Genomic DNA, 60,948 nt, shown 5'->3' with positions numbered 1-60,948 from the left:
CTGCTCAAAAATATTTTTTAAAATTAGTTAACCAAATACAAACTGTTTCTCACCTAAAATATTTTTTTAAAAAAAACCGTTTTGAAAAAAATAATTTTTAAATTAAGCTAATTTTGAAGCTTGGCCACACATACTACCAATATTAGTACAAAGTAAAACATGATAGCCAGCTGTATTTTCCTAAGTTTCTTTCAACTTCATTAATAGTACTCCCTTTTTTGTTCCCTTTTGTAATATAGCACCACCACGTGGAAATTTCCAATAAATAAATTACCATGTCTCATTTTTGGCAATTTAAATATTTTTGGTAAACATGTTTTAGTAAAGAGAAAGAGAACCCGCGTATGCTTTTCCTCGAAACCCTATTTCCACTTCATTTCCTTTCTTTTCTCCTTCCCCTATAAATTCCTTTCTTCTACCTCTTTCTCAACTCACCAATTCATTCTTTACTGCTTATGTCTCAGAGACCCAACGTTCCACACTTCGCATCTTTAGCTTTTGGTCTTCATTCCCATCTCCTGGTCTCCAGTGAGATGAGCTCTAATTCCAATTGGTCTTGAATTGATCCATTTTTTTTTGTTCTAGTGTTCAATTTCTTAATTCTTTTCTAGCTCTCTTATTTCATTCAATTGAAATACCAAAATTTTCGATTTCGATTATTGAAAGATGGGTGTTAAAGGATTTGTTGAAGGAGGTATTGCTTCTATTATTGCTGGGTGTAGTACTCACCCACTTGATTTAATTAAGGTACGGATGCAACTTCAGGGTGAAACCCCTGCTCCGGCGGCGGCTGTTCAGAATCTCCGGCCTGCACTTGCTTTTCATAGTGGTACCCACGCTACGACTCATATTCATGTTCCGGCGCCGCCACCTCCTCCCCGTGTGGGTCCTGTTGCTGTGGGTGTAAAGATCATACAGCAAGAAGGTGTTGCTGCTTTGTTCTCCGGCGTGTCGGCGACTGTTCTCCGTCAGACGCTTTATTCTACTACCCGGATGGGTTTGTACGATATGTTGAAGCAGAAATGGACCGATCCGGATACTAACAACATGCCTTTGTCGAGGAAGATCGTCGCCGGACTAATCGCCGGAGGTATCGGAGCCGCTGTCGGAAACCCGGCCGACGTTGCTATGGTCCGCATGCAAGCTGACGGCCGGCTCCCGTTAGCTCAGCGGCGCAACTACAAAAGCGTTGTTGATGCTATAACGCAAATGAGCAAGAGCGAAGGGATTACTAGCCTGTGGCGCGGCTCGTCTCTTACGGTGAACCGCGCTATGCTCGTTACAGCATCACAGCTGGCATCGTACGATCAGTTTAAAGAGACGATCTTAGAGAAGGGGCTGATGAAGGACGGGCTTGGGACCCACGTGACGGCAAGCTTCGCCGCCGGGTTCGTGGCGGCAGTGGCATCGAATCCGGTAGACGTGATTAAGACACGTGTCATGAACATGAGGGTGGAGCCCGGTATGGCCCCACCTTATAGTGGGGCCCTAGATTGTGCTATGAAAACTATCAAAGCTGAGGGACCCATGGCACTTTACAAGGGTTTCATCCCTACAATCTCAAGGCAAGGACCATTCACTATTGTGCTCTTTGTCACACTGGAACAGGTCCGGAAATTACTCAAGGATTACTGATGATGACGAAGAAAAATATTTAAAATGTTTTTATTTAATTAATGTTCTAAATTTAAAATTAGCTCCTTAAGTTTAGGAGAGAACTAATACTAAGTCTATGGTCAGATGTTGTGTTCTTACTATTATATTACTTATATATATATATAAAATCTCGTTTGGTGGAATTATTCTTGATTAAGCAACTGTTGATTGAAGGCAAGTATTGTAGTTTCTAATTTTCTGTGTTTTTTGCTTGAAGTAGAAATTTTGTTAAAAAAAGAGCACAAAATGGAATTTAATTGAGCCTAATAAGTATAGGTAAAATTATCGACAGAAAATATGGTTTTGGTTGATTTATATCATAGTTTGAAGTTATAGATGAAAATGGAAACATATACATAAGTACTTAATTAGCTAGAGATATTGAGTGTTAAAACAATTTAGAAGGGAATTATTTGCTCAAAATAGTTTGTGCGTACTATGTGCAAGGGTCATTATTCTTCAATTTAAACGGAGACAGATATATTAAGTGAATTTCTTGATATAAATATAGAATTTAAACGGAGGTGGATTTTGGGTTTTAAGTTTATGCTTTTGGACCACAAATATTTTTGCTTAATGGGTTCGAGTAAGTAAATTTCTTAATAGAACGATAGACCAAAGAGCATATTTGCATAATACGTGCTAAAAGCGTAGTACAAATCAATTGTATAAAATGTGCAAATCACATAACCAATTTTAAACATCAGAAAAAATTAATAAGGCTGTCTTTCTGATGTAATGCTTCTAGACATTTAAAAACTTAAAAATGATCCTTACTCAACATTTGGCTCCATTGGTAATATAAAAGCAATTTCTTAAACAATTAAATGGTTTATTTAATTATGAAGAACAAGTAACACCATGTTACGTAAGTGGGAACAATATATCATGCGCACCTTCAAAGGACAACAAAAACAATGTCAAAATGGCTTTTGGCCGCCAAAAAAGATTATATTAAACTCTCTTTATTTTCACACGCTTTAGAACAGCTTGACCTAAGAAATTTTGAAAAAGTCCTGGTCATACTTCTAAAAGTCAAAAAGTGTTGAACACAATTTCACTATTTATTTTAATTTTACATATAAAAAAATATCAAACATTACATAATGTTATGTCACCTGAATAATTTTTATTCGTTAGAAAAAAAAAGAGTTCCTACAAGATCGATTCAATGCATTTATTTTAATAACCAAAAGCTGTTGATCTCTGTGATAATAAAAATGAAAAGGCTATTTCTAGCTATGACTTTTATTCCTTTTTTATTAAAAAAAATACAACTTTCAGGTTTTGCAAATAGGCCATTACTATTCCTTATAATAAAAATTATAGTCAAATTATTTATGTTAGAAAAAAAGCTTGTGCATTATTGGACTAACTTGAATTTAGGAATTAAGCTATCTTTGTTAAAGTTATGCCCGTTACAGTCTCACCCCATCAAGAGTATGAGATGCATATGATCCTTTTTTTTTGTTTCCACTCGGTGTCCGGTATCCATATTAGGGTCCGACTAAATCCGGATTCGCGCCGGAAAGTCCTACATTGGGGGTAAAACGCTCCCTAACAAAGACGACTACATACCCATGGGCTCGAACTCGAGACCTCTGGTTAAGGATGAAGGAGTACTTACCACTCTACCATAACCCTTATTGGCTGTCCAAGTATTCTTTAGTAGAGGGATGCAACACGAGGACTTTCCATGGGGTCACCCATCCTAGTACTAGAGATGCATATGATCTTTAGTACTAAAATTTTTTTTTAGTAGATTTTACGTGATAGTATTTTATATTAGTCGAACCAGTAAAATTTCAAGTAAGCACATACATATACAAAAAGGAAGAAGCAAGGTACGTCTAGCTAATTAATGCGCTCACCCTAATTTTTTTATATATTAATATTGCCCTTTAATCATCCGATTTTTTTACCCAAATATCTTTTTCCTCTTTTTTATGGCTACCCAAATATTAAATCCAATTAAAGAAAGGTTCTAATTGCATAAGGTCAATAGTTGTCACCTAGTAGGTATGAGAGCGTGTGCTAGGGCTGGCATATGCATATAGGCCCTCAAGAATGTACTTTTGCAATGTGGCTTTTGTTTTAAAAGCTTTTGAAGACTTTTTTTAAAATCAAAAACTTTTTAAAGCTTTTGAAAATTCGTTTTACTTGTTTTTTAAACAAACGCCACGTAAATTCTAGGGCAAGTTAGATAGCCAATTAAAAATAATTACATTAAGCTAGATATACATTGATTATGTATAAAATGTATGTATATACTTTATATATCTATATATCTATATCTATATATATATATATATATATATATATGGGAGCAGCTACACAATACAGCTACACAACTATTATTATTTATGGGAGCAGCTACACAATACAGTTAGGGAAATATTTTGCCGGCTCTTATTTTTTGGAGTGGTTGTACAATATTATTAGGGATACATTTTGCCGTTTCTTATTTTTGGGAGTAGCTCTACAATGTAGTTAGGGAAGGAATTTTTCCAACAAAGATGTAAATTAGGAAGGATAGGACGACGAAAATGAACCAAAGACTGAACCTTGATATACCCCAGAATAATTCTTTTGTTTGTTACCACAAGATGTATTGGAAGTCGCCAATCATTTGATTAGGCATAAATTTGAAATGCGTGTACTTGACGATATGAATAATTTGAAAAATAAACGTATTTGTTTTGTAGCATATCATTTATAAGATTAATTTGGATTGGCTCTGGTTCGTCTAAAAAATATGGTACATTTTACCGGCTATTATTAATTCTCATATCTATCGGGCAAGATGCCATTATTAATTCTCATATCTATCGGGCAATATGCCAATCATCTTTCCTTCTTGCCAACACAACACCATTTTTCTTTTTATAATTGAAAGTAGGGATCAAAAGACAGAGGCGAATCCAAGATTTAAACATGAGAAATTAAAAAATAGTCAGATTTACAAGTGGTCGTTCAAAAATAGCTCAGTTTCAAAAGTAATCGAAATTTAGCCATTTTTCATGTAAAGATAAATCTGAACGAAAATACTGTTCAAAATCTAAAAAAATACTCCAACATAATATGCTGGAGTTCCAATATAATATACTGGAGTTTGGAGCACCGATGTTCCAGTCTCCAGTATATTATACTCAGGGGCGTACGCAGAATTTTTTGTAAACGGTGTCGACAATTTTAAAAAGTGAATAAATAAACAAATATAACATAGATGTTATATTTAAAAAAAAGATTCAATTTATATCAATAAAATGCAATATATTATAATATTATAACTTTTCTCGACGAGTTTTTACTTTTTTGAGAATTATTCATAAAGCGTCATAGTACTATATATATAAGGCATCACACAATCTCTCATATTTAAATAAATTTCAAAGAACTTAAAATTTCTTTCATTGCGTAGATATGATTCGCCTCATTGATTCTTTCTTCCAAGTTAAATGAAATTTAGATGATAAACTTGCTTAATTTTGAAAGTTAAAAGATTTTATCTTCAAGAAAAAGAAAAGGAAAGAAAAAGATGTAGCAAAACACATATGAGAGCTCCTAAGCTTCGAACCCCTTACCTACCCCGTTCATACTTGGCTTCTTAGCCACTGGACCAAGATGCATTTCCTTTGCAATAATGTTCGTTTTATTTTATAACGGCTATTTATAATATTATAAATTTAATAAAATATATATTTAATTAGATTTTCCGGCGAAGCGGTGTTGGATGACACCGCTTGCGCAAAGGTGCATTCGCCCCTGATTATACTGGAGCCAGCAAGGTATATCGGTCCAGCATAATATGCTGGAAGTTCATACACAAGTGCACCGAACTCCAGTATATTATGCTGGATCGATCTCTGTTGCAGCAAAATAGTGGCTATTTTTCATTGACTTGGTAAACGCTGGCTATTTTTGAATGTCCAGTTCGAAAACTGGCTAAACCGTGCTATTTTTACGTTATGGGTCCAGATTCGTAATTCTATCACAGTTCATTTAATTATTGGGTTCAAAATTTATTATTTGTACATATTTAACAATTTTTTAGGCAAAAAATATGTATAAACAAAAACTTTGGGTTCAGTTGAACTCATTCCTTCTACACTATGCCAAAAGGGGAGGAAATTTCTTGAGACAAACAGTATAATTCTCTGTTGCTTGAGATGCATTGCATCTTTGGCATAATGTTATTTGTTTTTTTTATAAAGATTTGCCACAAAGATTGGTTTCATTCCTTAGAATGTGCCTATGAATATTTTTGATGAATTCTTGAACATGCACTTCTTTAGATGCTTTGATACTTCTATAATTGTAGCCCATAATTGACTACATCCACTGAATTCTTTTCTTTTTTTATTATTCTATTTTTCTAATGAAATATTCTCTTGGTTCCTATTTAATTATTACCAATAAGAAAATCAGAAAATTTAAATAAAATATATGCAATAAATCCCTCAAAATGGGAGTATGTGTTATGTGTAATATTTTCACAGAGATATGTCTCATAATTGTTTTTGACACTTCCGTCAATATCTAAATCTCATAATACAAATGTTGTTGGGGCTTTCGCGGAGCCAAAATTTAAAATTTATGATTCGGTATTTTAGTTATTTTAAGTTATTGAGTTCTAATTAATAATTTGTACATATAATTAGATGCGGAGTTTGGACCAAACTACTAGTTCGGTCGGAACCGTAAGCTCTATGCTAGCTCTGCCCCTGGTCCCACTTAGGCACGTGTTGCATCCAGTATAATGATGGTATGAGCTTATACTAATTATGATAATTCGTATAGTCAATCCCAATTTATTTGGAATTTAGACGTAATTATTGCTATTGTTACGTTAGTCTTGGCTAAGGAAAATATTTTCCACGTTTTTGTAACAACAAAAAAAAAAAGGAATTATTATGAGTTTCTTGTGCAACTTTTTCAATCATGTTATGCCACATATAATGGTCGGGCGGATCTAAAAATAACTCTATTCTGTTTGCCACTAACAAGCAGTAACACCACTTATATTAATTTTATATGAGAAACTAGATTCTTAAGGACAACCTATTAAAAAATTACAGATAAAAGCATTTTTGGACGGAGAGTATTAATTTTCAAATAACGTGTTGAGTGGTAGGTTGTCTGATTTTTAATTTGTCCTATGATTCTCTGCCTGGTCAGATATGTGGGACTAAGAATGAAAAGGATTTAATTTATATATACAAACAGTAAATTTCTAGTGTATTTTAACAAGTTGTATCATGTAATAGGAGTATGTTTTATTTTTCCAAGTTATTAATCTCACTTTTTACGGCTTGTTTGGATGATTGTTACCTATTTATTATATCATATTGTTACTTTAAATATAATGTTTGTTTTGGTTGTTACTTAAATTTTATTGTATCGTTATGCAATTACGAAAAGTGTCACTTTATGGTAGTGCGGTGGCGTCGTTATCTTGTTTTTCCCTCTCATCTTGCCCTTTCCTTATTATTAAATAATCACATTTTATTCTTTACCCTATTTTTTATATAATAATTCTATTCTATATCTTATTTTTTTTCATAGTATTATTGCAAGTTTATTCTTTATATTATTGGTGCATGACATTATGGAACGACGACAAACGATATAATCTATCCAGACCTTGCATTCGTTAAATAATATAGTACAGTGCAGTACAATATAATGCGATACATTATAAAACGACACGTAATAACACTCCAAACAAGCTGGCTATCTTAATTATCATTTAATATCACATACATAAATCAAAACCTAACATAAAAATGATGTAAATCTACTAGTATTATTTTAACTTATAGCAAAATCATGCTCCTAAACCTGTTCAATCAACATGGCTTTGTGTGTTGTACCAATGGTATATATTAGAGGAATTTTCAGTTGTTTAGTGTACTGTTCCATGTTCCAGATTGGGAATGAAGAATTTTTTAGTAAAGAGTGTTTTTCCCCGTTAGTAAACCTATTCCATGCAAAACCTAATTAATTAGGCCAGTAGACTTTGATTACCGATTAATTACCAAAAAGTTTATGTAAGTCAAACATTTTAGGTTACCAGTTGGTATCTGTATAGTTTCAAGCACGTATTTAGGTTACCTTTTTACGATTGAAAGTTACTTACCTTTTTGCAAAGTAAAGGCAAACTAGATTATGATGCTTGGGTCTATACATATTACTTCTATATATTGATACAAATATACATGTTCTCAAAGATTTTTTCAAAGAGAACAATCCTTAATACAAGGGCCCTTAACTGATGCTTTTCGTTATTATTTGAGAAATATCCCAAGAGTATATAAGCTTGGAGGACTACTAATACAACTTTCTAAATGAATAAAAAATGATCAGTTGTGATCTATGGTAATTGGCAGCCATTAAGAACCAAAACATAAGAGTAGCTAACAAAATTGGTCGGGACCCTAATCCGGCTCCATTTCACAAGACGCTCTCTTCATCTCTACGCTTCCTGTGGTGCAATTCTTGATATTTTTCCGCGACAAAAAGTAGTAAGGAAATTGCTATCCAGAAGCATTTTGTATATATACTATGTACAAGTTGCTATACACTAATAAAAGTAGTTGTTGTCGTTGTCATTCACAGCGTCTTTACAAAGCATGGATCGAACATCTGCAATAGATCTAGGCGGTTCCAAGTCTTTCTCTTGAAGCGCATTGCCTAGAAATTTTTGCATTTCTGATCCAAATATGTCATCTAAACTCTGCAAGTTGAAAACAAAACCATCAAGGGAAATGTACAGAGTAAACAAACAAAGGAAGCTAATAGGCTCTTCTTTTATCTTTTTCTTTTTCAACAGGAATTTCATAGAACCTCTATTCTCCACGGAAAAGTTGGAAAAAGTAGCAAAAACAATTTACAACAGAGGGAGAGATGTGAACATTGGTTACATAGAGAAGGCAGAGATATAAAACGGTTTAGATAGGAATCATCTAATTAGCTCCTCTATAAACATTCATTCACAAATCAACAACAACAACACTAACACAATAAAATCCCACAAGTAGGATCTGGATCTGGGGAGGGTAGTGTGTACGCAGACCTTACCCCTATCCCGAGGGAGTAGAGAGGTTGTTTCCGATAGACCCTCGACTCATAATTATCATATGAACGTTTTGAGCTTTAAAGAACCAGAAGATAACCATTTCCTTATTTTCATATAACATGAAGATTCTAGATTGCAGATAATATAATTTACGGGCGGAAAAAGTAGCATGCAACGCGAACTTTCAAACTACGTGATGATTCGAGAATACAAGATAGAATTTACTAGAGGAAAAGTAGCATCAACTCACAGATACTGCAACTCGTGATGCTTTGTACCAAGATCTATTGTCTTTCTTTTCCTCCAAAAACTTTCGCACATCCTGCAATTAAACATGTGTGAGTCATTTAAAAAGTGCGCGAGATTAGGGAAGAGTTATTGCATAAGCCATTGTTAGCTGTTTCAAAAATGCTATTTACTAACCTGCCCCATCCGATCCCAGAAGCCTCGGCAAATAATTATGAAAACTTGTGTCTCAAATACCATATGAAGTTGCTCTATTGTATTTTCCAGCATATCCTTCAGCGGCTGAATCCTAACTCGTAGATCCGATTCCTGTGTACCTTCCTTAGCATCTTGGATTATCTTCTTCAGTTTGGTGGGACTCTGCAATCTTGTCTGTATATAAAAACAGCTTATTCTGATGCCTCTCGATAGATATCTTTAACTCTAGAATTACAGGAAACCGCTATTGATTGAATCATCACAACTCTTGCAAACAACAAAGAAGAATTTTAAAGAAAAACTGAATAGCACAAGGCTGTAATGCATTCTAATAGGATACCTACATTTTCGACAAGTTTATCCATAACTGCTTGCATATAACCTCTGAATTTGGTTCTCAACATAACTGTAATTTCACTGATACGCTCTCCTGGGGTGACATGTCCACCATCTGGCAGGCAAGAACCCCATGACTTGAATTGCAGTTCTATCTGCGGCCGTAGAACATCCAGCATTCTCTTCATGGAATTCAAAAGAATTCCCAGCTGAAAAATAACTCAGACCATTGTTTTCTTGGAAGTAGAAAACAGAAAATAAAGGATTCGTACACTTACAAGGCTATTGCACAAATACCACGGAGCTCACCTCTTTGCAGACTGCATAGGGACATACTGTGCCTTTTGTAATTTTTTGGACATACTTGAGACCTAATTTAATGGGCATTACATTCTCCTTTAATGGAGATAAAACATCTGCATAGTGCTTATCCAAGGTTTCAATAACCGCCTTTTCCACATCTGATATAGCCTTTTGAAAAGACGTGGAAATTTAAGTGTCGTTAGTCACTGTAAAAAGTCGTGAAAAACAGACAAAACTAATTGAACTTTAGTGAGTAATAAGAGATTTCACATATATAACCTTGCTTTCTAGAAGTCTATCCCTAATCTAAGAATCAGATATAACATTTCTAAAGTCTTCTAACGCCAAATGCTCCACACCACTTAAGTTAAAAAGCAGTCAAGTGCACAAAGGAGTTGAAGATGAAGAATTTGAAGAGCAAAGTTTATACATACAGTTTCCAACGAGAAAAGGTATTCAGGCCAGCGTCTTATGACAGCATCATATTCAGCTAATGTCTCCTTTATTCGTTCATAGATATCATCAACAAAAGGAGTTGTCGAATGCCGTGCATCTACACAGGGCCACTTTATCTGCAGATAATACAACTATAGTCAGGTACAGAATTCTAAGAAAGCAGTTCAGATCTCTCTCTCGTTAAGCACATTTAAAAGTTCTTATACAGTCGAGGCATTTAAGCCCCTCATTTGCCTTAGAATACAAAGTATTTAGTAACCTTATCACAACAAAACACAGATTATTTAGTATAGGAAGGAAATGGACCCGTGTAAAGTAGAACGGAGACCGGATTCATGCATCTGAACCAACTAGTTTGTAACTGAGAAGAAGTTTATCAACTGATTGCACAATTTAGCCACTGGAACTTGGAAGTCGGATATTTAATGTACTGATAGCATTCTCCTTGATGAAGCAATGCACAAAATGTCGGATCGAAGATGTAAAATGTAGGAACAAAAACCACTAGAAATTGAAAGACACAAGACGAACTACCCCTGATATACATCTCTGTCCCATATGCATACAAAAGTCACAGTACATATATTATGTGCATTAGCCAAGTCACTTGAACGTATTGTCGACAAATCGCAACAATGTGGGGATTGACATACCTTGTCAGGTTTACAGAATTCGAGCAAAGCAAGACGCTTCTCTTTGATCCAGAGGGTAATATATGGATGGAACAACTCTTTTGCATCAACTCCACCTTTGACAGGACTGTGAAAGTGTTTTCACCTCTGTTAAGATCATACACACAGGACGAGCAGTAAAAATTGAACTAACGAACATGCATTACCTGATGTTCCAGGCACTAAAATCCTTCTGAAGATCAGCTGTCGCGACAATGAGTTCAGCTACAGGAGACGAGGGACCAGTGGGAGGACATGCAACAAGGAATGCACGCAATCTGCTACATAGCTCCGTGGAGTATATAGCTGAAGAAAGATTTGGGAGGTCTAGGAAACTACACAAGATTACCCAGAAATAGCTATGAGTAATGGCATTCCATATAGTAATTGCCTAATAACAAATCTACATGCTATCAGGTCTTTCCACTGTCTTTATTTAATGTCTTCCTCTTTTATTTTCTTCGCAGCAAAGAGAGATGATTACTCATGTCCAGATTAGACCAACATCCAGAGTTTTAAAAAAAAATTATGAGAGACTTACATAAGAACTAACAAAATACACTAATATTTCTAAACAATTCTATACTAACAAGACCAGGTCAAATTTTATCCATAAGAACAAACGAACAGATCATGAAGAAGGTGAGTGAGATAATAATTTATTTCCTCATACGGACCACAAAGCGCAAAGTGTCTAATTTCCTAAGCAAGCTCCACAAAATATATGCAACAAAATGGTTCGCACCTTTAATTACCATGCTTGAATGAAGGCATTGAGCATGCAACTTGGAGTAAACCAGTCAGTAAGTTGGTGTTAATTGATGCAAATCAAAAGATATGCATATTCAATCATGATTAGAACCAATAAAGCTGAACCAATATGAATAAACTGTGATTCAGACGAGTTTAAATGAAGCGGCATGGATAGCGTGAATTCATACAGACGACCCCAACTAGCTTGTGGTTGAGGCTTAGTAGTAGTAGTTGTAGTTGTTATATAAGTAGACTGTGTTGTATTTACATGGTTCAGTCACTCAATTATCCAAATTAGTAAGAAAAAGGAACAATAGATTGATCCATCAAAATCGGTATCACAGGCAAAATGACCAGCGAACTTCAAATAACCAGTATTGACCATCTAAATTTCCAGCTTTATAGCTGAATGACAAAGGACCACACTCCAATGAGGGAAGGGGGTAAAGTACCTTGGAAGTATATTCTGATTATGGATCTCCATGTCAGTACGAACTTCACGTCTGATATTCAAACAAAGTGATACCATCTTATGGTAAGCGGTGGAGCGAGCCACAGGATCCATCAATATGTTATCATTGTTGTTGGAGACAAATTCATCTGTTTCTCCCAAGTGTCTTCTGGATCGTTTCTTCGCGGCAATCTACACAAAAATTGATGTGCAAAAGTGAGGAAGCTTCTCCAGAAAAAAAGGTAGGTTTCACATCTTCCGCTCCCTTTAAAAGAAAATAAGTAGGAAGAAAGTTTCCAGAACCTGAAAATTTTTGCATAGCTTCAACTGCGCCTCTGGAGAAAGTATATCATTAAGAAGCCTATACAGCTTCAAAGCAGGAGACAGTGCGGGAGCTGCAACTCCAGTAGCAGGTCTGAACACATCCGCCATCCCTGATGGTAATGATTCGTCTAAAGACTTGTAGTTCTCAAAAACTAGTGCAACGATCAGCTCGATCTTTTCGGAAACTTCTCCTAAAATTCGATTCTGGGTCATGATAAAAGGCCAGACAAAGTATTGCAGTGAATACAAACACGTTTCATTATCCTGGACAAACTGAGAAGTAATAAAATAACACTAGATTCGGGAACACAAACTTGCATGTGCATATCATGTTGAAAAAACTTACCTATGCATATCATGTTAAAAGAAATATGAATTTGGAAGATAAAACTGAAATATAGGACAGAATTCATAGAAAGTGGACATTTTTAACACTTTTTTCATATGAATAAAAATTGTTTAAGATATCCAAAAAAAATAAACAGAACTACCTATACAATGTAGTAACATTTTTAACAATTTCCTTTTTCTTGTCAGAAAGGTAGTTAGAGAGGTATTTAGGGTGGGCGATAAAGCATGTGATAGGCTTCATTAAGCAATTGCTTCACTCTCCCTTAACTATTAGAATAGATAGAGTTCGTAAGAAGGATCACAGAAACTTATGTTTGGAGCAGCCGAACCCATAAAGTAACTACGATACGAGATATCCATCCTAGTCACTATGGACGTATTTGCCCAATTGACAATTGCAAATTACCCCATATTTTGTGAAATCACAGTCTCTTATTACAGCTTAATTAAACAAGGGAGAATTACACAAAAATACAGTTCACCTATATACATTGCAGCAGAATAACCCAGTTACAACTTTGCAAATCTGTAGCCCATTAACAATAGGCCAAAGTTTCAAAAATAAGCGTTTTTTTCTTTTTTTTATTCTGCAGATCTTCAAGCACGAAAATTCGGTAATTTTTTATTCTTCTTCCCCAAGTTTGTATATATTCCTATTCCAGCTACAAAAAAATGCAAATTCATATATAATGCAACTTGAAAACCTTAAATTTTCTTCTTTTCCAAGTTCCAAATAGCATAAATAAAAAATAAAAATTGAAAAAATTATTGCACGTTCATGATTTTGCAAATAAATTAACAAGAAAAGTCGATTTATACATAGATTGAACATATAAAATTTTAATTTTAGATTTAACTGCACATGTGCATTACATGTATAATGATGTATATCTTTGTATAAACTTATATATACAATCTCTAATAATGTATATCAGAAAAATAACACAAAGAAGAAAAGAAGAAAGGGTCAAACATCCATGGATGCCTATTATACACGTACAATGTATATACACACTTATACATTAAAAATATATCTAATTTATACAACATTGTACGCATATATACACAATTATACATATTTATACAATATTGTATAAGTGTGTATAAACACAACCTATAACAAATTTACACCAGAAAACACCTTCTGTCCATCACCACATTACAGTTTTCGATGGTTGCTGGTGTTGAATTTTTCCGGCGAGATTTTGGCATTCAAATCTGGGCTTCACCAGTAGCAAAGGATGAAACAAAAACTAAGAGAAATAAGAAAATATGAGACGAGGTCGCCGGAGATGCTCTTTTAGGCAAGATCTGATAGTTTTAGGCCAGATCTGATAGTTTTTGGACTGATATGCCAAATTTTATTGTGGTTCCTTAACCTCCTTTTGTCAATTAACACAAAAATCGAAATCTAATTGACATAGAATGCGAGGATTATCACGAGTGTGTACAAAAATTCTGTAATTTTTAGGGAGAATGAAGAGAGGCGAGTGAAGAGAGATTGAGTATTTTGGGAAAGAAGAAAGAAGAAAAGAAAAAAACCCTAGTAGTTTGTCTTTAATAATGGGCTAAAGACTGAAAGGCTTCTTTCAAATTATATACAACCTGGGCCAAACCGGGTAAAGACTTCAAATCTGTCTGACCACTCAAACTATGTTTTATCATTTACATTCGGTTTTTACTGTCACCAAACATGACGTTTTTTATTTTCTCGAGATAAGCTGTAATTGCCTCCAAAAAATTATATGGCTAGGGAAAAAAGTCTTTCATCTTTTTCCATATATATGGTAATCCCCACTCTCTTGAGTCGAGGGTCTATCGGAAACAGCCTCTCTACCTCTCCAAGTAGGGGTAAGGTCTGCGTACACACTACCCTCCCCAGACCCCACTTGTAGGATTATACTGGATATGTTGTTGTTGTTGTTGTTATGGTAATCCCCACTCTGCCAACGGCCCCCTCCCCGGGAGCCCAACAGTAGCTCTTACCACTAAGCTATCTATTCCTGCTAATAACTATATGGAATAAGTCAATTAACTAAAGGGAAAAAAAGTCAAAAGCGAATAATTCAAACCAAAATCCTCTTACCTCTTGATGACTTAGGGTATTCTTAGCTCTGCCTTTAGAGACCACAGGCAGTAGCAAATCATATACCAAGTTCAGACAGTCCGCTGTAGGCGTTGCAACATCCATGACATAAGAAAGATATCTAACACACAAATTGGAATTTTAGCAGAATTCCCATGTGGTTCATTTATCAAATCTCTGAGTGATACTAAGTATAAAAGATTTGCCAAAATAATCTCCCATACCTTAGCCTAGTGTATGCATCTGAGACTCCATAGTATGATGCAAATTCAGTTACCAACCATCTCCAAGCACCATGAAGCAACAAATTTCTCTGCTGAAACTGTTGAACTTTCATTGCTGCTTCCAGAACACAATCATATGCAACGGTTTCTGCGACAGGACCACCCTAGCAGAAAAATAAGCAACAAATAAACTTCAAGAAACCTAATTTCTGGTCATCCATCATACCACATAATCATGAACACACAGAAAAATCTATGAATAAACAAATATATACCGTGTTTAGTTTAGGCAGAATATACTAAGAAAATATGTTGCATTGTCAGTGTTATAAAATTATCATAGCAAAAAACTGGAAATATGTTTCTCTTTCTTCAGAAGATGATCTAATTATCAAAATGTTCAATTATTTGGCACTACTTACATGGAGAACATAACAATAAACCATTTGTTAAAGCTAATTCCGAATAACAATAATTTGACATTCACCAAATAAACATGTGTATAATGACCACACATATGGTTATGAAGCAACTTGGCGATGGCATATAATATGAATCTAGAACTCGTTGAGAAAAGCTATGATACTTGAGCTTTCACAAGTAAAAGTTTGTGTTTGTCAATTCAGAAAAAGGTAGGTGGACGAGTACCAATGGTTTGCTTCTGGAAGTCTTTTACAGCCAAATAATACAGATAAATAAGATTTTTGCAGGATTGTTGATACCTTAGTGTGGCTATTTTCATCAGGACTAGTAGAATAATTTATGTATAGTTGTACTCTTCCAACAAGTTCATGCTCTGGTTCATGATATATGGACCACCAACGCAGTTTGTCGCCCTGCATTATCGCAATCAAAATTAAATTTTCCTCCAAATAAGTTAAACCTCAATAACAGAAATAATTACAGATGAGATTCAGAAAGTATACCGGATCATCAGCGATATCAGCAACCTGAGCTACTGCACGGCCACAGTAGTTTCCCTTTGAGTCATGTACTTCAACAATTAAGTCATCCCCAAGCCCCTCCGGTAAGCTGAATTGTATTATAGATAATATAAACCCTCAATGTCGAGAAGATGAAAAACATGTACTAGTAATTAAACTTTGAGCAAACAAGTCCACATACAATAGATGTGTTTCAGCGGATCCAGCTTGCATTTTTACTGTGTCCTCTTCAGGTAAGCTTTTCAATCTCAACGAACAAAAGTATGTCTCTGCATCAAGACAAAAAATCAAATTCAGTAGCATTGTCTAGAAAGAACCCAGCAATATCCTGCTTTGCAGCAATCCACACTTATCATATTATGTTATTGAAGCTCAGGCACAAAGTTTTAAATATCAAAAACCTCTGAAGTCCTAAGAAGAAAGATGCGACAGAACTATGGTACATTATTCCTCAAATTTTCCAATTCCAAATCCTATGCAAAATTGGCTGTCAACTACCCAATAGTTCCATAGTAATTGGACAATAATAAGTGCTTTCCACCTTAACAGTCACCAAGGACAATTGAATAGAAGAAAAGGGGAACAAAGTTGCTAATAATCACAACTCCAAGAACTCAGCTAAGAGTTGCATACCTGGAACTACTTCATATGATGTTGAACTGCTTCGTAAAGTAGTTACACCAAGTTTCAAAATCTCAGAAACGTCTTTTACATAACGAGTACCGGCATGAAGGTATGCCAAGCTTTGACGCGATAAAGAACCATTTGGAGGAATCCTTGGAGCCACACGTACTTTTCGTATGGCTCCCCACTCAGAACTGAGAGTTGATTTCACATTGGACAACTGAGCACGTATAGCCTCCAGTTTTACCTTCGGTGGTTTCAAAGTGGAAAAGCTGCAGCCCGTGGGTGGGTCCAATGCCATTTTCACTTTACGCACTACAAGAGAATCATACAGTTCAGTTTGACAACTGATTGGTCTAAGCAAGAAGCCATCAAAACTTTAACATGAAACCTCTAAAGCACCTTGTACTTTCAGCTTGCCAAAAGTTTTCTTTGGCTTCATCGAGGCTCCCTCACCGACAAGTTCCAAGGACTTTTTCTTCAATAGCTCTTCCTCCGATTGTAACAATCCTTGCCTTACGCTGAAATATTTGCAACATAAGGTCAAGAATTACAAATAAATAAATGCACGGGATGAACCGACATGCTATTACAATTTGCAAAAACATTACAAATCAAACATTGTACACTGTATAGATTCAGTATGCAGCACCAACGACCAAATCATTATTAAAATAAAAGTGCAACTCAAACTTTCTGCTATAAGTTGACAATTAATTGGAAACAGAAATAGAGCAAAAGTGTTGGAACGAAACGCACCCAAAACCATCTCGCAACAAGGCACATTCATTTTCCAAGAAAGCTGGAGCCTCGTGGCAACCCTTTGCCCATGAGTGAAGGCATAGTCGAACACATGCCTCATAAGCAACGAAAGCTTGCCAACTACCTCGTACACTATATCCAACTCAAATTACAAAAGAAGATGATAAATACATCAAATACTCCTAGCAGAAACTTTATGATAGAAAAATTTTAGACCACTCGGAGTGAAATACCTTGCATGATATGTTGGAAAGACGGCAGATGAAGAATTAGAAGGCACACCACCAACCCTGAGAATGACAACAAGGTTGTCACTTTATGCATTCAAATTCCTCGAGGATTATTCAGAAAAAAAAAAAAAAAAAAACATGTCATGGTTCATACCTTCCGGACGGATCAGACTGTCCATCTTTTGCAGCACCTGCCGATGCAGCTTTATATGCTTTAGCTTCATCCATAGCTACAGAACAACCTGATATTTCTGGGAAGGAGATATCATCTGCCACAAAAGTTTTACGTTGCTCAGCAACTTGATCACGCTGTTGTAGTGAAACACCTAATGGCGGTGCACTGGGAATATCCCCATTGGACAACTTCAGGCTCTGCTTCAGCATAGAACAGAATTAGTAGACAGAATAAGAGTAACATATTCGCATATGAAAGGTTACTACAAAAGGAACAGAGTACTTGATCCTCATTGTAACAGTTACACAGATACGTAGTTATGTAGACACATATGATCGTAGTTTATAGCCAAACAACGAACCAATCAGAGACTTATACTTCTGGTCCACCTTCTCGCAAATGGTTTTAAAGGTTTAAACTTTCAGTCCACCTTCTTGGGAAACTTATGCCAAATGGAAACCCAAGATACTTGGTATAATAAGTAGCGGCAATCAGCACCCTACTCATGCAGAGAAATAAGTTTAGAGAAAAATGGGATTCCTCTGATTAACAATCCCAAAACAAACTTGTTAGATGTTATCTCCACTTTCCTGGTAACTTTAGAGTCTCATTAATAGCCATCCAATGCAGAGGCGGAGCCAGGATTTCAAGCTTATGGGTTCAGGACTCTAATCCTTTTAAGTTACTGGATTCTACATTAATAGTTTGTATATATTCCATGAATTTTTTAAGATAAATACAGGATTTGAATCAAGTAGTCGGCACTCTGGCTCCGCCATGGGTCCTCATAAGAGACTATAACTATTGTATCTCACGAGAAGCAGAAGCATAAACAAGCCAAACATAAATTTTGCCTCAAATTAAGTCTTATTCATTCACAATGATACCAGGTTGAGTATTAAAGTAATCTCCAAGAAGATTTCAAAGTGGCTTCAGTTCTTTATCTCACTCAACAAGTAGAAAACTATCCCAAGCTTCCACTCACTAGTCCTGCATTGTTTACCAAGAGGCAAAAGTAGAACTGCAAACCTGTCTCGAAAATGGCACCGAAGCTGTAGTTTTAGAACTTGCAACAGAATTTGATGGTTTTTTAACTCCATAACCAGGCTGCACACTCTCAAAATTGTTCTTCTTTAGAATACCAACATTGTGAAACTTATCATCTTGAGGTGAAGTTTCAACTGAGTAATGTCCACCATAAACCTCACCGTCCGAATCAGAACCAGTATCCATATCAGACCCCCACCCATTTTCATTACCAGAAGGAAAAAGCCCAGCTTGAAACTTAGAACCACATAGTATTCCAAAGCCCAATCCATCATTTTTTCGGCCAAGAATAGAATCAGATGGCATCCTCTGAGTATACATTGTAAAGTAATCTGTTCTTCACACTATCTCCTACCTAATTCCAAATCAAGGGGTATTCAATTTATCACAAAAACTCAAACACAACAAGCACAAAACAGATAAAAATACAATCTTTTTTCTATTCTCACAAATAACATATGACATTAATCACCCAGAGCTAGTTAAAAGCATTGTTGCAACAAAACAAGTAAAAAAACAAATAAAAATACAATCTTTTTTCAGTTCTCACAAATAATAGACAGTTTTAACATTGTGATTAGGGATTTTCCACTAAATAAACCATGAAAATACCACAGAAAAATACATAAACAATGAGAGGAATGAAAATGGTTAACAGCAAAAATCAAAAAAAAAAGTAAGCAGAACTTACAAAGAGCAAAGAAAGCCCAGTTCTTTAATGAGAAAAATTGAGCAAATCACAGTTCTAAAGATTCTCTTTTTAATTCACACCCAATTTCTCAATTGTCCCAATTTTCCGATCTTTCCTAAGAAATCAAGATTTTTAGTGTAATAAGCAAAGTTAAGTTGCCATAAATAACCAGGAACTGGAAATAAAGCAAACTATAAAAAATTTGACTAAAAAGGCAAAGAAAAAGACAGAAGAAAATAAATAAATAAGCAAAAGAATTGAACTTTTTCTCTTTATGTGCATGTATATGACAGATTGTAATGCACTTTGGACTGAGGTGTGAAAATGACAGCAAGTTAGAAGGAAAACCCTCTTTCTCACTCTCGAGCATAAAACATTTAATGGTGTTTTCCTTTTTGTTTTTTCACTTTTTCATAAATAAATAAATAAAAAGAGGTTGGAGGGAGAAAATGGAAATAAGTGAAAATTATGAGAGAAAAAGATTTCAAAAAGAGATTAGTTTATGCAAAAATATATATATAATTGAGTAATTTAAAGAGTAATTATTACATGTAATATGTATTTTGTTTAATAAAAATAAACAAAAGGTTAAATTTCTTATATTGTTTGAACATATAACTTAAATTCCTTTAGAAATTTCTCATGAGTATTGAGAACAATGTTAAGACTATTATTAATCCTCGGCATGTACTTAAGGCCGCTGAAATTATATTTTTTTATATTTTAACATCTCTTAATCATAATATTAATTCTGTCTGTTCGACTCAAAAAATTTCTGTTATATAGGTTATGTCATCCATTTGAAACTTTGAGGTCTTGTACATTGCTATGGTGTACTTATTATAGTAGATTACTCGTTGTTTATTTTATATTGAATAAAAATTATATCTTATTTTCTTTTAAATAACTTGATTATATAAGTGTTTTGCCGTTTACTAGTAATTATGTAAAATGAAAAAAGAAGAAAAAAAGGCAGAGATTGACGGAGAAAAAGGAAGAATAAAAATGAAAAAGAGGTTGACGGAGACGTAACGAAAGTAACGTGAGTATGACGTGGCAAGGGCATGTTTGCCTTGTAATAACGGTCGGTCGTTTAATGGCGCGTTTTTGCCGCGGGGGAAGCGGTGTTGGTTACAGTTGGGTGCACCGAGTTTCTGTGCTACCTTTTTTTTTAAAAAAAAAAATTGTATTGTTTTGCTATTTTATTTGTTTGGAGGAAATTATTTTCTATTTTCAAGTTGACTGATAGGTGAGAGAATGTATGAAAGGGACAATCTAATATTTAGATCATTCGGTGCTTTATCTTATTGACTAAGAAAGGTTTCAGAAAAAAGAAAATATTATTATTAAATGTTTTGTGATTTGGAAAGATCTAAAAATAGATTCCTTTGAGTATTAAAATGTGTCTTTTTGCACTAATGTTTTTCCTTTTTACTTGCATCCCTTAACTTTTTGGTCTGAATCTCAAAAATAAATAATGGATTATTGTCTACTTATTCTAGAAATTTTTTGGTCGAATTAAGGTTGCTATCATAATATTTTCTCTCGTTATATATGCGAAAAAGAATAATGGACTCATTTTTAATTAAACACTTTCTACTCCTTTGACCCTTTACGTTTGTCATTTAAAGTTGAAATCATTTAATTATAACTATAATGACTATTTGATTAAGTTTTTTTCTTTAGTTATTGACTATATGTTTTCTTGAAATATATTGAAAAAAACAATTTATGCTTTTCTGAGTTTATAAAAAGTCATTTGTTTTTAGGTGAACTGATCAATAAAATGGATTAAGACTTGTATTCAAGGCCGTCAAAAGCTTCAATGAACATTAAGATGCAAAGAATAGAGCTACTAAATGCTAAGTTTTAAGGAAGTTAATTACATTGTCATATTTAGTTTGGGATTTAATGAGTCAATTCAGAACTTATCAAATACTGGTGACCCATTGTGATTTGACTTAGTAGTGCATACAAAGGAGAAAATAGCATGGGCTAGCCAGTTTTCGGACTAGTAATTGAAAAATAGTTAATATTTGCAAAGTTATTGAAAAATAGCCTCTATTTTGCTTCAACACGGAAAGTTTCAGCATAATATACTGGAGATTGGTGCACATGTGTATGAACTTCCAGCATATTATGCTAGACTCCAACACACGGAAAGTTCCAGCATAATATATTGGAGATTGATGCACCTGTGTATGAACTTTTCAGCATATTATGTTGGAACTTCTAACACACCGGAAGTTCCAGCATAATATAGTGGAGATTGGAACACTTGTGTATGGACTTCCAACATATTATGCTGGACCGGTATATTATACTGGAACTCCAGTATATAATGCTGGAACTCCAGTATATCATGCTAAAATATTTTCCGAATTTTGAATAGTATTTTCGTTCAAATTTATCTTTATATGAAAAATGACTAAATTTCAATTATTTTTAAAATTATGGCTATTTTTCAATTATCACTTGTAAATCTTACTATTTTTTAATTTCACCATATAAAAGTGCACACTACACTATCGGTCCCGGTTTTCACGTTAGATTGTGTACTCTTCTTCTTTTTTCCTTTCTATTTCTTATCTTTATAAGGTGATATTCGGTAAGTTTATACACGTCATGATTATTTTATCAGGTATTTGTTATCTCCTGTTATCATAAGTTCCGGATAACTCTACCACGCCAAATTAAGAAATAAGAGATCTTTAAGGGGCGAAAAGACACTTTAAAGAAAAGTTATTTATAAATAAAATAAAAATAAAAATACATGTCGTTGTTTCACAAATATATATATATATATATATATATATATTTGCTAAAAAGATAAATCAGGTCGCTTTTGAAACCAATTAAAATTCTTTTAAAAAAAAAAAAAAACAGGTCGTTGCTTCAAGCAGCAACCTCGAGATTCTTTTTTTGAAAAAATCTGGTCACGATTTGTAGTAGCCACCTCCTACGTGAAATTTCTATTTACAAAAATCAGGTAGTCAATTGGAATATTTAAAAAGTATTAAAAATAAAATAAAATCGGGTCATCATTTCCGGAAGCGACCTAGGGGAATATATCTTTTACGAAGAGAGAATTTTAAGCTTCTTTTTGGCTAAAAATGTTTTTTTTGGCCAAAAGCACTTTTGGCTAAAAATGCTTTTTTTGGCCAAAAGCACTTTTGGCTAAAAATGCTTTTTTTGGCCAAAAGCACTTTTGGCTAAAAATTGAGGTGTTTGGCTAAACTTTTGGAAGGAAAAAAAAATGTTTTTGAGAGGAAGCAGAAACAGTTTTGGAGAACCAGAAAAAAGTAGTTTCTCTCCAAAAGCACTTTTCTGAGAAGCACTTTTGAGAAAAATACACTTAGAAGCAGTTTTTTAAAGCTTGACCAAACACTAATTGTTGCTCGTACTTTTCAAACTAATTAGCCCAACACAAACTGTTTCTCACCAAAAATATTTTTGAAAAAAACATTTTTAAAAAAAAACACTTTTCAAAATAAGCTGATTTTTGCTTGGCCAAACCGGCTAAAATTAAGGGTGTGCCATTTTTGGGATAGGATGTCAATATTTACTCTCTTCGTTCTTAATTTTATCTCGTGTTGATCTTTTGAAAGTCTCAAACCCAAAGTCCCAACCTACAAAGAAGAGTTCTAATTTAGGTAAACAAATAGATTTAAGATTGTTAATAATTACTGTATATACAAATGTAAAACGTCTAATTTTGCCGATGAACATTTTCCTTTCTTTTCTTGAAGTTTCATACAAAAACTAGGACACGTTAGACAGAGACTGCACTATTATAAAGACGTGTATCTAAAATTTATATTTGACAATGTTTAAATTTAATATCTTATCATGAACTCACTACACTTTAGAAATTATAACTTCAAAATTATATTCTTTTTAGATTTTTTAGTGATTTTCAGGTATATATTTGTATTCCGTGCCAAAAACAAGATCGTCCAAATAGAATTTGAACCGCCAATTTTGCTTGCAAAGGTACATCCAATAATTATTGGATCATAGGAGCCTCTGACCATGGGGCACGCACATACATAGGAGTAGAAAGTCAAGTTAGCATCTACACAAATTCGATCAAATTAGTAGAACTGCCCAAGGATTGCAAATCAGAAAAACAACTGTGACCTAGCTCTGAATCATTGAATCTAACTTCTTGGTGTAGAAAACTTGAACTATTTCATAGAAATGAGTTCGATCTTTCAAAGAAAATAAAAGCATATATACGAAAATTTCTATTATTCACACATTGGCATGAAAGAGTGCCAGCCAATTTCTATGGAGATAAATCTCTTCTACTAAGATACAGCTCCCTTGTGCACAAAACTAAAAGGAACAGAAGTTCTTTCGACGTTAATCAATCATAATTCGACCCTAATACCTCCTGCTTAAGCTCCTCAATTTTAGCAGCTAGCTCATCCCTATTTTTCTGCAGATACAATATCATATGAATATGAAACAGTTAGAAACAAGTAAAGGTAAAACTTCCGGGGATAATTTTATAAAGATGATTCAAACTGGTAAAATCCAAACTAGAGGGACTGTTATAGATTGATTTGCTGCAGCAACTTGAGAAATTTATGATAGTGCAGTCATACCTTGAAAAGTAGATAGCGGGTACTAAACCAGACAGTGTAGCCAAGACCCACCACTTCGAGTAATTTAGGAAACTGAAAAATCATACAGTAGCAACGCATATAGATGTCAGCAACAGAGCCCAGAACATATTAAAATAACAAAAACGTCAATCTTTAGAGAGGAAAGTACGAACCAAAGGAATAGAATCGATGGCTCCAACAATAGCAGTCGTCAACCAAAGAGCAGTGACAGCAGCACCACCAAAGAGGATAATTGAAGAGGAATCTTCAGGATCAAACTGGAAAGTAGGAACTCATTGCGTTAACACTTGAAAGGAAATCTCAGTATGTAGACAAGGCAAGAAATTTTTTAATCAAACAGAATGAAATAGCAAAAATGACAGCAAAGATGGCTAGTTTCTTTAAATTTTCCATGTTACTACAAGATGAGCATCATATACACATAGCTTTTGGACATATTTACATTTAAGCTACAAAGAAGTTCCATAGACATGTCGCATTTGCATGTTGACAAGTTCAGCTACAGTGAAAAGAAAATCTTTTTTCATTACTAATTCACCAAGTACATTGCATAAAGAAGAAAAAAAGGAGCATTGCACACTTAGTATATGCATATCACAGGAGCCACAACAACAGCACAGAGAAAGGGAGAATTATGAGAAGAGGACAGACGGACAGTACGATACTAAAAGAATCACATGGAAGGTGAGGTTGCTCAGTTAACCGCTCAGAATCGACATGATTGCCGATGCATCTTCAAGCCTCGCGACTTTCAAAAGCTGAATTCATCACAGCAACCAGATTTAATCACTCAATATTACCTCTATATTTTATAATTATTATGAGAGGAGAACAGAAGGACAGTATGAAACTAAAAGAATGGCATGGAAGGTGAGGCTGCTCAGTTAACCGCTCAGAATCGACATGATTGCCGATGCATCTTCAAGCCTTGCGACTTTCAAAAGCTGAATTCATCACAGCAACCAGATTTAATCACCAAATATTACCTCTATATTGAGGAATAATTATTTTTAGAGAAGAACAGAAGGACGGTATGATACTATAAGAATGCCATGGAAAGTGAGGTTGCTCAGTTAACCGCTCAGAATCGACATGATTGCCGATGCATCATCAAGTCTAACGACTTTCAAAAGCTGAATTCATCACAGCAACCATTTCTAATCACTAAACATTACCTCTATTGAATTATTTAGTGAAAAGTAGAAAAAATAAAAAGAAATTTTGCAAGATGATCCTCACAGGAAAATGGTAGTATCATGTTTGTAAGGGAACTGGTGAAGTGAGAAAACACCTCCACTGGAATTTTATTAAACAGCAAAATTATTTGTATCCAATAGAAACCATTTACATTTTGATGAAACATGTCCTGCAATTGAACGTGTATTTCACTAACTTTTGAAAATAAAGACTAGAAGAAGTGATTAAGATACGACTGATCAGTTAACTGCTGCTCAGGATCAACATTACTGTTGATGGTTTCATCAAGTATCAAAACTTTCAACAAGTTCTGAGTATAATCATAGTTGTCTACTTTTTAGTAATAAGGAGATCATTAATCAAAAGAGGGAAAAATCAAAGTGATTAGTCAAAGAGCCAATACACAGCAAATTGTGATTTCAGCAAACTTCTAATGAGACAGCAAACTCCAAGAAAATGGAACATACCTTAATATTTAGCTTATCAAATAACTTGGGCAGTTGCGAATCAAAGTCCAGAGGAGAATCTTCTATTGTTGATTCAGCTTGAACAACTCCATCACCTTTCTCTTCAACTTTGGGAGGTTCATATATCAAAGATGCATAAGCGTCCGTCTCTTTGTCTTTCCCAGAATCTTGAATTGGTGCTTCACTCTGAACAGCCCCATCATCTTTATTTTCAACCTGAGGAGGTACATATAACTCATAAGGGCTTGTAAAACTTGACGATTCCTCTGATGCTGATCTAATAGCTGAACCCGTACGGTAAAGCAATCCTGAAATATAAACACAAGACCATAATATGGCAAACAGTCACTCTTCCATCTCAATTATTCAATCAAACAAGAGGCAAATTTTGAATTTTGTGGTTGGGATTCTAGGACAGCAACATCAAGTGCTTATAATTGAGTTTGGATCTTAAATTTTGCTCTTATTTTGTGGATTTCTTAACACATATACAAGGTTTGGGTCATCAGTCAAAGCTAATGGGTTCAGATCCGAGCCCATACGCTACACTCCATATTGCTCCCTGATTGAAAAACAATGCCAAATAACTACATTTTACTTTGATAAAGTCGCTATTGGAGCTTGCAGACAAATTACAAAAACATAGCAGCCTCTAAGTAAGAAAAAATCTGATTGAAGCAAGCTCTTACCGACAAAGGATATAGTATTATTTTTCGCACAGTTAGTGGAAGTTTTGAATCCTGTCATTAAGACAGAAAACAAAAACCCAACTTGAAAACATTCATGAGCCCAATAACCTAGCGACCATACAAAAAAAGTAAAACAGACTTGTGCAAATATTAACTATGTAATCTTAAATTAGAACTTACAATAACAACTACTACACCTCAGTCCCAAACAAGTTAGGTCGGCTATATGTATCATCATTGACCATATTACTCCATCTAACTCCTAGCATATCAATATTATGCAAATACAAATAAAATGTATCAGAAGTTCTTTATATTTTCCAAACGTATAGATCTCTAAAAGGCTAAACCACTACTAGAAAGCTACATTCAAAGTGAAAACATCTAAAATATATTCTCAACTAACTATAAATTAGAACTTAATAAAACTATTGTTTAGAAATGAAAAATTCAACCTTACACCCAATATATAAACTATGTATCGGAAATTGGACGGTTCTCAACTTCTCATTAGCATTTGAACAGCAAGCAACAAAAAAATATTGAGCTTTAAAAAAATTTAAGAAGTTATACCTTGGTTGAAGCGAGACTTTAGGGGCTTTTTGAGAAGAAGAGAGGCTTTCCACTGAAAATGAGCGTGGTTAGGATTGATAAGCCGGTGATTTGGAAGGTTCGAGAAGGTTTGAGGTGTACACAGCTCCATTTTTTCAGCTACTGCTTAAACCCTAAATACTGGAGTGAGATGGAGAGGGAAAAATTCAGCTTTATATAGAAGAAGAATGTGGGAGAGAGAGTGCTAGGGTTTTAGGTGTGGTGGTGGTAGTGGTACTGGGCTCACTGTGTGTGTGTGTGTAATCCTCGTAATGTCAGCCAGGTAAAATGAGTGAAGCAGAGACTGGAAGTACAGTAATAAAATATCTTCTTTGCTATTTATGGATTGGGCCTTGAACATGGGCTTTCTTGAAGCTACAACCTTAGGACCACCGTTCTCACTTTTGGGCTTTTTTTCTTTCTTTGGGAGAATTAGGAAACTTTGGACTTTATGGATGCAAGAAAAAGTTTGGATAATCTACGTGGTCTACCCATTAAAAACACCAGTTAACTTCATATACCTTTAAAATATTTATTTTATATTTTATACCTATTTTATAAAACTTTATTTACTTCTTAAATTTTTAATATCATTATATGTCATTAAACATATCCCATATTTTAAGAGATTAGATTATCTCCTCCAGATTCTTTTAGGATATCTTCAATCAACACTTAATTGGGATAATATTATATTTTTCTCAAAATTGTAGTAAGCATCGTGCAAACATCTATTCCTTCTTACTAGTTCGATCACACAATCACTTCTTTTCAAGTTTTTCTTCTCAAGCAAATAACAATCAAAAAGTTAAGGAAAGGATGAAAAGAAAATTGGCTTTCCATAGCACTGAAAAAATACTTGAAAAGGGCGATAAAGTTTCTTCTCTCATTGAAATTCAATCGGGAGAAATGAAATTATTGGATGAAACTCCACATGCAATCTATGAATCGGCTTCCAAAAGGGATGATAATGTTAGATTTGCGAAAGTACGATCTCAAAATTCTAAAGTTCGAGCATCCAAAAAGGATGATGGCGAAAGAATACGACAGGATAGAAACTAGGGTTCCGGGTCTAAAAAGACGAAATGTTGGTGACAACAATGGCGGAAAGAAACTTTCAGTATTATTAGAAATCAAGCATACCACAATATTTTAAATTGGAGTACAATATTCAAATCAAACATCCCACAATATTCTAATAAAGAATATGATATTCAAATCAAGCATACCACAATATTTTAAATTGGTATGCAATATTCAAATTAAACATATCGCAATATTCTAATTTGGAATATAATATTCAAACAAAAAAAAATATTAGAATAAAATATTCAAACCAACACACTTTAATAGAATATCGCATTAATAGTTTATTCTATTTTATGATTAAATGTTGGTATATTATTAGAAATTATTTGGAATACCACTGCTCTTTAATAGTATGCTAGTATTAGAACCCGCGCAATGCGCGAATAACACTAAAAAAATATTAATCGTATTATTTTAATAAAATTTCAACTGTTATTTTATATCTTTAATGCAGTGTAACCAAAAATAAAATAATAAAATTAAAGAAAACTAATTATATAGCTTTAATTAACTTTTTTGTTTATTATTTTGATTTATTACATTATCGGCTATTTCGTATTATTACATAGATATAAAAGCTTTTACTAATGGGTTAGTATCCTTGTCCATTACTTCATTTTATATATCGATATATATTTTTATTTATCCTACTTTTTAAATTTTTTTGATTCTTATATTGTTAACAGTTTTTTCGAATATTTAATATATAAATAATAATTTTGTATTTCCTACTTTATTTTATTTTTAAAATTTCTGTGCCCTGTTTTGTATATTTTTTATACTATGATGTTTTGATTAGTTTTCCTCATTTATTTTTTTATCTAATGTTTTAATATTTTTTATTTTGTATTACGTCTATTAACGATATTTTTTCTATTTTATTTTAATTATTGAAAAATTTCTACATGAGAAATTTCTTTCTATTTTTAACATTTCACTATGTTGCTCAGAGGACTTTTATTATTACATATTTTTATTATCTACTTTACTTAATGAGATTCGAGATATGTAACATTATTTATTGTATTCACAAATCAAAAATAACTCCTCGTCTCAAACTAAAATAAGTATTATTCTTTCAACCTTATAAACTGTGTTAGTTCGTTGTTGCATTATGCAATACTTAGTCTAAATCTTAAATTTAATTTGTTTTCACACTCTTATTTTATAGCTAGGAATTCATTGATTCAGTAAAATTCAATCGGTTGAGAAGGCAAAAAAATGGTAAAAAGAAGAATAAAATTAAGTTTAGCTATGACAGAACAACACAACATAATTTTTGTTTAAAAGTAATTTAATCTTTGTTTTTCTAAATGTTCAATAATTTTGTAACTGTTAAATTACTACTATTTAAATAAATAAAAGTAGTAAAAAAATCTGAATAATTGTATTCCTGGCATACCATACAAATAACATCTTCTATTATTTGCAAAAGCAAAAAACAAAAGTGCATAAAAAGGTTTGAAAATAAGCAAATGAGAATTAAGTCATAGTAAAGACAAAGTAAAATTCAATTCGACATTATTTCTAGACATATATACCATTTCAAATCATGTTCTTTCAATGCGTACACTAATGAGAAAATAACTCAGGAGATAATCGATACCATCTTATATTACAAAGAAGTTATTCTCGGTCCTTGGTACTCTATTTTAAAGAACAATGCATCAAATGGATCCAATCAATTGAGATAATTACCATACAAAGATCACGGGTTCTCTAAAATTTAACAGTTGTAGCTATTACTATTTATTTGTAGATATTCTAAAGAGTATTTTCTATGTTCTTTAACCAAACAGGAAGTCTGTTGAAATCAAAATAGTCAAAATAAATGATAGATGATATTATAAAATATTTGACTGAAAATTTAAATACAATAATTATCTGTAATTACATATAGCGCATTATCCAATTATGAACAACGCAGAATGCCTTCATTTTATATCAACTTGATGAACCTTATAATATTCAAATTCACCAGAAAATCATACTAATTACTTTTAAGAAATGATGATATACTTCTGGAAAATGAATGAATTAAACATTAAGAACAATATCATATCATAGTTATAGAATTTTTTCAAAGCTTCATAAATAAGAAAGAAAAAGAAAATTCACCGTACTATCATTGCTTCAATGGGAAAAATAATACATTAGAGATTGAACCACTTTTAGATGGATCGGACTTGCTTTCTCTTTCCCAGAAAGTAGATTATATATACATGAGTTTAAGCTCATACTTCCTAAAATCTCTCCTAAGAATATTCTAATAATATCATATTCCTATAATATATCATATAGTATCACATCTCTAACAAATATGGATACACAATATAGAAATACTATATTTACACATTTACAGATCTTGATTCATAAAAGAAAATCCAACAACAATGAAGCACGAAGAAAAATCAATAAGATCTACAATTTTTTTTTAATAGTATCATAATGCTTCTTTCAATCAAACTTGATTTTTGAATCTCAAGATTTAAGATATCAATTCAAAAACTTTTATTCTTCAATTTAAATTTTCTTTATCTCGATTTAAATATGTTTTAATCTAAATTCAATATTTTTATTATAATATTTATTAACTTTTACTTTAACTTTTTCTTATCACACCACTTGACGTGGTTGATTACCTTGTTATTCTTAATTAATTATCTGAGTGATTTATTTAACTCTATTTTTCGTTAAGGATAATAGTCTAAAAGATATGCAAGAGATATGGCAGTTTAGGAGTCTTTTTTCCTTAAAAATTATTTTTCAAAATATTTGCAAGATTCATTTCAATAAATTTAAACCTCATCATATAAAGCCTGCATTAATAAACATTTGAAATTCAATAATTTAATTACATCACATGTTTCTAAAAAAATATTTTTAGCTCTAAAGTAAAATTTATAATAAATATTTGTTCAATAGTAAGGGATCGTTGGATATGAACTATCGATTTTGTAAGATACAAAATGTTTATTTAAATATATTTTTCTTAAAAAATAATACTTATCATAACTGAATTATACACAAAATTTAATTAAAGATACCTATAATAATGTATATTATTCATAAATAAGGTTAGATACAAAACTTGTACTAAATAAAGAATTATTATTTCAACTTAAAATTAGTGTATAAGATTTTCAACGAAATTTTAATTGATTCTTGCTAGAAAAAGGATACCTGCCATAACTGAATTATACGCAAATTTAATTAAAGATACCTATAGAAAATCTCGTACTACTACTTCCATTAAATATATTTTCATTTATAATTTAAATTTTTAATGTTGTCTTACAATTGCCAAGTGACTTTATTTTAGCTTGCCACTTGGAATAACCACATGTTTCACTACTCTCCTTTTAATATAATATAGATTATAGTAATGTTGATGTAATATTATATTTAATTGGATACTTCAATAGAATATTCTAGTATTATATTTTGAATATTACGATACACATTAGAATACTTTGAGTTGTAAATCAAAAACTAAGTTGAATATGTGAGTGAAATAATAATATAATATAAATTGAATATCGTTGTGTAGCTATTGAATATTATCATAGATGTAGTGAATAAAGTTTTAAATTAAATAATATACAAAGTAAATGTTATCAATATAAAAAACGAATATGCCTCTTTATTTTAAGAATATTATTGTAAATGTATATTGAATATATAAAGTAAATAATATCTATGGTTTAAATTGAATACTGCTATTTATTATGGAATGCATATTTAATTTCCTTACTTTGAAGAGTTTATATTGTAAAAAGGTAACGTATTTTCTAGGAATATGATAAACTTCAGTAATTGGCTTTGATAGGAGAGAGGTAAATAGCAATATTCAATTTATTGCCTCTAGTTATGGCTACATTTAAGGGATATTATCCTATATAATCGTGACTGTTGGATAAAGAAGGTATATGAAGTAATTATTTTAAGGATTTTTAACTTTAGGATATATGGTATAAAGAGGCCATGTAGATAGGTATATGGTGTAACTTCTCCAAAAAGTTTTTAAGGATTTTACACAAATAGCCGGTCTGGATTCATTGTTTACCTTTTTGAGCGGTATATAGATTATAAACGGTTATATAAATATGGTATATAAATTTTATATATATATTGTATACCATTTGGCTATTTTTATTTTAAGCTATTGGATATGCGGATATTTAGGTTAATTCTTCAAGTTTTTTTATGAGTGAGCTCGTCTCTCACTTATGGCTTGTTTGGTGTGAGGGCTAAGGGATAATTAGTTTCGGAATTAAATTTGAGATGAGCTTATCCCGCGTTTGATTGGGATAAAATAGTGATATAATTAATATGGGGATTAATTATCCGGGGATTATAGTATTATTTTTATCTCTATGGGAGAGTGAGATAACAATCCCTGGATAACTAATTCAGATATAATTAATTCTGAATAACTAATTCCGATATAATTAATTTTAAGATAAATTATTTTCTAACCAAACTACCTCTTAGTTCATTAGTTCATTCTACGTATTATCAGGACTAATTGAGTAATTAAAGCAACCCCGGAGAGTTTCCAAACCCACACGAGGGTAGAGGAAATATTTGAACCATGATAGCAGATAATATAGCACCAATGAAAGTGAATTAACATAGAATAACAAGAAGCGGTAGAAATTGAACGGGGCGCTCTATTTGATCGCCCCCATTTAACTTGTATCTACTGTAGATAATTGTGTCGAGAAAAATAAAATTAAGATCGAAAATATTGCGACAATCGTAGTATTTGATTTCAAATAATATGAGTATACAATCTCTATGAATCCTCTGATTCTTCTTTCAATATTAAATAAACTCAAGGGCCTTTGAGCTTGATTTTGAATCTATGTTTGTTGCCACGAACGATGATCTTGTTCTTGAGCTTGAGCTTGATTGCTTGAACTTGACCTTGATTTGTTCTTCGTTCTTGAGCTTGAATTTGATTGCTTGAAGCTTGAAACTTGTAGAGAATCGACGTTTGATCCACGAGCTCTCTCTTGCTTCTTGTTATAACTTCTAGTGTCTTTTCTCAGTTATGAAGATCCCTATTTATAGTTGTGGGAGGGAAGAGTTATGATAAGAACAAACTCTTTCCGACCAATCAAATTGAAGTGTGACATGACCGCATTTGATTGGCCAGAACATGTCACTTGTGCACGTGACGCGATTTCATTGGCCTTTTAATGTGACTTGGCATGCCTTGTCATTTTGACACGTGACACAATCCTATTGGCTCTTTCGCTTGACTTGGGACGCCGCGTCATTTGACACGTGATACCAAACTAGGCCTCTAGGAAAATTACATCTTAGGCTTAACGATGTGGGCACATCACTTGTAGCCCAACTAAATGGACTAGCCCAATGGATTAAGACTTATTTATTTAATCCATATGTTGGACTTATAATTAATCCAATTATATTAGCCCAATAAATTTAATTGAATTAATATATCTTGAATTTTAAAATATAGTCACAGTTATTTTACGGATTTAATTTTAATAAAATTTATATGCCTACACCTACTTTTTAATTTTTTTTTGACTTGTACTCACTGTTTAAACAACTTGATTTTTTTCTTCTTCTTCTTCTTCTTCTTCTTCTTCTTCTTCTTCTTCTTCTTCTTCTTCTTCTTCTTCTTCTTCTTCGGGTAACAATGATTTTATATGGTGTTTGTAAACATATTTTAAGGTAGTTTATGATTTTTTACAGTGTTGAGTTGTTGTGACACTTTATTTTTTTACTATTGGTTAGGATTTCTTCTTCTTTTTTTCCTTAATTGCAAAATGAATTCGTTAGATTTATTATTTTTTTGGCAAATTGATGATTGGGGGTTTGTTCTTGATGATATTTGGAGGTTATATTTTAAATTTGAGCTCATTTGGAGTAGATTTAGGTATTAAATCGTATATTGGATTGTTAAAATTCGAAGAACAAATTTCTATTTCTGGACAATTTGTACTCCATGCCTATTTGGCCATGAAAATGTTGGTTGCACTTCAGACCTTTTGGCTTTAAGTGCATCTGAAATGTAATTTTTCACTTCAGACATATTGGCCTTAAGTATAGGAAAATATTTGTTGCACTTCAGACCTTTTGGTATTAAGTGCATCTGAAGTACAATTTTTAACTTCACATTTATTGGTCTTAAGTGCATGAAACCATTTGTTGCACTTCAGACCTATTTGGCTTTAAGTGCATATGAAATGTAATTTTTCACTTCAAACTAATTTATTTTAACTTCAGACCCGATAAATCTGAAGTTAGATCGTAAAGTGAGTTGGCTTGCAACTTTTTTGCAAAGTAGGTATAGGTTCAATTTGTGATCCCAAAATCGAATATTGATGCAAAAGCCGCCAAGAAGTGAACGTCAAAATAGTGAGTAATTTGGAGTTTCCAGCCCAGAAGGATTATGCGGACCGCATAACAAGAATTATACGAATCGCACACATTTTTAGCTGAAAGAGATATGTGCTAATCAACAATCATCAACTTAGATAACCAACTTCAACTTTAATTTAATTGCATTGCCACGTTATTGTTGGACTTTAAGCATTGGGCTTTAAAGACTTTAAGCATTTGGCTTTAAAGTTTAAGAGTGTGAATTGGGAATTGGTGGGAAATAAAATGGAGGGAAATAAAAATTTGAATCAAGTGAGCTTTTGTCATGAACTTTGTACCACATTGGTGAAAGACAACTACACTTGTGTGTATAAATATGGGATCACTTCTTAGAGCTCTTAAAAGGAGTTGAAGAGAATGAATCATCGCGTCGTCGTCGTCGTTCGCTCGGCTTCGGCTTCGGATTTGTCAATCGATCGATAAGATTATTTTTTGGACAAAATTTATTTAATTAATTATTTAATAATTAATTAAATGCCAGATCACTGCTGAATATTAAGAAGTATAGTCTGGCCACGGTCCTGGCGTAACCGCGGTAGGACCGCGCCAGAACCCTTCTGCAGATTCAGAGGGCCACTCTGGCCGCGGTCCTGGCATAACCGCGGTAGGACCGCGGCAGGCGACGTAAACTTCTGAAAAGGCACTTTTTCCAGAACAAAAATCACACCTATTCCAATAATTGCCTATAAATTCTGAGGCATGACTTTGGTTTTAAAACACCAAAAATATTACAGAACTTTCTTCTTTCTGAAAATAGTGCATTCTAATTCCCAGTCTCTCTCTCTCAAATTTGTAAGTGTGATTTTGCTCCGTTCTTTGAGTTCGTTGGTATCCTGCAGTTTGTATTGCCACTGTTGCAGGAAGGTTTATTCCGTTTCATCCTGGGAGGATTTAATCCATTACCTTGGCAACGTGTGAAGGGGTTAACATTCCTTAAGGACGCACAAGCAAATTGTGGACTCGGAATATTTCCTATAGTTTACTGTTTTTTTTTTCCAGTTTTTTCTTCTAACATGTTTTCTATATTTTCCTCCTAATTTTGTGTTTCCACACATAACTAATAACAAGCTTAAGGAATTTTGAATAATCTAACGGTTCTGTATTGAAATATATATATTAAACTGTTATCTATATTTTGTATACTGGTTTGGAGACTAAAGCCTTCGTGCTTTCTACTCCAATAATTGTTCTGTCCGGTTTAAAGTATAACAAAACTTTTTCGGAATAAGAAACGTACGGGTTTGAAGTATATAAAAACTTCACCATTGTTACATGTTGTGTGTTTGATTTGGTATTCAGTTTGAAGATATCAAAACTTCACTGATTTAACAAAGTTCTGTTTTGTTTCCAACTCTACAGAAACATGTCAAATGAAAACCAAACTAATGGAAATGTTGCGGGAACGGGTGCTACTGTTACGAGTGTTGCTGCCTCGTCAAGCCGTTCAACTCCTGCTCATGCTATGGCACCAGCAGAAAAACTCGGAAAGTTTTTCGGTATTGACTTCAAACGTTGGCAAATGAAGATGCTTTTCTATTTGACTACGTTGAGTTTGCAGCGATTCATCAAAGAGGATTCTCCGGTCCTGGCTGAAGGCACTCCGGATGACGAACGATTTGTGGTAACTGAAGCATGGAAACATTCTGATTTCTTGTGCAAAAACTACATTTTGAGTTGTTTGGAAGATAGCTTTACAATGTCTATAGTGTCATGGAAACTTCAAAAACATTATGGAATGCGCTTGAGAAGAAGTACAAGACTGAGGATGCCGGACTTAAGAAGTTCGTGGCTGCAAGGTTTTTGGATTTCAAGATGATTGACACTAGGTCGGTCATAACTCAAGTCCAAGAATTACAAGTCATTGTGCATGATCTCCTTGCTGAAGGTATGACCCGAATCAATAATTTTATTAATAAGATTTTTCGTGTTATTAATTGTGAATTTATTATTGAAGGTATGGTCATAAATGAGGCCTTTCAAGTCGCCGCTTTCATTGAGAAGTTACCTCCGTTGTGGAAGGACTTTAAGAACTATCTTAAACACAAGCGGAAGGAGATGACACTTGAAGACTTGATTGTTCGTTTGAGGATAGAAGAAGACAACAAAAATGCTGAAAAGAAGTCACGTGGAAACTCGACAATAATAAGGGCTAACATTGTTGAGGAGGCGCCACAAAATAAGAAAAGAAAGAAGGCTTTTGGGCCAAAGAATTACCCGAGCAAGAAAAAGTTCAAGGGTAATTGCCACAACTGTGGAAAATCTGGGCATAAGGCCGTGGGTTGTCGTGCACCAAAGAATGATAAGAAGAAGAAGAATCAAGCTAACATGGTTGAAAATGCTGAAGAAATGGAGGACTTGTGTGCAATGTTGTCTGAATGCAACTTGGTAGGAAATCCTAAAGAATGGTGGATTGATTCTGGAGCCACCCGCCATGTTTGTGCTAACAAGGAGTTATTTTCTTCCTATGCCCCCGCAGGACCCGACGAGACAATTTTTATGGGAAATTCGTCTACAGCCAAAATTGAAGGAGTTGGCAAGATTGCGTTGTAGATGACGTCGGGAAAAATTGTGACTCTAAACCAAGTTCTCCATATTCCAGAAATTCGCAAGAATCTTGTGTCTACCTCACTTCTTGTCAATAATGGATTCAAATGTATTTTTGTTTCTAATAGTGTTGTACTAAGTAAGAATGATGTGTATGTAGGAAAAGGTTACCTGAATGAGGGCCTTTTTAAGCTAAATGTAATAGCAGTTCCTATAAATAAAGTTAATGATTCTTCTTACTTACTTGAGTCAAACACTTTATGGCATGCACGCTTAGGTTACGTCAACTTCAAAACATTGCGAAAAATGATAAATTTAGAAGTATTGCCAAAATTTGATTGCATTAATTCTAAATGGCAAATATGTGTGGAATCAAAGTATAATAAGCATCCTTATAAGTCTGTTGAAAGGAATTCAAGTCCTTTAGACTTAATTCACACAGATATTTGCGACATGAAGTCAACACCATCTCGCGGTGGGAAAAAGTATTTTATTACTTTTATTGACGATAACACGAGATATTGCTATGTTTATTTACTTAATAGTAAAGATGAGGCAATTGATGCTTTCAAGCAATACAAGAGTGAAGTTGAAACACAACTAAACAAAAAGATCAAAATGATAAGAAGTGATAGGGGTGGCGAATATAAATGTCCGTTTGAAGAAATATGTTTGGAAAATGGCATTATTCACCAAACAACTGCCCTTTACTCTCCACAATCTAATGGAATTGCAGAGAGAAAGAATCGAACGTTGAAAGAGATGATGAATGCATTGTTGATAAGCTCTGATTTACCACAGAACTTGTGGGGGGAGGGAAGCAATACTTACAGCTAACCGAATAATCAACCGTGTACCTCATAGTAAAACACAGTCCATTCCTTATGAAAAATAGAAAAGAAGGAAGCCCAGCTTGAAATACTTCAAAGTGTGGGGGTGTTTAGCTAAGGTACAAGTTCCTAAACCTAAAAGGGTTAAGATAGGTCCAAAAACGGTTGATTGTGTATTTATTGGATATGTAACCAATAGCAAGGCATATCGTTTTCTGGTTCATAAATCAGAAAATCCTGAGATTCACGTTAATACGATAATAGAATCAGATAATGCTGAATTCTTTGAAACTATTTATCCGTATAAAAAGGAAAGTGAATTGACCTATCAAAAGTCAAAACGACCTCGGGAGGAAATAATAAATGATATGCCCAATGAGGAAAATCCGAGAAAAAGTAAACGTCAACGGACATCTACTTCATTCGGTCCAGATTTTCTGACTTTCCTGCTAGAAAATGAGCCTCGTACCGTCAAGGAAGCAATGTCTTCCTCAGAAGCACAATATTGGAAAGAAGCTGTCAATAGTGAAATAGAATCCATATTGAGCAACCATACCTGAGAATTGGTTGATCTTCCTCCAGGTAACAAAATATTGGGTTCTAAATGGATTTTCAAGAAGAAAATGAAAGACGATGGTACTAAAGGATTTAGACAGCGAGAAGGTCTTGACTATTTTGACACATACTCGCCGGTAACAAGAATTACATCCATTCGGATGCTAATAGCATTAACCGCCTTGTATGGTCTTCAAATCCATCAAATGGATGTAAAAACAGCCTTCTTAAATGGTGATCTAGAGGAAGAAATTTACATGAACCAACCTAAAGGGTTTGTGGTTCCGGAAATAGAAAAGAAGGTGTGTCGACTTGTTAAGTCCCTTTATGGACTAAAACAAGCACCTAAGCAATGACATGCGAAATTTGACCAAACAATGTTGTCAAATGGCTTTAAGATTAATGAATGTGATAAGTGTGTTTACATTAAGAACATTCCAAATCATATAGTAATTGTTTACTTATATGTTGATGATATGCTAATAATGAGCAAAAACATTGCCGACATTCAAGCTTGCTTGCTAATAAGTTTGATATGAAAGACTTAGGAGTTGCTGATGTAATTCTAGGAATTAAAATCCAGAGGACTCCTCAGGGTCTAGCTTTGTCTCAATCACATTACGTGAAAATGGTACTTGAAAAATTCAAACACTTGGAATTTAGAAATGCAAGAACTCCAATTGACTTAAACCATTATCTTATAAAGAATAAAGGTGAAAGCACGTCTCAATTGGAGTATGCTCGTGTATTGGTAAGCTTAATGTATATCATGAACTGTACACGTCCTGATATAGCTTGTGCAATAAGTAAATTTAGTCGATTCACAAGTAATCCCAACAAACATCACTGGGTGGCAATGAAACGAGTTCTGGGATATTTGGAATATACCCAAGACTACGCTTTACATTACAATAAATATCCTGTGGTTATCGAAGGATATAGTGCTGCAAACTGGATAACCGGCTCAACAGAAACAAAGTCCACAAGTGGATATGTTTTTACTGTTGGCGGAGGAGCAGTATCTTGGAAGTCTTCCAAACAGACGTGCATTGCTCGCTCTACAACGGAATCAGAGTTTATAGCTTTGGATAAGGCCGACGAAGAAGCTGAATGGCTTCGAAATTTTTTAGAAGACATTCCGTTCTGGCCAAAACCTTTGGCTCCTATATGCATACATTGCGATAGTGAGGCTGCAATAGGACGGGCAGGGAACGTTATGTATAACGGAAAGTCACGTCATATACGACGAAGACATAACACCATTAGACAGCTACTTTCTAGTGGAATTATCACTATTGATTATGTAAGATCAAAGGATAATGTGGCGGATCCGCTTACAAAAGGCTTAACTAGAGAGAGAGTTGAGAAATCATCTAAAGGAATGGGACTATGGCCGAGGACAAGTCAACATGGCAGTAACTCTACCTAGAATTTTGGATTTTCCGAGATTTAGGTTCAAGGAGCTCAAACAAAGTTGTGATTGACCGGTTCAACATTGTCAAAGTAAAGTCTTTGGTCCCTTCTCATGATGAAGACAATGTTCAGTAACAAGGATAGAACTTTACACGTTCTTTAATGATTACCTAAGTTTGATGTGGTATTTATCAAATAGTGTCAATCTAGAGGATTACATGTTTAGGAATCACCTATGTAAGTGTGAAGTGGAAGCCGCTTCAATGAGAATTCTGTAAGGCCAATTCTCTACGCACTTATGAAACCAGGAGGTGTTCATGGCTGAAACGAACACAACAATGAGAACCAAAAGACGGTTAAGGGTTGATTGTGTGACATATGGTTGTCTAGGTATACACTAAAGTTTCACGGTTCAAAGATATCAAATATACCGATTGACCGAGTATATCCGACATATGCTCACTACGGAAAGTTCAAAGGGAAACCTACTTATCCAGATGCAATTAATCCTTACCTGCAAATCACACAACTTTCATCGATGATCATTCTTATTACAGTCATTCCCATTTATGTGGGGGATTGTTGGACTTTAAGCATTGGGCTTTAAAGACTTTAAGCATTGGGCTTTAAAATCTAAGAGTGTGAATTGGGAATTGGTGGGAAATAAAATGGAGGGAAATGAAAATTTGAATCAAGTGAGCTTTTGTCATAAACTTTGTACCACATTGGTGAAAGACAACTACACTTGTGTGTATAAATATGGGATCACTTCTTAGAGCTCTTAAAATGAGTTGAAGAGAATGAACCCTCGCGCCGTCGTCGTCGCTCGCTCGGCTCGACTTCGGCTTCTGCTTCTGCTTCGGCTTCGGCTTCGGCTTCGGCTTCGGATTTGGATTTGTTAATCGATCGATAAGATTATTTTTTGGACAAAATTTATTTAATTAATTATTTAATAATTAATTAAATGCTAGATCACTGCTGAAGATTAAGAAGTATAGTCTGGTCGCGGTCCTAGCGTAACCGCGGTAGGACCGCGGCAGGCGGCGTAAACTTCTGAAAAGGCACTTTTTCCAGAACAAATATCACACCTCTTCCAATAATTGCCTATAAATTCTGAGGCATGACTTCGGTTTTAAAACACCAAAAACATTACAGAACTTTCTTCTTTTTGAAAATACTGCATTTTATTTCGCAGTCTCTCTCTCTCAAATTCGTAAGTGTGATTTTGCTCCGTTCTTTGAGTTCGTTGGTATCCTGCAGTTTGTATTGCCACTGTTGCAGGAAGGTTTATTCCGTTTCATCCTGGGAGGATTTAATCCATTACCTTGGCAACGTGTGAGGGGGTTAAAATTCCTTAAGGACGCACAAGCAAATTGTGGACTCAGAATATTTCCTATAGTTTACTGTTTTTTTTCAGTTTTTTCTTCTAACAGTTTTTCTATAGTTTCCTCCTAATTTTGTGTTTCCACACAGAACTAATAACAGTTATATCAATAGTTCACAAACTAAACGGGCTCTTTGATTATGCACTAATAATGCCCCCGGTTGAAACTAGACGCTTCCAATTTCGGTAAGGTTACTGAATTGTAGGGGTGTCAATGAATATTTAAAAACTGACTAAACCGACCGAACAGAGGCAGATTTAAAATTTTCGGAGGATGGGTGCATTATTACTTTAAAAAAAATAATTAAACAAAAAGGTTGGTAGAGGATTTGATCCCCCGACCTTAGGCTTTGGAAATAAGAGACCAAAACCAGTGCACCACTTTGTCTCTTTTGCCCATGGGTTCCATCAAGTATATATATCTATTTTCGCCAAATTATATACATCATATCTATACTTTAACCCGAGGACCACGGGTTCACGTGAACCATGTTTTACATGGTAGATCCGCCCCTACGACCGAACCATACCGAGTCGAACCGATTTTTAGGTTTCTTTCAATAAGACCGTAGGGTTTCATATAAATTTATAACCGTACCAATAATTAGGGTAGGTTTTTTATTTTATGAAAATAAACCGAAAAAATACCGAACTGTACCGAATAAATTTACATGGGAAAAATATATTAATATTAAAAATAATAAAGCATTAAATTTTTTCTTGGGCCTTGAAATTATAAAAATGGTTACAAGCCAACAATTAATTAAACCCAAAGTTCTATTTCCCAAACCTAATATACTACTCCTATTGAAACTAAATCATTTCCAGCATATTCACTAGCAAGACACAAGGCAAGCGATTATGAGTAGCAAACTACAATGTATTGAATTTTCGTATGATTTAAATTTATATTTTCAAATATTTAATATTTATAGACTTTATTCTTGAGTCTTAGCTTGATTAATATCTTTCCACCCGTGTGATTTATATTTTCTTTGTCTTTGTTTAGTTTCTTTTATGTTGCTATAAAATAGTTGATGGATCCATACTCTGATCATCTTTCATGCTTTCTTAGTTCATCACATTTTAAATAGTAAAATTTTCTAGAGAGTTTTGATAAATCCTATCAAAGTAGGTATATCATTGCATTATGCGTCTACTAGTATCTTTTAAATGATATTTAAAAAAATACCGAAAATTAATCGAACCGTACCGATACTGAAGAGAAGCCGACATGATTGGTACGATTTTTAAAAGTTTAATTTTGGTTATACATCATAAAATAACCAAAAAATTGATATATTACAAATTTTATAAAATAATCGCCCTACTGAATTGTCTCAAATTGATAGTCAGAAGCAACTGTCCAAGTGCGGTTCTCACTTGCTGCTTAAACATCTGTTAACTCAGCTTTGTCTTTGTGTCATCAAATCCACTTACAACATTAACTAATTAACGATTCATTATGTCTCCTTTCTGCAACCAAGTTCATTCTAATCACAGTTTAAGATATACATGCATTGATAATGTAAAATGTAAGAAACTTTGTCACGATCCAAACTTATGGGCCGCGACGGGCACCCGGTACCTTAGTCAACCGAGTACCAACATAACATATCATTTTTATCGTACTTTCATTGGCAAATGGGCCATCATGGGCTAACCAGAATAAACATCAAGGAATACTCAATATAGGACGACCCAACCTGATATAAAAACTCATACCTGTGACATACGAGCCTATAAGGCCATTGTAATCCATTATAATCATGCATAATTATGCATATGCGTATAAATATCATGTCGTGCATGGGTACATGTGTTCATAACACCATCAAACCTTTGAAAGCATCCCATCATATCATCTCGGCCGCTGTGGGCAAAATCATCAATGTATACCAGCTGATCAGGTGGTGGTGCGTATATAACGCCGTAACCTTTTTTCATATCCTGTATATATATATATATATATATATATATATATATATATATGCATATATATATGTGTATATAACGACATCTGGTCATGGGTATACATGAATGCAATGCATGATAAGTACGTCAATAAAATCTCTCGGAATGTTATAAGACCATTATGCCTTTGATTAGTATCATGAAGTAAACGTTTTTCAACTTATGTATTTTTCTGAGACCCATGAACAGATGATTGAATAATAGGACACATAGGGAATCAAGAACCTAAGCATCTCTAGCATTTCTATGAATAGAGTCATTTATGAAAATTGTGCATTTACTCCTTTAGTTTGTGTCGTATAGATCATGCTAAAAGAAATAAGTAATAGCCTTAACTGTAACGACCCGACCAGTCGTTTTAATAATTAATGTCCCGATCCCCTATTAACTTCTTATCCCGTATTTGTTTCTGCTATTTTAATTTGCCAGGATGTTTGGTTTTGAGTTTTAGAGTGTTTTGGGATACTTAGTCTCTAAATGAGAGCTTAAGCTTTAGAATTTGGACTGTAGTCGGAGCAGTGTGAAGACGGGCTCAGAATGGAATTCCGTTGGTTCCGTTAGCTCTGTTGGGTAACTTCGGGCTTAGGGGCATGTTCGGATTGTGTTTTGGAGGTCAGTAGCTTATTTAAGCTTGAAATGCCGAAAGTTGAATTTTTGAAGTTTCCGGTTCGATAGTGAGATTTTGATATCGGGGTCGGAATGGGATTTCGGAAGTTGGAGTAGCTTCGTAGTGTTGAATGTGACGTGCATGCAAAATTTCAAGTCATTCAGATGAGGTTTGATAGACTTTTTGATCGAAAGCATAATTTGAGAGTTTTTGGAGTTTTAGGCTTGAATCCGATGTTAAATTGGTGTTTTGATGTTGTTTTGAGCGTTCTGAAGGTTGGAACAAGTTTGAATGATGTTTTAGGATTGTTTGGCATGTTTGGTTGAGGTCCCGAGGGTCTCGGGTGTGTTTCGGATGCTCAACGGGTCATTTTTGGACTTAGGTGCACAACAGATTTGCTGGTTTTTCTGTTGCAGACTTTTTGCGAAGGCTGGCCAGGGGAAGTATCGCAAACGCGAGGAGCGCAGTGCGTTCGCGAAGAGGAAAGGTGGAGCAGTTAGGGACCCTATGAAATTTTTCTACGCGTTCGCGAGTATTGGATCGCGTCCGTTCGCGAAGGTCTTGGAGCTGAAGCTACGCGTTCGCGAGTGGACCCTCGCATTCGTGAAAGAGGAAGTTGGCCAGTAGAATTTTTGTGCATCGCGTTCGCGATAGTAGTCTCGCGTTCGTGAAGAAGAACGCGTCTGGACAGAACTTAAATTTCAAAATCGAGGGTTTTGAGTTCATATCACAAAATTGAATTGGGGAGATCGGTGGGAGACGAATTTTGGAGAGATTTTCGGAGGGAGTTTGCGAGTAATGATTCTTAACTCCGTTTTGCTTATAACCATTAATCTAAACATGAATTCATCATCTAATTTCGGATTTGGTGTGAGAAATTGGAATTTTTTTGGAGAAAGTTCGTAGACCTAAATTTCAAGTTTTGATTGGGAATTTGACATTGGATTTGAATAATTTTGGTATGGTTAGACTCGTGAGAGTATGAGGATTCTAAAAATGTAAATTTTACTCGATTCTGAGATGTGGGTCCGAGGGACATTTTGGTCATTTACCTAATTTCGCGTATTAGCTTAGAATTTATTTGTAGAATTAGTTACTTGAAGTGTTATTTACACTATGCAATTGAATTGAATAGATTTGGGTCATTTGGAGCCGAGTACTCGTGGCAAGAATGTGGTTTCAGGTTGTTTTTGAGCCGGTTCGAGGTAAGTGGCTTGCCTAACCTTGTATGGGGGAAACTCCCCTTAGGATTTGGTATTGTTGATAATTGAAACGCCTTGTACGTGAGGTGACGAGTGCGTCCTTGTGCTAATTGTTGAAAATCTTGTTTTCATTAAGTAACTTTAATTGTGTTTTCCCTTCTTGTTTATTCTACTTGCAATTTAAGCCTGTTGTTAGCTTAGGGAATCATGTCTAATTGACTTAATTGCTTTATTTGCTCCCTTATTTGGGCTATGTGAAGCATGCTAGGTTAGAGAAATACCTGTTTTACTTTGGTGTGAAATTTAATTTAATTGAGTATTCTTTGTGTTGTTGCTGCGTGTTTACTTTGGGACTACGAGACGGTATCCCGGGAGATCCCCTGCACATATATATTGATTTGGACTGTAGTGCGGGATACCAAGAGATCCCCAGCACATATTGAGGATACTAAGAGATCCTTGGGATACCGAGAGATCCCTAGCGTATATATTGAGGATACTAGGAGATCCTCGGGATACTGAGAGATCCTAGGCACACATATTGAGGATACCAAGATATCCTCGGAATACTGAGAGATCCCCGGTGGTTATCTCTGTGTTGAGATGTACTCCTTTCCGTGATTATTTTGCCTCTGTTATAGTTGCTGTTGTTCTTTCTATTATGCGTTATTTCTTACTGTTGCACTTAATTGTACTGTCTCATTTTATACTGGTATACCTTATATTTATTTAATCTTAGTGGGGCCCTGACTTTCTTCGTCACTACCCGACCGAGGTTCGGATTGGCACTTACTGAGCACCGATGTGGTGTACTCATGCCCTTTTTGCGCATGTTTTTCATGTGCAGATCTGATAACTAGGGATTTTAACGCATTTTATACTCCTTCTTGCTTATGCTTTGATTAGAAATTCATACAAAATAGTCCCAAAAGACTCACAAGTTGTGCTTGATTGCAGGTTTGATAAACAAAGTGACAAAATGTCAAAGATCAGCTCAAAAAGGAGTGAAACTTGCACAAGTCCCAAGACAAGACAAAGCTCAGGAAAAACAGGCCCAGTGCAGCTGCACACCATTCTGTGCGATTCGCACTAGGAGATTCAGAGAGGTTGACATTCAAGCACAAAGGCAATGCGGCTGCACTACGTTTTGTGCGGTCCGCACTGAAGTTAATGCGATCGCACTCGACTTAGTGCGATCTGCGGACCCAAGAATCAGAGAGATGCCAGTTTTGAAGTTTCAAGCCAATGCGGTCCGCAGTCCATTATGTGTGGACCATACTAGAAGCCTCTGCGGCCGCAATCCATTTTGTGCGGTCCGCATTGCCTGAGTTCAGAGAGTTGGATTTTGAAGTCAAGAGCCTTAGTGCGGCCACACTCTATTTTGTGCGGTCTGCACTAACCCTGCAGGGGCATTTTTGTCCAAAATCTTTAGCTTGGTATAAATAGCTTCTTTTCCCATTTTTAGGGTATCAGATAGTTTTGTAACGTAGCTGCACTCGTGGGTTCGACTTTCTTAGCCATTTTGGGCAATTTTATCTACTTTTCATCATTGAATCTTGTTATTTACCTTAGTGATTAATTAATATGAGTTGTTCTTCATCTATTTCTTGCTTTTCTTCTTTAATTATGAGTAGCTAGACTCATAAGCTAGGGTTGTGTCTCAATCCTAGTGTGGGTAATTAATGGGTCTTGTATTTTAGGGCTAGATTGACTATGGGTGTTTGATATTTGGGCCAATTTCATGTTAATTGCTTAATTAGTGGTTGCAAACACTAGTTTGTGTTTAGTTGACTAGGTCTCTTCTTGAGAAAGAGAGCCTAAGTCTCCGAAATTGGTCCAACAAGGAATTGGAGCGTACTCAAGAGATTGATAGCCCCAATTAAAGGGTTAAACCTCGAGAGAGTAATACCCGACTTGCCTTTTCTATAAATAGGGCCTGAGGCCCTCCTTTTACCCTTTTCAAATCTTGACTCTTAGAACTAATAGAAGCACTGTTCAGCATCTTTTCTCCTCGTAACTAACTGCTTGGAATAGTTATTCTTCATTTCATCTCATAGCTGGTACCATTACTTCCCTTTTACTTGTTCAATTTTGTTAATTTCTTTTAATTTTTGTTTTTCCTGCTTCCTTTTCTATGTTTCCCGTATTTTCCTCAATTGATTAGATTAAGGTTGTTAATTTCTTGATTAGAGTAGGCTCATGTATTTAAAAACAATGGTAAATCACATAGGGACATGACTCAGGTGTTAATTAAGCTTAAAATAAAAAATCCATGGAACCCTAACTTAGTGCCACAGCTAGGCACTCAATGCGGACCGTGGTCATTTCTGTGCGGTCTGCAGTGGCCTTATGCGGTCCGCAGTATCATTTTGTGCGGACCGTACTGCTAATTGTTCTGAAAGTTGAACCTTGGGGACTGCGGCTGCACTACATTTTGTGCGGACCGCAGTGGACCCTGTGCAGCCACACTACCTTTTGTGCGGTCCACACTGCCTTGATACAGAGAGTGTATAGTATGAACCCCACCTCTGTGTGGACCGCACTACCATTTTGTGCAGACCGTAGTGGCCTCTATGCGGTCGCACTACCTTTTATGCGGTCCACACTACACACCTTCTGCAATTATCTGTATCTTTTCTGCAATTATCTTTCTTGACTGTTGCAACTGAAACTAACAAGTTCATTTGAATTGTGTTTGTAGACAATGGTGAAACAACGGGGTAAAGGATCTAAACAACCTGGCAGAGGTAGATCCTCCCGGGAGGGAAGTAGAAAATGATAAAACTCACTCCTCAAGCTAGGTAAAACATCAAAAAATGAGGAAGATGATAAAAGTTGCTGACAGAGCCATTGACATGTCGGGGATTGAGTACGAGCCCTACCGGGAGATTTCTTCAGACTCTATGCCATAATACATCCCTGACTGGACGAAGAGGAACATGCTGAGAGACACACCTCCGTCATCGCTGCATAAGATTTCGTAAACATTTCTTCTGGGTCGTCTGAAGGCTCAGGTGAAGGTAGTGGGGAATACTCCACCTCTCCCACAGCTTCATTATCTGGACGGGGTGCAGTAGGTGATGAGGAGGAAATAGGGGGAGAAGAAGAAGTAGGAGAAGGAGGTGAACCTCAGGTGGGGGTATTGCTAGAACTAGGAATCCCGAGGTTTGGAAAGACCGTTTCATTAGTGAAGTAGCATACCATAAATTCTGGGAATGGTGGCCGGTGAGGAAGTTAATCCCGGAGCGGAGTTTTATTGATAGAGACTTGCTACCTCACAACCCCAACGTGAGGAGGAAGTTTAGGACAAGAGTGGGATGGGAACATTTTATAGATGAGTGTGTGGATACCAACGAACACTTGGTCAAGGAATTTTACAGCAATATAGCCTACATCAAAAAGGACTCCAAAGTGACCAAGGTTCGAAATCTGAAGGTGTTGTTCGACGGGAAGACAATCAATGACTATCTTGGGTTTAATAAGGAAGATGAGACCCTGTACATGGCAAAGATGGAAATAGGCGAAGAGGTCCGCCCATGGTTGGCACAGTACCTGGCAATCCCAGGTACCACCCCTGACTGGTTGACTGCGGGCGTCAAGATTCTGAGACATAGTTTGAATTTCGAGGCACGGGGGTGGGAGACATTTGTATGTAGCAGGTTAGACCCCACGACACATGACAACTCCCTATCTCTCCACGGGGCAATTTTGGTGGCATCGATCATGGCGGGGTATCTAATAAATGTGGGGAATGTGATGTCAAGAATTGTTACAATTGTGGGTGCTGAGCATGACAGAAACTATCTGTTCCCCAGTTTTATCACTATGTACTTCCGGGATCTGAAAGTGGAAAAGAGGCCCTTCGACATCAAAGTCAAAACGAAGGCCCCTTTTTCCTGGTACATCATGCAGGGGGATGATAACCCCAAGAGCAAGAATTTCAAGGGTACAATTACTGCTCCAACTGGCCAGTCTGAAGAACCAGTTGTGGTAGTGACTCTTGTTGAGCCTGCCTTTACATCCACTGCTATCCCTCCTGGTCCATCCACTTCAGTGGACCCGGAGATTCCATCCTCCCGTGCACATCCTATTACTGCCCACCGACTGAGCCAGGCACTTCTTAGTATCAACAACTAGATGTAGAGTGCGTCCTCCCAGTTGTCTACACTCACTACCACGGTAGAGACTCAGTCGGCACCTCCACCCCCATAGGTTCCCTAGTCGATAGAGGATGCTCTCAAAGAGATTTTAGACAACCAGAAGAAAATCCTCGACTCTCAGAAGGTACTAACTAAGGCAGTTGATTCACATAGCAAGGCTCTCAAGGAGCTTGCTCAGGAGCACAAGAAGTTGAGAAAGACATGGGCATCCAAGGAGTCCGTGAAGGTGTTGAGAGCTGATGTTGACAGACTGAAGACAGATCAACTACCTTTAGACTTACTACTCCAGGACCTAGTACCCGCAGCTCATTCCCATCCAGAGCAGTCATAGAGGTCTCCCAAGAGGAAGAGGATGATTCCTAGAGCGGACGATGTAGTCATCCAGTTGGCCGACCTTCCGGAGGCTTCCTCTAGTCAGCCTCAGGATGCACTTCAGGAGCCTGTCCAGGTCCACGCCCAAGTCCCAGTAGTAGTAGAGCATCAGGCCACCAGGAACCAGTCTGAGGTTCCCGAGCACAGTAAGGACCTTGGGACCACTCAGGAGCCTATGTAGACAGACAGGCCATAGGGAGTCCCTATATCCTTTTTCCTTTCTCTTTTGATGCTTTATTTGGTTTAGTTGGCATTGGGGACAATATCAGCTTTCATTTGAGGGGGTAGGCCCTACATTAGGATGATTGTATACATTTAACATTTTTTTTATGCTTTCTTGATTTTTCATCTTTGGGTTGTATATAATTTTAATATTTCATTACATTTATCGTACTTTTATTTTACTTTGGGTCTGTATATAAAGTTATGTTACATTGTACATATTCATCCCATCTATTGTATATTCGACAAATCCCCTCTTGTATATATTCATTTTATTTTTCGCAAATTTTTCTTGCCATAGCTTCTTATTTGTGATTTGTAGCTTCTTGTTTTGAAAGTTTACAATAAGCCTTTGGTTTTCTTAATGTCACAGTTCTTTTCAAAGGTGGAGTGTTGTATGAACCGGGTGACTCTTCCCAATGATGGATGGCATGACAACTTTCTTAAGTGTTTGAGTCTGTTTCTCTTTTTGTTTTTAGTAGTTAATAGTTAAGGGTGCCTCAAGTAAAGCTTCACTTGGGCCTAGAACATTTGCCTTTGATCTTATGGTCAAAAATAAATTGTTGTGTTTAAGATGGTGAAAGTAGTGACCTTGAGACTCTTATGTTGACCGATAATCATCAAGTGGTTTTTCGAGACCATTGTGTGCTCAAATCTTATCTAAGGTTGTTATGGGCCTCCGACTCTGTGTCTTTAGCAATCCCATAGCTTGTATGGTGAGTAATCGCATTGCAAGTCCAAGTCCCGAGCCATTGGTCTAGAACTTGCCCTGAATGTTTGTTGAGGTGAAATCCTAAATGAATTCTGACTTGAGACATGATTATAGGCTCTCCTTGGTCCAAATGATAGTTGAACACACCCATAACCTACCAATGATAAGATCCCTAGTTAACCCTTTTGAGCCTTAGACCTCTTTCCTTCAAGAACCTTGATACAAGCCTATACCCATTCTGAAAGATACCCTCTCTTGACACCCGATCTTTCCTTTAGCACATGGCAAAAGTATAAGTTTGGGTGGAGAGACGAGGATTGCAACAAAGTGGTAAAAAGGCACAAAAATAAAGAAAAGGAAAGGCAATGAAAAAGAAAGAAAAGCAAAATGGCAAATAGAATGTTTAATATGAAAAAGAACAAAAAAGAATTCAAGAAAATCAAAGAAAGAAAGGTGTGGAAAGTTGAAAAAGGAGAAGGTTTGAAATGTATAAGAAAGAGTGACAGTGTGTCTCTCTAACCCCTCAGAAAGAAGTGAAATGACTCAAAGAGTCAAGTGAATGTGTGTCAAATGAATCAAAAGAAGTATTTAAGGGAAAATAGAACATACTTAGACCAAAACATTTCCTACCCTGAACCAAAAGCCTTCACAATATCTCCACAAAAACCCTATATAATCTTGAGTTGAATGAAGCTTACATTAGTGGATTCTCACATAAGGGTCAAACATATGGTACATAGAGCCGGACTTGTGACTTTTTCTTGAGAGAGATGAGTGAACTTCCATTAACCTCGTTTTGAGTGCCACTATTCTAAAGGTGGGATTTGCTTAGGGAGAGTTGAGGATGTGTAAGTTTGGATTCCACAATGACGTAAGTAATAGAAAAGAGTTCATTGATGTGTTGCGTCAATTCTTGATGCTCTTGTGTCGCACGTAATCCATGGTTTTTCAAGGAGTAAAAGTTGTTAATGATTCATTTGTATTGAGGGCAATTGTCAGTTCCAACTGATGCTAGATGAGGTTACTTTAAGTCAGCTGAAAATTTCTTGGATTTTCCCTTAAGGGGTGGGTCTTATTTTGTTTGTTTGAGGACAAGCAAAAACTTAAGTTTGGGGGAGTTGATAACTAGGAATTTTAATGCATTTTATACTCCTTCTTGCTTATGCTTTGATTAGAAATTCATACAAAATAGTCCCCAAAGGCTCACAAGTTGTGCTTGATTGCAGGTTTGATCAACAAAGTGACAAAATGTCAAAGATCACCTCAAAAAGAGTGAAACTTGCACAAGTCCCAAGACAAGACAAAGCTCAAGCAAAACAGGACCATTCTGTGCGGTCCGCACTAGGGGATTCAGAGAGGATGACATTTAGGCACAAAGGCAATGCGGCCGCACTACGTTTTGTGCAGTCCGCACTAAAGTTAATGTGGCCGCACTCGACTTAGTGCGGTCCGCAGACCCAAGAATCAGAGAGATGCCAGTTTTGAATTTTCAAGCCAATGCGGTCCGCAGTTCATTCTGTGCGAACCGCACTAGAAGCTTCCCCGACCGCAATCCGTTCTGTGTGGTCCGCATTGCCTGAGTTCAGAGTTGGATTTTGAAGTCAAGAGCCCTAGTGCGGCCGCACTCCATTTTGTGCGGTCCACACTAACCCTGCAGGGCATTTTTGTCCAGAATTTTTAGCTTAGTATAAATAGTTTCTTTTCCCATTTTTAGGGTATCAGATAGTTTTGTAACGTAGCTGCACTCGTGGGTTCGACTTTCTTAGCCATTTTGGGAAATTTTATCTACTTTTCATCATTGAATCTTGTTATTTACCTTAGTGATTACTTAATATGAGTCGTTCTTCATCTATTTCTTGATTTTCTTCTTTAATTATGAGTAGCTAGACACATAAGCTAGGGTTGTGGCTCAACCCTAGTGTGGGTAATTGATGGGTCTTGTATTTTAGGGGTAGATTGACTATGGGTGTTTGATATTTGGGTCAATTTCATGGTTAATTGCTTAATTAGTGGTTGCAAACACTAGTTTGTGTTTAGTTTACTAGGGCTCTTCTTGAGAAAAAGAGCCTAAGTCTCCGAAATTGGTCCAACAAGGAATTGGGGCGTACTCAAAAGATTTATAGACCCAATTAAAGGGTTAAACCTCGAGAGAGTAATACCCGACTAGAACCCTAGTTGCTTGTGCAAATTTGTATACCCAATTGGTCTTGAGAAAGTTAATTTGGGCAAAATCACTCGAACCACCAAGAGGTGTAGAGTGGGTAATATCGTGCAACGGTTATATCATACTCCCCAATTATGTCAATCGTATCTTAGATTCAATTACCCGTCTATTAACCACATAGGTGAAAGTCATTACCCTAGTGCCTTTTAAACCATTTGAGCAACCCTTTTTAGTTTAACTCTTAGCTTAATCTAGTTGTATTTACCATTTGTAGTTGATAATAGTAGAAGTAAAACGAAAACCCCAAAAATGATTAGAAATGTAATTTAGAACATATACGCAATCCTAAACTAGATAGATACTCGATTCCAAATTCTAGCTCTCTGTGGAAATCGATCTCGACCTTAAATCGGGTAAAAACTGCTCCGACCCTCTATCGCTACTCAATAGTAGTGTGGAGTAGGCCGCGATCAAGATCCAGGTACTTCCACTAAGTCTTATCATCCTTGAGGTGAGACATTTTTGTAGAGACTTCGAGGTATATCTGCTGCGTCCGCAGACCGAGGAGTCCCTTTCTATTTTCTGTACTAGTATAGCCCTTTTGTATTTTCCTTTTGATAGACATTCCCGAAATTAGAGCTTTTTATGTATCTCTTAGCTTGTGATTCATGGGGTTCCGGATTTTGGGAGTGTTAGGTTGAGATTCTTGTACTGTTGTATGCCAGGCGACATCTTAAACACTGTTTCACTTTGTTATCTCGGTTTTTAATTATTTTCTTTCCGCAATTGTTCTTCTTCCGCATTTGTTAGGCTTATCTAGTCGTAGAGACTAGGTGCTGTCACGAGAGTTTACGTAGGGCAAATTGGGGTCGTGACATTAACATACCTGAGTCGATTCTCTTAACAATCCTTCTAACATACGACAATTGCGACAAAACACGTGATGGCAAGATCGAAGTAAGGAAAAATCCGTATGATATTCTTGAGAAGGATTGCACCGCACTCCTTTATAATCGCAAAATCCCGTTGTTATTACATTACGTAGTCTCGTATGATTTTTGTAGCAAAATCATGTTGCTAACATCTCATCTTTTGTGAATTAGTTTGCTGAACCTTTCTTTGAGCTCTGTAGAGATTCAATTTTGAATTAGAGATGTCTTATTTGAGTGTGGGCCCCACTTAGTAAGACTTGGCCACAAAAATTCATCAAACTTTGCCACCTTGCTTTGTGAATAAAGAGTCACTTAATATATTTCCATGTGGCTGCCACGTTTTGCCTTAGTCTTTATTCAAAGACTTTAATTAATCAACCACTAATTATTAATTAACTTGTTAATTCCTCCATTATCCAATAATTCACATAATTAAGGATTATCTCAAAATACTTAAAATACTACTCACTTTTAAAACACCTTATACACCTTACTATCATGGTCATGTGGTACCTTGTATGACACTAGTCCATAAATTTTGGGTATTTTAGCTCGGGCCGTATTTTATCCCAACATGTCAAACTTTGATGAAAATTCATTTTCTTTGATTTGCTTACCCTCTCACCTTCACGAATTTACTCATCACTTGTTTGAAATAGCATAATGCTTATAATCTCAAAATAATCTTACGTCTATTAGCTTACGATGGACCTTTAACGTACGAAAATACATAATGTAACATTTTATTTCCGAGCTTATATCAATTTACTTATGGCGTACTTCCACGTACGAAACATGGGGTATAACATCATTTCCCCCTTGGAACATTCGTCCTCGAATATTGACTGATGCACTTATCATTTTCATGACTTATGTTTTCCGAATACGTTAGTACTCTTTGTGCCATCTAGGCAACTGTTCTGTGAGTAATTCCAAAGACCAGGGCATTCCCCTCTTTGGGCCTCTTTCTCACACCATGACTTATGGTCGGAATCCTTCCAATCTCGTAACTGTTGTTACCTTCTATCATGCAGCATGTACGACTTCGACCTTGTAAGTGCGCCTATGCGACTCTTCTCCCTTTTTTCCTCCAACTTTTAGCCAATCTCTAGTCCTCACTTTGTAAACATATGCAGAGCTTGACAAAATGTCCCTCTAGGAATCTATAGGTATACTGAAGTCTTCCCTCGGTACTTTGTTGAACTTACGAATATTGTTATACCTTATTTCGTAGATCCATTTATCCATCTGTATGACTTTACTTCCATAACTCTTACTTTGATTTATCGTTACTATGGTCTGCTGCCAAACTCTAGGTTACTCTCGTTGCTTATCCTATATGTATAAATCTATGTCCTTTAATGCTTCTTCATTATTGTTCATCTTAAGAGTGACGGCCTAATCTCACCTCATACTTTGTGACATTTGTCCATACATTGTCGATTCACCTTAATGTTGATGTATCATCTATCACTGATAACTTGATCTCTTATGTAACACTGTCACTAGGGCTCACATCTCATCGTGGAATATTTGAAGTGATTGTCTTGATCCACCTAGGGGCGATACGATACTATACTTCCATAATCATATTTTATAGCATCCCAATGTGATTTACCTTATGTGAGTATTTTAATCCTGTACAATTCATGAAATCATTACTCAATTGAAGGCCTAAACGTCATCATTCATCTATCACAATTACACATTCATTCTACTACCAGGGTAGCATTCCATCTCCTCCAAATGCTACTGGTCTTAGACTCCTTTAAGTTTATTCAGGCAATACTGAACTTTCTATAACTTAGAGAAACCGTCAGCTCTTTTTTTTCATGGGCTTAATCCTGAGGACTTATCCATTCGCATCACCTTCTCACTCGCTCTTTCTTATCCTTACTCCTGTCTTCTTAAAACCTTGTCGCTTTACCATACTTTAGCTTGCGACCTACACATATTTATTTATACTACTCGTAATATTTCTTCAACTTGCTTGCACCATAGATTTCCTTATGTTATTCTGGAACATCAAGTAAGACATCACATTGTCTCAAACTCTTCTTTTACTCTCTTAACTAGACCTCTCGATACCTAGAAACCATAGGCTGGAGGATATGCTACCGACAATGTCGCTATCATTCCTGGATATTAAATCCCCCCGCTTCTAGCATTTTATTTGAAGTATGGACTATTCACAACCTTCTACATTTGAGTATTTTGTACGTTATTCACCTTTACCTTACTACCTTAAAATATTGCATCGTACCTTCTATCTCTTTCATGAACTCCCTTCCACATAAGTATAATTTACGTCTATAACTTGAAGATCTATTATAATACTTGCAACTCTGGTGCATACACTATCCGGTGGGAGATTCGTACTGAATCCTTATGAGGCTGGTACTTTTCCAACTGGCTTTATCGTAGGGTCGTTATAGAATATGGTTGTTGTACTTTCTCTTTTGTATCTCTGATATTAAGGGTGATCCTTCAATGTTCTCAATCACGACTTCTATAATTTTTTTGGTCCAATAATCAGACTCCTGATTTACATGGTTGATGTAACTCTCTTATTTCCTCTTCCTTCTGATCAGCCTTTATGTAGGCTTAAGCTATCTTCCGATCTGTGGCTACTGGTATTAGTTATTACTTTATTCTTTCATGGATGCTATGGAATATCCAGGATACAATCTTCTAACAAGTCAATCCTTTGTCTATGCCATGGGTTCAATTCTTTCTTTTTAACTTATACCAGAGTCTTTTATGTCTGTATGATTGTCAGCATATATGCTGCATGTATAAAACTCCGAACTCTTAAGTGCGTTCATAATGTAACTAACTCTAGATTATTAATAGAATGATTCTTTATGTTCCTTCTCAGCTTTCTTTAAATGTAAGCAATTACTTTTCCTGGTCTTCTTGCCCCCTTGTTGCGTGCATACTTAGCTTACCTTAGTGCCAACACATATTGATTTCCATACAACTCATGTGATCTTGAGTATCACTTCTAATTTTTCTTCCCATTCATTAGCTACGTAGGTGCCATTTTCTTATGGAGCGCATACAATATTGTAGTGAGACTTGTGAGCACGTGATTTTTGCCCTATATGAATTACTCCCATAAATTCAAAATAAAATAATGTTTTTCATTTGTTTGCAATTTCGTAGATTTTTGTCTGTTATTGTTTGCATTTGTCTGTGCATGTTTATTTTATTTAATTAATGAAAAATACAAAATATGTTGCATTTGCATTTAGGATTTAATTTTACAATTTTAGGATTAATTGACAAACTAGTCGTTTTATAAAAATGGAAAAATCACAAAATAGTTTATTTTGCACTTTTCAATTTTAATTTCGAATTTTGGTATTTGTTCCTTGAATTTGGTTTTTAATTAGTTGTGGTAATTGTTATCTAGAGTTAATTAATGTAATAGGATAATTTAATTAGTGATTAATTTAGGTTTATTTTATTTTTAAATTTAAAAGAATTTTGGAAAATAAAAAAGAAAGAGAAGAAAAGAAAGGATTTTGGAAGAAATCGGATTTTTGGGCTAAAATCTAAAATTGTCCAAGCCCAAACAAATTTCCCTTTAGACCCGTCCAAATCATCCCTTATCCGGCCTAAAACCCGCGTCTAACCCGGTCCGGTTCCCCCCACTTAACCAAACGACGCCGTACAATTCCCTTCATCTCGATCGTTGAACTGATCTGATCGAACAGATCGGAACTGGGGAGGTAAGGATATTTATATGTCCAAACGCTACCCTACACCCCGTTCCATCTCTCACCTCACACCCCAGAGACCCCTTCGTCTCCCTAATCACCACCAACCGCTGGAAATCGCCCACGGCGGCGGTCGACCACCAAACGCCCCAAATCTCACACCAAAGCTCCCTCTCCCCTTCCTTATCTTGAATCCACCATCAGCTCCCTTCAAATCCCACAGGAATCCCTCAAAACTCCGAAACCCTAGCCGCCGCCCTTGTTTTCTCCAATGGCGGTGTCGACTCCTATCCTCACCAAAATTACACCCCGGGACCTCCACGAACCCCTCTTCCCAAATCCCATATCAGTTTCCTTCGAACACCCTTGAATCCTCTCGAATCTGGATTTGAAGACGAACCCTAGAAATTCCAAAATCCTGAATCGAGTGTTCGTTGAATTTTTACGGTCTAAATTGATTTTATTCGTGTGTTCTTGTTAAGAACACACGATTAACTTCAAAATCGGTCAGAACTCGGATGATTTGAAGACCCAGGCTCCCTCTTTCATTTCTCGAACCTTTTCGTGGGTACTTTCTTTTCTTTCTTCGGTTTAGTCTTTTCTTCATTTGTTTTTCTGCTTTCTGCTTCTTCCCGTGCTTTTGAAAATCTTAGTTTTCTAATTTTAGAGTGTTAATTACATGCGCGTTAGTTTTTTTGTTAAGAAGTTTTCTTTTCTTTAAGTAGTTTAAGAATTTGTTAATAATTTAGTTCAAATTTCATTAAGTGCTTAGTTGCATCAATTGGAATAAGTAGAAATTTTGCCCGAATTGTTTTTGTTTCTGTGGATTTCATTTAGAGTTGGGGTTTGTTAGTAAATACTAAATTGGGTTGGTTTCATGTTGGGTTTGAAAGCCCAAAGAAAGAGGTCAGTCCAGGTTGGGGTTAAATGTTGGGTCAACTTGACCCATGAGCTGAAAGGTAGCTAGTTAACCAAGGTAATAACAGGGTCATTAAGGGGTAAATTGGGAAACTTGGGTAGGGAATATTTTTCTAACTAACTAGGAAGCTTCTAGGAAGTTGGGGAGGGAGACTATTTTGAAGTTCTGAGATTTAAAAGAGGGATGCCTCAGCTAAAATGAAAATTTCAGAAGGTTTTAAGTACAAAAATTGATCCCTTAAGGCTGCCCTACTTGCCTTGCCTATAAAGTTAGTCTTTCTTGCCTTTCAAGGCAGAGACTTTAAGGGAGGAACATTCTGAAAAATCAGAGAAAAAAGGAGAGCAAAAAATTCCAGAAATATAAAAATGGCAGCTTCTTTATAAGTCAAAATATAACTTGGAAATCTAGGGAATTTCTGAAAAGTATTGAAAGTCCTGCTTAGTTTTTGCTTTTCTGATCTGATTAACTTGGTTGAAATGACTGAAAACTCAAGGTTTTGGTTCTGATTGTGGAATGAGTTGAGTTTGGTTATCTTTGGAAATTGTTGGTTTACGTTTGGTATTTTGGTTATTGTTTCATCAATTCTGGGCACTGTTCCTCTGTTATCTGCTGCTGCTTGGCTGTTGATCTCACCTCTCTTATTTCCTTTCATTTTTCAGGTATGTTTTAACACTTTAGAACATGTGAGATGTGAAAGATGTAGCCCTGTGGTTGATAGTGAATGAATTGATTACTGAAGAACTATTCATGTGTGTTTTGTCCAAATTAATTTGATTGCTTGAATAAATTTTGCGTTCAGTTATGATCAAGCCATGTATGTTAAGGCTATGCTTGAACTTTGGTTTCTTATTTTAACTCTAGCTTAACTAAGATTCCCTATCAGATAATCATGTATTGGGGCTGTTATGATGGATGCTACTATGAGTCTATTTGAGTTCTGCACCTATAATTGGTGTTTAGATTTGATGATATGAGTTAATCACTAGAATTGTTATGATTGGAAACTCTACAGTTCATGTAATTGGTTTGAATAATAGCGGCGGGTGCCGAAATATGTCTAGTTTTATCTTCCGTAAAGCAGTTTGTTAATGTTAAAACTAGCATATGGCAAAGAGTAATATAGGTCCTTGTTCACTTTGGTAATTAGGGTATGGTTTTGAATGCTGAGTATGGTTAGTGTTGAATGATTGTGTAAAGTCTCCTTGCCAATGCATATAATATATGAGTACTGATTAATTTAGGTCTTCTCTATAATTTATCTTGAAACATAAGACATTCTTGCATGAAAGATATGATGTTGAAAGCTGGCATTAATTCAATGTTGGGATGCACCTGCGTAAATTCAACTTGCGAGCCCAGCATTAGGCATGGTTTCATGGGTTTGGATTTGGAGAAATCGACCTAAAAATCGGAATAGTACGGTTGGGGCCTAATGAATTTTATTAGCTCAACTCCCTCATTTGCTTGGTTGTTAATGGCAGATCTAGGTCGGGTTTTTAGCTCTGAACATGTTTTGGACTTTTGGGTTTCTTCTTTTCCCATAATTAATTAATTTCTCTTAGATGAATGTGAGGTGAGCCGCAATGGGTTAATTCGAAATAATTATGGCCCTCATGAATTAGTATAGAAACCTTTAAGTAGAATATTTTGAGGTGCGCTGTGCCAAACAAAGATGACAAATTACATGGCCCTCGTTTAATTACTTCTTTTAAGATATTTAGAATTTGAGGCGTGCTGTTTAGTAAATTTCCATGGCCCTCGCAAACTTAACAACGCGTAGTTGCTTTAGGCGCGTGATCTTAATAATTGATTTCCTTAAACTCGGGTGCGCATTTATGTGACCCAAATCCAAATCTCAACGCCGTTAAAATATGTCAAAAGCCACGGGTGCATTTATCTGACGTGGCTCGAGATGTATTTTAATAACGTTGCAATCTTCTTTAATTAATTAAATAAAAGCATTTAAAAGGTTAAAATTTGCACATAGGTTCATAATTGTTTAAAATCAGATAATTAAGCCGAATATAATAGTTGAGCGACCGTGCTAGAACCACGGAACTCGGGAATGCCTAACACTTTCTCCCGGGTTAACATAATTCCTTACTCGGATTTCTGGTTCGCGAACTGTTGAACAGAGTCAATCCTTTCCTCGATTCGGGATTCAACCGGTGACTTGGGACACCATAAATCTCCCAAGTGGCGACTTTGAATCTTTTAATAATAATTCCGTTTCGATTGTCCTTTAATTGGAAAAACTCATTTACGCCCTTCGGGGTGTAGGAAAAAGGAGGTGTGACAAGACTGTTTTTACATGACCATTTTTTTCTCTTTCAAGTTACCATGTTTAGGTTGAAGCCTTCTTCCTTATTTCCTCAGTTAGTCTTTTATTGTAGTACTTAGGGAAGACCTTCTGACTCTTGTAAAGTTGCGAGCTTATTGCATCGTATACCCGATGGAATTCTTGATGTTCGTACTTACCTATAGTTATCCGTAGTTCTTACCTCCATGCCCTTGTGCTTGTAGGGTTGTTTCTGAACTGATATTTT

At 35.4% G+C, this 60,948-nt stretch overlaps 4 protein-coding genes and 4 non-coding genes across 8 annotated transcripts; 2 read left to right on the top strand and 6 right to left on the bottom strand.

The window, feature by feature from the left end:
* The first annotated feature begins 321 nt into the window (after window positions 1-321).
* On the top strand, window positions 322-1,799 carry LOC104213526 (mitochondrial uncoupling protein 5). Its single transcript, XM_009763042.2, has one exon. It carries the CDS (start codon window positions 667-669, stop codon window positions 1,633-1,635), a length of 969 nt encoding a protein of 322 aa, XP_009761344.1. The 5' UTR covers window positions 322-666; the 3' UTR covers window positions 1,636-1,799.
* A 6,109-nt stretch (window positions 1,800-7,908) lies between these two features.
* Window positions 7,909-19,839, bottom strand: LOC104213525 (uncharacterized). The gene is made up of 22 exons (XM_009763041.2): window positions 19,607-19,839; window positions 18,898-19,270; window positions 17,848-18,065; window positions 17,697-17,753; window positions 17,461-17,595; window positions 17,104-17,222; window positions 16,711-17,016; window positions 16,259-16,346; window positions 16,060-16,165; window positions 15,856-15,969; window positions 15,134-15,297; window positions 14,910-15,030; window positions 12,452-12,676; window positions 12,150-12,340; window positions 11,112-11,279; window positions 10,927-11,032; window positions 10,252-10,389; window positions 9,824-9,985; window positions 9,523-9,723; window positions 9,158-9,352; window positions 8,985-9,056; window positions 7,909-8,392 (listed from the first exon to the last, which is right to left on the bottom strand). The coding sequence occupies exons 2-22, from the start codon at window positions 19,234-19,236 to the stop codon at window positions 8,240-8,242; spliced, it is 3,378 nt and encodes a 1,125-aa protein (XP_009761343.1). The 5' UTR covers window positions 19,237-19,270; window positions 19,607-19,839; the 3' UTR covers window positions 7,909-8,239.
* A 3,941-nt stretch (window positions 19,840-23,780) lies between these two features.
* Window positions 23,781-27,475, bottom strand: LOC104213524 (protein CURVATURE THYLAKOID 1D, chloroplastic). Its single transcript, XM_009763039.2, has 5 exons — window positions 27,164-27,475; window positions 25,902-26,209; window positions 24,390-24,494; window positions 24,217-24,288; window positions 23,781-24,047 (listed from the first exon to the last, which is right to left on the bottom strand). Exons 1-5 carry the CDS (start codon window positions 27,291-27,293, stop codon window positions 23,976-23,978), a joined length of 687 nt encoding a protein of 228 aa, XP_009761341.1. The 5' UTR covers window positions 27,294-27,475; the 3' UTR covers window positions 23,781-23,975.
* LOC138869887 (small nucleolar RNA snoR128) lies at window positions 24,928-25,013 on the bottom strand. The gene has a single exon (XR_011400137.1). It is a non-coding gene; the product is annotated as a small nucleolar RNA snoR128 (small nucleolar RNA).
* Window positions 25,114-25,199, bottom strand: LOC138869888 (small nucleolar RNA snoR128). The gene has a single exon (XR_011400138.1). It is a non-coding gene; the product is annotated as a small nucleolar RNA snoR128 (small nucleolar RNA).
* LOC138869886 (small nucleolar RNA snoR128) lies at window positions 25,303-25,388 on the bottom strand. Its single transcript, XR_011400136.1, has one exon. It is a non-coding gene; the product is annotated as a small nucleolar RNA snoR128 (small nucleolar RNA).
* LOC138869889 (small nucleolar RNA snoR128) lies at window positions 25,679-25,763 on the bottom strand. Its single transcript, XR_011400139.1, has one exon. It is a non-coding gene; the product is annotated as a small nucleolar RNA snoR128 (small nucleolar RNA).
* An 8,578-nt stretch (window positions 27,476-36,053) lies between the features above and the next one.
* Window positions 36,054-37,240, top strand: LOC138869676 (uncharacterized). The gene is made up of 3 exons (XM_070147316.1): window positions 36,054-36,486; window positions 36,645-36,926; window positions 37,080-37,240. The coding sequence occupies exons 1-3, from the start codon at window positions 36,054-36,056 to the stop codon at window positions 37,238-37,240; spliced, it is 876 nt and encodes a 291-aa protein (XP_070003417.1).
* Window positions 37,241-60,948: the final 23,708 nt, after the last annotated feature.

This window comes from Nicotiana sylvestris, chromosome 5 (genome assembly GCF_000393655.2).
Source record: "Nicotiana sylvestris chromosome 5, ASM39365v2, whole genome shotgun sequence".
NCBI classification, from domain to species: domain Eukaryota; kingdom Viridiplantae; phylum Streptophyta; class Magnoliopsida; order Solanales; family Solanaceae; genus Nicotiana; species Nicotiana sylvestris.
Note: the sequence above shows the minus strand (reverse complement) of the source record. Positions and strands in the feature narration are given on the sequence as shown.

Bases quoted from the DNA above. Each gene is read 5' to 3' on its own strand.
- LOC138869676 (XM_070147316.1), top strand. From the start codon at position 36,054: ATGTCAAATGAAAACCAAACTAATGGAAATGTTGCGGGAACGGGTGCT. The intron at 36,487-36,644 runs GTTTTTGGATTT...TTATTATTGAAG, and splicing joins AAGAAGTTCGTGGCTGCAAG to GTATGGTCATAAATGAGGCC. The intron at 36,927-37,079 runs GTAATTGCCACA...GCAACTTGGTAG, and splicing joins GAGCAAGAAAAAGTTCAAGG to GAAATCCTAAAGAATGGTGG.
- LOC104213524 (XM_009763039.2), bottom strand. From the start codon at position 27,293: ATGGAGCTGTGTACACCTCAAACCTTCTCGAACCTTCCAAATCACCGG. The intron at 26,210-27,163 runs GTATAACTTCTT...TTTATATTTCAG, and splicing joins AAAGTCTCGCTTCAACCAAG to GATTGCTTTACCGTACGGGT. The intron at 24,289-24,389 runs GTTCGTACTTTC...ATGATTTTTCAG, and splicing joins CCATCGATTCTATTCCTTTG to TTTCCTAAATTACTCGAAGT.
- LOC104213525 (XM_009763041.2), bottom strand. From the start codon at position 19,236: ATGTATACTCAGAGGATGCCATCTGATTCTATTCTTGGCCGAAAAAAT. The intron at 16,347-16,710 runs GTATGCAACTCT...GTCTTGATGCAG, and splicing joins ATCATATGAAGTAGTTCCAG to AGACATACTTTTGTTCGTTG. The intron at 9,724-9,823 runs GTGAGCTCCGTG...GTTATTTTTCAG, and splicing joins CCTATGCAGTCTGCAAAGAG to CTGGGAATTCTTTTGAATTC.
- LOC104213526 (XM_009763042.2), top strand. From the start codon at position 667: ATGGGTGTTAAAGGATTTGTTGAAGGAGGTATTGCTTCTATTATTGCT.